Source organism: Solanum dulcamara, chromosome 2 (genome assembly GCF_947179165.1).
Source record: "Solanum dulcamara chromosome 2, daSolDulc1.2, whole genome shotgun sequence".
NCBI lineage: Eukaryota > Viridiplantae > Streptophyta > Magnoliopsida > Solanales > Solanaceae > Solanum > Solanum dulcamara.
Window position 1 is genome coordinate 62999186 of NC_077238.1, and position 72089 is coordinate 63071274.

The 72089-nt window shown below is 39.4% G+C and overlaps 1 pseudogene; it reads right to left on the reverse strand.

Moving 5' to 3' along the window:
• Window positions 1-33339: 33339 nt before the first annotated feature.
• LOC129881235 (5S ribosomal RNA) lies at window positions 33340-33457 on the reverse strand (annotated as a pseudogene).
• Window positions 33458-72089: the final 38632 nt, after the last annotated feature.

Consider the following 72089-nt stretch of genomic DNA (forward strand, 5'->3'; position numbering starts at 1 on the left):
ACTACCGCGACGATGACACTAAAAAGGAATTTCAATTGAATTTCTTTATGAGCCTTCGCTCAAACTATCTCACTTTAAGGGATGAAAATATCTTTACTGTGGAGACTTATAGTCCCCATAGATTCAGTCATCAATTTGGCTTTTTTCAAGATGCTCCTGGTCGATTAGATTGAGATTTTCATGAATCTTCATTAGCCGAGGGCTTAAGGATTGCAAAAATTTGTGTGCTAACAAAATCTAGGGAAGGAACAACATTTCCTCCTAGTGGGTCCAACTTGAAGAAATTCTTTTCACTCAATTACAAGTCTTGGTGGGAAAAGGTGCATGGAAATTTTCTTGAAAATTATATGCAGTCCTTGGTAAGTGTTGTTGGTCTGGATAGTAAGGTTCTTAAAAAGCAAGACGAAGAGGTCTTAATTGTGAGTCAACCTACTATTTTGAAGTCTAAAGTTGTTGTTCCAGACAAGATCAAGGGATCTTCCCTTAAGGAAGTTCAAAAAGAAAAGTATTCAGCTCAAATTCAATGGACCTCTCACAAGCAGCCATCTCAAGATAAAAGTAGTAGCACCCGTAGTGATCATTGTTGGAAGAAATTGAAACTACATTCTGACATGTCAACCGATGCTAATTCACATCCGGTAGAGATTTTTGACAATAATGTTAGTTCTTCAAAGACTTTGACAGCTATTAAAGAGGTGATGATTTTTTTATTCCCTGAAACCACATAATTCTACTAACCATGATATTTCTTCTTTTATTTATTTATATATATTAATATTATTGTTTCTTTTTTTTGGCAGGCAAACGATGTTAGCATGTTTGAGACTTCTTACCAAAGGAAGCCACAAGATAGTAATGAATCTGTAGAGGGGCCAACTTCAAGAAGATCAATTATGTCATCCAAATTTGAGCGAGAGGCTACTTTTGTCCCACATGAAAGGACTACATCAAATGTAGAATATCCTCCCCATAGAGTTTCATATGTCTTATTTCCTCGACAGGACTAGAAGTAAGTGTATATATCTTGATATAAGGTACTTCGTACAGATGGTATTACTATTTTTACTACATGACTTTCATTCATATATGAATTTTGTATCACCAGCATATTTGTTTGTACCTGTTAGTAGTATGGGATGCTGTGTGGATTCACCTATTTGTGAGTGAACTTCCTAGGTACACTGAGGCTCAGGAGGTATTGTCTTACTATTTGTGAACTTGTGGAGGTATGAAGGGTGGTCTCTTATTTGAAGGTAGTTGCACCCCTTGTTCTTGTTTATCTATCTTTTGTGCAGGATTTAGTGATACAGTTGTCTGGGACTTTATGTAATATCTGTGTTTAGTTCTATTAGTAGGTTGTCACTTAGTTTTTCTCCTTCATAATATGTTGTTATGTTTAGGTCTTAGGATAGTGCCACCAGGTACGTCCTTTGTTTCCTTGATTGTTTCCTATCTTCCCCCTTTTATGAGAAGTTCTTATTGCAGGACTTCCTATTATTCTTGTTAGTTCATTGTGATATATACTCCCTGCTTACATGTTCTTTATACTTGCTTCATCTCTGGAGCTTAGTCTGCCGATGCGTATTGAGTGCCACTAGTTAGTACTCATATTATATTTCTGCACCCTGCAGATCATAGTACGGGTTTTAACTACTGATTTGGATATCGTGTGGAGTAGCTCTTGGATTTTGGAGACTTGGATGAGCTCTTAGCGTTTGAGGTTTCCTATCTCTTTCTATTTTGGCTCGGACTATTCTTCATTTGGTATTCGGAGAAAATTTGTATTATTATTACTATTATTGTATATGTATAAACCTTGTACTTCTTTATTTGGTTTAGTTGCTCGACTACCAACTGATTTTAGGTCTTGGGGATTATCTTATTGTATTATTCTCATTCTTCTTTTCTTGTTATTAATATTATTATTATTTTCTTTTTTTCTTCTGCTTGTGATGGTCCCATTGCCTACGGTTTTGGATGTGGGGTTAGGTTTATCTATTCGTAAGTTGATAGTAGGTACCATAATGACTTGATAAATTGGGTTGTGAAAGAGTGGTATCAGAGCTTATGTTTGTCAGTATTATCAGTATAAGAGCAAGTGCGTAGTAGAGTCCTGTGGATCGATGTGGAGATGTTCTTATCCTATCTTCAAGAGGCTATAGCGAATTTTAGGGACACTCTATTCTTGATTCCTTATCGCATGAAACTTCTTTGATCAACCTCTAAATACTTTATTGGAATTCATTCTTCTTTATATAGATAGTATGAACTTTCAGACGGGCGTGATCAAAGCATCAACACATACTACATAAGTGTCGATAGTATCTTTGGCTACCTCAGATCCTTTAGGTCCAACATTGGAGATTCAGTATCTTAATGGGCATACCGAGGTCATGGTGCGCAATTTCCTAGAAACACAGTTTAGTTTTTCCACTCGTGACCAGATTTCCAAACCCCATGTAGGAGTAATTTTTGGTGCTCCAAGTGGTTTGCAGCTGAGGGTTGGACTTGTAGGTCCTCAGAAGGGTTATTCCTCAGTCTTTGAGTATGTGATGAAGTTTCTAGAATAGATAGGGCATGCTCCTAGACTTTTCCCTATGGATTAAGACATGACTCATCGATTTATTAAGGGGTTGATTTTGCCGCTTCGCTTAGGATCAAAACACTTAATAGCTATTGGGTCTACTTTTCCTAGGTGGTTAGTTATGTGAGGTTTATGGAGCAGGTATGTGTGGATAATTATAGAGTTTGAGATAAGAGATCCCACCCTCAGTTTAGTAGAGGTAACACCCCACTCCGACGTAGGCATCATCTTAGTAAGGGTCAGCTTCACACTAGACCTAACAGACCCATGGCGGGAGCACCTCAGGTTCCAATAGTCCTGTGACAGGTTATGGTACCCACGGTAGATAGAGTTCACAAAAGACTTCTTAGGGAATTTCATCCGGGTATTCAAGTTTTATGGTTTATACTAATTCAGTTGGTTTATCTCAACGGGCTGCATTTAGTGGAATGTTCTATATGTGTGGTGAGTTTGGGCATCCGACTAGGGAGTGTCCTATAGTCATACATTATAGGCGACAGTCTTTGTAGGATCGGGTTCATAGGGCTCAAGGATAGTCAGTTAGAGGTGGTAGCCCGAGTGTTGCAGTTAGTGGTAAATGTGTTCAGTTCTGGTCTAGACGCATTCCATACCATGCTTCTACAGGTCAGACCAAGGACAAGGCTCCAGGTATCAATCAGACTTGCATAAATTTTATTTCTAGAACCTTTCTTTCTTGTAGTACTTGGGTGTTGGGGTCATTGTACCGAGCAATGATTACCTGATTTGGTAGATCCATCTTATAAACCTATTAGTTACTTTACATAGACTCATGTGGGCGTGGTTACTTAACTTTATTACTTGCCTATTATTGCTATGACAATTTTACTTGAAAATATGTGTATGTGTTTATTTCCCCTAGGTGATTTCTTTTAGTAGTGGATCATATTGGTTTTACTGTTATGTTGTATTAGTGGTAGAGTTATAAATTTTGGATGTTGAGTTTAGTTGATTTTCCTGGTGGATTTCTATTTAGCCATTCTAGAGTTTTCTTGGGTTGATACTTTCCCCTTCATAGTTTGCCCTCCTCTTAATGTGCTTAGTTGGTGTAAGTTTGCTGTCGAGAGAAGGATGTGTTAGTAATTGTGTCCCTTATGGTCTACTATAGATCTCATTCGTGATACTTCATTCGATTAGTGTTATTAATTCCTAAGGTGGCAAAGTTAAGGTTTGACCTTCATATTTGTTTGGGTTGTCTTTTCATGGTAAGTTTGATGGCTAAGTTATCGGTTCAGCTAATTGTGTGTTCTTGTGTCAGAAGACAATGTTAAGTTGCGAAGGCTGAAAATGTAATTTTCTTTCCTTGTTCATTCTAAATATGGTGATATTTTATCATCATGTAAAAAGGATTATATCTAATTCATGGAAATGGTGGTCTTCTTGTGCTTGTTACCGACCATCAAGTAGCGAAAATGGATGATTGTAGAGCGAGAGCATTCATATTGATGAGTTGTGGCTTATTAGAATTTCCTTGGTATGCCATTAACTTATGGAATTTGAGGTGGCTCATTAATACATTTTGGAAATTTCTGTCAATGGCCTAGTTTACCTTACAACCAGGTCTACTTTCAATCTCGGTAATTCCGTGTTGTGGCTTGGTTCTACTGATAAACTACAATGGGTGTGTCTATGGTCCAAGAGTTATAGTGTTGATTTGTATCTTCTGTAGTGGTGTTCTTTGAGTAATTAGGACCTTGGCTTTCAGGGGAAAATGTAATGTATCTTAGAAGGCTCAACCTCAGGATAGAGACAAAGTAATTCGTGGAATCATCTCCTGATTTCTTCTTCAGGGTGCGAGGTTCGTTTGTGTTCCTTGTGGTGTACCTTGCAGTAGTTCAGCTTCTCATGTTTTTATTTTGATGGTTTGATCTATTTAATCACTACCTACCTCTTAGATTTTCTTGAGTATGGGTGGTTAGCTCAGACCTGCACTAGCGGGTTGACATGTGGTGTTTGATGCGGTGGTTAGGTTCTATTGGGTAACTTTTGGTAGGTTTCATATGCTAATAAACTGCTTATTTTTCCATTTTTGCTCCTGGATTAGTGGTTTACTCAGATATGCACTCATGGAGTGGTACATGGACCCATGGCATCAATTTTCATGATTTTGAGTTAGAATCTCTTATTGGTTATCCTTCTAGAAGTTCTGTTGGTGGCAAAGTGACATTGGAGTTGATCGTGTAGTGGTTCTTCTTTTGTGTATTTGGCTTGTCCTTTGAAATGACCGTTTAAGTTTTGAAAACAAATTTTAGTCTCAAGTTGTTGGTTCTTGGATTTATTGGGTTAGAACCTTGGGCTTGTGCCCTAGGGTGAGTTGCTTATTTAGTCTTGCCACTTTTCAGTATTCAAGAGGTGCTTGCAATTCCGTCGTGGTTGTTTGGGAAATGTTCAAATGATGCAGATAATTGTTGTTGTTGTTGTTTATAACGGGTATGATACTCTTGATAACTAAAGATTCGTGAGTTTGGAGTATAAAGAAAGGAATTTGACCTGGGATTTATGTAACACCTTTTCTAGTCTGTTACCTAATTCTGAGAAATCGGTGTGGTTTTGGTTTATCTCTGATGAATCTATTGCATTTGGTTGAGTTTGTTCTTGGTAAGTTGAAGTTCTCATCAAAAGTGAGGAATTAGAAGTTGGGTTGAGTTATGAAGAAGAAAAGCAAAATTGAGATTTTTCCCTTGGTTGGAGTTCTTGGTTGGCATTGCCCAACCCGAGGAGTTGCCTATAGGTCTAGCAAAGGTTGCGAGCCTAACTTCTAATCTTTTCGTGCCCTTGTCTTATTTTTTATCCCTTGACTTTGTAGGAAGAAATTCCTTTTGGTAATGGATGTTGTAATGACTGTCAAGGTCATTTTCATCTTTCTATGATATTTTCAGTATTCACATATTTCTTTTAGCGACCCTACGTCATTTATGATATGCTGGCACTGACAGTTCGGTCGCCTAGTCATTTATTTGGGTTTTATACTTGATTCCTTGTTCTGGATCTCTTAGAGTTTGAATGGTTGACATTGGTTACAAAGCCAAGAAAACAACCTCAAAATTAAATTCTAACTTTTCCAACAACTCCGGAATGGAGATATTAGGCTAGTAGCATGGTCAACATGAGTATCGACGCAATCAGTGCGTGTTTGAGGCCATTTGACGTTTTAGCCTTTGAAATGTAGCCTAAGGTTGACTTTGGTCAACATTCTTTGAAAATGTGCTCTGATTAAAAATTCGTTAGCACGGTTAGCTTCAAAATTTCAAGTTTGGTCTAGGACGACCTTTCATTATGTCCCGAGGATTCCTGTCTCATTTCGAGCCTCCTTGTAGAATTGACAAAAATAGTGCATTGGTTTGGGACCCAATTTTTGTCGAGATGACCTCATATGGAAATTTTGACTACACCATTGAGTCCAAAAATTTGAATTTAGTGGGGTAGCATAGTTCGTTTGCACTGATGGGAATCCAGATGAATTTTGAGCACCCCGTCAAAGAATTTGGACTTTGCCAAAAGTTGTGTTGCGGCAAACATCTGGTGTAAGGCAAAAATGTCTTTGTAATCGAAGGCCCGTGGCCGCGATTGCAAAAAGTCTCTTATGGGGTTGGACCAAGAGGTCATTGCGATCGGGAGGCTTGACACCGCGATTGTGATGGTCATTCACTCTAGGCGTCGCGATCGCGACCCAATCTCCATGATCGCAAAGGCTAATGTCATCTGGTCTTTAAGGTAAAAAAAAGAAGCGAGCTAGCCTATAACCCATATTTATTTCTTCAATTTTGGGAGCTATAGAGCTCCAAGTTAAGCGATTCCAAGTGCATTAGGTTCATACTGATTGTTGGTATGTATTGGTATGTTTGGGGAAGTGTGACGATCGTTAGTTTGAGGTAATTGCTTGCCCAAAGGGGCTGCCCTAGCTTAGTTAAGCTTTAATGGTGAAATTATTTGTTGGGCTGTTTTCTCTCATTTTGAGCTTTGATTTGTTCCGCATTTTGGCATACAAGCTCAACCATGTGTTTAGAATATTTTCATGGAGTCATTTTTGGGATTCCTATTGCAGGTCCCATAATCCCATTTTAGACCCAATTTTGGGTTCGTCTCTAAAAAATTACGTTTTTAGTGTTACAATTTCGTATTAACAAGATGATCAATATTTTAATAGTGTGGAACCATTTAGAGTCATTTTTAGATTGAAAAGCTATCAGGAAGTGGACTTGGAGCATGTTTTTCGACTTCGAGGTAGGCTACGGTCTCCTTTTTTTATTCAGCTTCATGAGATATTGTTTAGTATAAATAGCTTGTAGCTGGGATTGTATGAGATGGGTTAGGCATAATTCCTAGACATTTGGTTCTTGTCCCGGTGTGATGCTTAATCTAGGTTGCCTTTTTGAGATTTCTAGTCTAGTTTGTAAGATTACTAATAATGCCCTAGTTTGGCCTTGATTAGCGTATTTTAGATCGCTTGATTGATGCTCATATGGTTGGAGGAATTGAGCCTTAGACTGGATATTTGGTTTGATCCTTAGTTGTTATAGTTTTCTTTAGGCTTGTATTTACTGTCAAATCCTCTTTCTGGATTTAGAGCTAGAATTCCCTATGTTTTTTTGTTGCCGTTTAGTGGGGCTCGCTGTGGTTTTATTCGTGGGGTAGTATTCCAATTTAATCTATAGGTTTGATTTACTAGCTAAGCACCATTTCCTCACTTTCCTCCTCCTTGTTACCTAGTTAGGATTGAGATCTGTTTTGGGCTGTGTTGTTGAGTTAGAGGAGTAGATTTGAGTCATAGGCCTTGGTTAGAGGTCAGTTATATGTGCTAGTCCTGTTTCTATGCTCTAGAAGGTAAGGTGCTTGTGTAGTCATTATTGTATGTGATTGTGCGTGTTGTTTGTGTGCAGGTGATGGCTTGCATTGCATTGTATCATTGTTGGATGTAGTTGACCCCAGTGCATGCATTGGTTCTTGGAATTGATTTTAGAAAGATGGGTTGTGAACCAAACTATTTTATAATGATTTTTGAATGGGGGTTGTACTACCTTTATTCCTACTATTTGCAGTGGACTGGAGGAATCGATGATGTTCTCATTTTATGATATTGATTCGAGACATCTAGGATGCGCTCATTTTATGACACTGGCCCGATCATAGAGTTTTCCGACCTTTTCTATACTGATTTGGCTATTTATCTTCGGTCATCGTGATAGAGCAAATTTTATGATCGAATACAAATTGATATAAGACTTGAATTAGGACCACACAGGTATATAGAGGCGTTCCCGATCCCCCCTTAGCGATCTCATATAGGCTCTTGGGATTGGAAATAGGTGTATATATTTTGGTATGAGGTACTTGGTATAGATGGTATTACTGGTTTTACTATATGACTTTCATTCATATATACATTGCCTATCACCAGCATAGTTGCTTGTACTTGTCGGTAGTATGGGATGTCATGCGGCTTTACCTGTCTGTGAGTGAACTTTTTGGTCATACAGGGTCTCGGGAGGTATTGTCTTAATACTTATGAACTTGTGGCGATATAAAGAGTGGTCTCTTGTTTGAAGGTAGTTACTACCCTTGTTCTTATTTATCTATCTTTTGTGTAGGGATTTAGTGATATGGTCCTTTGGGATTTTATGTGATATTTGTGTTTAGTTCTTTTAGTAGGGTGTCACTTAGTTGTCCTCCTTCATAGTGTGTTGTCATTGTTAGGTCTTGGGCTTGCACCACCAGGTTCATCCTTTGTTTCCTTGATTGTTTCATATCTTTCCCCTTGTATCATATGTTCTTATTGCAGGGCTTCCTATTATTCTTGTTAGTGATCTGTGATAGAAACTCCCTGCTTACATATTCTTTATACTTGCTTTATCTTTGGAGATCAGTCGGCTGATGCCTACTGAGTGCCATTTGTTGGTACTCATACTACACTTCTCTATCCTGCAGATCATAGTATGGGTTTTTATTACTGATATGGATATCATTGTTACACCCCACATCTTTGAACTCGGAAGGTTTCTTAAGTTACTTAGAAGCTAGTATGTGAGCCACTTAAGTTACGACCCTATTGAACGACTCTGAGGAAGGGAGAATGTGATACCCCATAGTAGAGAAGGTTGGAGATGAAGTCATAAGAATCCAGAAGGAATTGGAGTCTAAGTAACGAGTCGTAGGACTCAACTTATCTACGTAAACTACTAATTTAGAAGTCTTACATACGTAAGTTACTTGATTACATACCAATCTTACGTAGAAAGGGTTTCATAGGCTCTTAAAGTGAGACGAGATTACGAACAAGGTTACGAACCCACGAGGAGGAAAAAAAATTACACGGGGCAGCCAATGGGATGGTGACATGTGGCAGAACCTAAGCAAACAGGTGACCCACCTGCTTGGGGTCAAGTAGGTGACCCACCTGCTTGGGGGAGGTGGGCCCCACTTCCACGTGGCATCCTCTCCTTGCTTGCATAGATACGGTGGCCCAATAGGGGATTGACACGTGTACCCCTTAGGGGATGGAACGTGTCGCATCCTAGGACCACAAATATACATGTATATCATGTAATATCTTCAGTTTGTACTCACAAACTCCAGCAGCAACAAAGGAAACTAAAAACCCTAAGCTAGAGAGAAAAAGAGGGCGACCAAAGGAAAAAAAATAGGTAAGTCCCAATTTCGTTTCATAAATTAATTATCTAGGGTATAACATGATGATATGGAGGTATTATAAGTATAAAATCATGGCTTGGTGCAGAAACAATCGGACAGCAAGCAGCCACGGTGTTCAAGTCGCGCTAGAAAAGGTTCCGAGGCACAATTTTGGCTAGTTTTGGCCAATTTCGGGTAAAGTAAGGCTTCTCCTTTAAATTTATACTTTATAGTGTTATTATAGGGTTTATTACACACCTTGTGGGATGCTGGAAGTTGGGGAAAAGTCGTAAAAAGTTCAACATTCGGAATAAACTAAATTGAAGTCGCTATAGTTGAATTGTTGTCGAAATAAAGTGTTGTTCTTGTGAGGTGCTGCTGCAGGGGTGTGTCTTGTGGTTGAAGGGTCTAAATATGTTCTAAATGAGGTGGGGGAGCTTCTGTTTTCATCCACATGACCCCTCGCTTCGTACGGTTAAAGATTTGGCAAAATGGAAACTAGAAACCCTATTTTGATATCGTATTTTTGAATAAGTCGTTTGGAGTTTATGTTGTATATGGTTGGTGTGAATTTCTGAAGGTTGTTGTTGTTGGTTGGATGTAGGTCTTAGGTACCTAATTGGAAATTTGTATAGGGCACATTATAGGGGAGGTGCTGCCCAATGTTCGTTAACGCCTTAACAAACTAAAGAACTAGTCGAGGAAACGACCAAGGAAATAGATTCCATTAATACTAAGGTGTAACCTAAGATGCTGGAAAGCTAAGAGTAGTTGATATTCATATTACTTTCATATTGAATAGGTTCAGAGGACGACGAGACGAGCAGGATAAAGAGTAACTCCCAAGAGGTATGTAAAGCTTTCTCTTGACATGTTTTGGCATAGGTAAGTAGAGCTCATTCTCTTTCTTCTGTTGACATGTCCTAGTTGTAAGCTGAATATGATACGAGCTCCGGGGTAATTCCATTCTTAAGTATCTCTTATTTACTATTGGATGTTGAACTCTATGGTAGTTAAACTATTTCCCTGGAAACTCTTATATGTTTAAAAGGTATGAATATACAAACTCATAGTCATAAAACTATTCGAAGACAAATACTCTGGAATTCTTAAGTGAATAGTCTTACTTTGGTATATGTCTAGGAACCTCGAGATGTAATCAATGTAGCCCCTAATGGCATTTAGAGGGCAGCCAAAATGACTATACCGTTACTCGAATTCTTGAACAATAACTTAGTCCTCTTATAGAGCTGAGTCTCAGATAATGATTTAAACTGTGTTTTGTTTCTCACTACTCTACTCGTATATACTGTAACACTTCTTCTTCGAGTACTGGGACGGTTTTCAAATTCGTGTAATTCACTGCATTATTCACCGAGTCCCTCGCTAGAGGGATGGCATCCGTATGTATATATATGATGGCCTGGAGCCTGATACTGATACTATGATGATGTGTTGTAATAAGGTGACGATGGCCTGAGGCCTGATACTAATACTATGATGATATGTTGTAATAAGGTGATGATGGCATGGGGCCTGATACTGACACTACATATATGATTCACCGGACCCCTGACGGGGCCGGCTATAATAAAAATTTGAGCATGCATATTTTTGTGATTCACAGAGTACTGGTACATGTTTCTGATTTGATAATTGGTTCCCCTGATTCTCTATTTTGGATATACCTCCAGTTGTACTATGTTACGTTTTACATACTCAGTACATATGTCGTACTGACCCCCTTTCTCGGGGGGATGCGTTCATGCCCGCAGGTATAAATAAAGGTTTTGGGAGTCCATTAGCTTAGGTTTCCATGCAGCTCAGCTGGGAGAGGCTCCATTGTATCGGGGCCTAGTTTTTGACATTGTCCATTGATGTATAAGAATTATTTTATCTATTCAGGGATACGGCGGGGGGCCTGTCCCCCCATATGTTGTCGTTAATATTTCTAGAGGTCTGTAGACATGTATATATGGGTTGTGTATGTCAGTTTGATTCAGCTGGGTCTACATGATATATGATATATGTTATTATGTTATGGCAGCCTTGTCGGTTTACGTGCCCTGTCATGTTGTGATATAAACGAAAAGGGCTATAGGTTTATGAAAATGTTGTCGCCCAACGGGGCTCTGTTATATAATATTGTTTTATTTACAGTTCAATTTGATCACAGCTAATAGTTGTGTATACGGGGGGTCCAGGTCGGTCCCCAGTCGCAGTCTACGGGGTTGGATCATGACAATCATTTGGAGGAACTCTTGGATTTTGGAGACTTGGATGAGCTCTTAGTATTCGGGATTGCCTATCTCCTTCTCTTTTGGCATGGACTAGTTTTTATTTGGTATTCGGAGACAGTATATATTATTATTACTATTATTGTATATTCATTAATCTTGTACTTCCTTATTTGGTTTAGTGGCTCAACTACGGACTGATACCAAGTCTTGGGGGTTATCTTATTGTATTGTTTTCATTATTTTTTTCTTGTTATTCATATTATTATTATTCACTTCTCTTTTTCTGTTGTAATGGTCCTTGCCTATGGCTCTGGAATGTGGGGTTAGGCTTACCTACTAGTGGGTTTATAGTTGGTTCCATCATGACTTGAGAAATCAGGTCGTGAAAAAACTAGTCGTCGTTACATCTTCCGAGTTCCTACACATAACGGGTCTTAAAACCTAATCTATGACTCAACAGAACAAGTCGTAGAGCAATTTACTACTCGTAAAGAAGAGTCATAGAAGAAACTTCAGAGACTCAATTTTTGTGAATTTCTAAGACCCTGTAGGACTAATCATTTCTACGACTCATAAGGTGGGACTCATAGGGTCTCCGAACCATGTTTATGGTGGGGTATTTTGGGTCTTTTCCTATAAGTTCCTTCACTTATTAGGAATGTTTTAAGAATAGATTCCTATTATTAACTGACCCTAATATTCCTAAACCCGTGATTCTCTCATTAACTCCAAAAAATCACAAATGTTCTCTCCCAATGTTTCTCCCAAGGGTATCCTCCTTCATTAGGCAATTTCTAGGATTTCGTTCAAGATCAAGTCTCCTTTTTCAATCTCAAGATTAAATTTCATCAAGGTATGTGAGTCTTCATTCATGGGTACCTTTCCCCCACTGAACCCAAAGTTTTACCTATAAATTTCCTATGATTCTTTATTCAAAAAGCCCTAATTTTTATGATTTTGCATTGGGTATTCTTATTCATGGTATATTATATGATTATTGATTAAATTATGTATCTAATTTATATTATTTTCATGAATTATGTATGGGTTGGTTTAAGTATATGATCATTCATGTTTTCAATCGTGTTCTCATGGCTTTCAAGCAAATTGTATATGTATTCAAGTTTCTATCCTAATTTCAAGTATCAGCTATGATTATGGATTTCTGTTATGATCAAGATATGAATTTCATGCAAGTTATAGGAAGAGGTGACTTAGGATCCTTAATTGGTGACCTAGGAACCTAATGCTATGTTTCATGCAAGTATGATTTGTGATGGTGAAAGTCTTTTACTCACATTGTAACTATGATATGGAAATGAGCTACTCTATGAGTTTTTAAAACCTATAAAGAAGTTTATGATATATGTTAAAGTACAATTACTATTTTATGTATTCCATGGGATTTGACTTATCACCGAATAAGGCTAGAGATGGGGACTCGACCTATGGGGTACATATATAAAGTCTCTAGTCTAGTAAATTCATGCCACCATAGGATTTGCCTTTATGGCCTAGCTAGTGGATCCACATATAACATATGTGCATGACCCACCTAGCGGGGTAGAGTCTACCTTGGCAAGTAGATTCCCCTTTTTTTCATTGTACATGGAGACATCGGAATTCTATGTTATAGCTCGCATAGACTTATTGTCAGTTATAGTTCTATCCCATATATGTATACTCTCTTTATATGCTCCTTATGGTCTTAATCATCTTTCTTAGTACTTTGATCAAACTATAGTTTTCTTAAGACTTTACTTATTATTTTACTTCATGTATATTAATGAATCATTGCATCTCATGTTTTATATTGCATAGCATGCCCACATACTTAGTGCATTTAAATGTACTAACGCATACGTTTTCCTACATTGTATCATAATATAGGGGTTGGCGATCATATTTATTCTCCATGTAGCTGGTTGAGTTACTATACTATGAAGATTGGTGAGTCCTCATCTATTCAAGGTTGAGTTTATGAGTTTACTTCTTTTGAAAGACTTTTGTTATTTTACATTGAGGGTGAGCTAGTGACATGTCTTATGCCCCGCCTATATTGACTAGTAGAGGAATTGATGAACACACTAGTAGAGTTTCTTTTGTCAAATTTCATACTCTTATGATTCATGTTCTTAAGATTTCCTTGTGACATTTCCTCTTTACTTTACTTTATGCATGCTTACAATATGTCAAGAGGCTTGGTTGGAGCCTTTCGGGGTTTTGATCATTGTTGCATGTCTAGGTCCTAGTTCGGGTCATGACATTAGTTCAAAATCGTTCCTTGCGTTGATGTGATGGAAAAAAAAGATAATTATCCAGTTTTGGTTAATTGAAGAAAACAGTTATTGAAAAATCCAATTGAGAGTTTCTCCGAAGGGGGATATGGTGTTCTTTATTTTCAAGGGTGATTATGTGTTCCCAATATTGATAGGTTGAGGGAAATGATACTATCTGAAGCTCATAGTTCCAGATATTCTATTCATTAGGAATCCACAACGATATATCATGATTTGAGAGAAATGTATTGGTTGAATGGAATGAAGAAGGATATGGCAAAATTTGTGGCTAAGTGTCCTAACTATCTACAAGTAAAGGTTGAGCGTAAAAAATGGGAGTTTTAGCTCAATATATTTAGATTTCTACTTGAAAGTGAGAAGATTTTAACATGGGCTTCATCACAGGTTTTCCTCATATTTGTAGGCAACATGGTTCGATATGGGTTGTTATGGAATGAATGAATAATTTGGTGCATTTTCTTCCTGTTAAGACTTTTTATTCAGCCAAGGATTATGCTAGACTTTACATTTAAGATTTCGTTAAGCTTCATAGGGTTCTATGTTTTTTATCATTTTAGTCCAGGGTACTTAGTTTACTTCTCAGTTTTTGATATTGGTTCGAAAGGGTCTTGGTACTCAAGTTAAGCTTAGTACCACTTTTCACCCTCAGACCGATGGTCAAGCTAAATCGACTATTCAAATTTTGAAGGATATGTTGAGAGTTTGTGTGATTGACTTCAAAGGGAATTGTGATGACCATTTATCATTGATTGAGTTTTCCTATAATAACAATTATTATTCATGTATTCAAATGTCGCCATTTGAGTCATTGTATGGTAGGATATGTAGGTCTCTGATTGGATCCTTAAGGGTTGGTGAGGTCACTTTGATAAGACCCGAGTTGGTTTGTGAAGCTATGGAGAAAGTCTGACTTATTAGGGAGAGGTTGAAGACTTCCTAAAGGCAACAAAAGTCCTATTCAAATTTGAGGATAAGAGAGTTTGAGTTGGATGTTAATGATTGGATTTACTTGAAAAACTCACCTAAGAAGAGTGTGATGCATTTTGAGAAGAAAGGGAAGCTTAGTCCCCTTTATGTAGGCCTATATGAAATTTTGTAGTGCTTTGGAAAAGTAGATTTTGAGTTGTATTTAGCATCAGTGCATTCGGTGTTTCATGTCTCTTTATTGGAGAAGTATGTTAGTGATCTGACATATATTGTACCATTGGACAGGGTTGGGGTGAAATAGATTCTATCTTATGAAGATGTTCCCATTGAGATTTTAGATCGTCTAGTCTGGAAGTTTAAGACCCTGGAAATGTGAAAGGTTCTAAATCGAGAAACAAAGGATGTATTCTTAGAAAGTTGCAGAAACTGGCACCAAGAGCTGACCACAAAAGCCATCCCCAGCCATGGTAAGCATCATGAAATGTGGTGAGAAACTATGGTAGAGATTTAGAGACCCAAATCTGCAAAAAAAGGACCACGATGAGGACCATGGACCATGGTGAGAATCACGGAAAGTGAAGCCCTCCGTTGTGACCCCTCATAAAGAAGCTCAAGATATTTCCCAAGGCAAAGTCTATGGGCGACCACCACGGATCATGGAACCGGTGTGTCCTCGTGGTGGACACTCTAAAAGTCTACCTACAGGACCTACACCACGACCACCTTTCACAACCTATAATGCCCTTCACGGACCATGAAGAGGTCCCGTGGTGAAATATCAGAGACTACCCTCCAAAGCCCTTTCTAAGATATTTCTATGTCCCTTACCACGGGAGCCCACCACGGATCATGAAGGCTCCCCGTGAAGTGCTTTATAGCCAGCTTTTATAAGGGGCATTTTAGTCTTTTCCTATATTTAAATTCTAAATTGTGTCATTTTGGAGGCTGAATCCTTCTATATAAAGACCTTAAACCCTCTAAAACCCTCATTCCCTATACTTAGACTCAATGCACTAAATTTCCCTCCTCTCAAACTCAACAAAGCATTTCAAGGCAAAGCTAGGGTTTTCATCTCAAGGCATTTCAAGTCTCCTTACTTCTTCAAGTTTCCATAAGGATTCTGTCTCTCCAAGGTATGTGAGTTTTTCATTCATGGGTCCTTCTCCCCATGGAGCCCAAATTTTTTCTCTCAAACTAGCATTTCAATTCTAAATGATGAATTCTCAGGAGCTTTTACACAATGCCTCTAAGTGCATAGATTATGATGTATTTTAAGTTTAGTTACATACATTGATGTATATTGACTCTTGATTTTATCAAATAAATGATTTGCTAAAGTGTCTATATAAAGGCTTGAAAAGGGTTTTAAGGCATATATGGTGGGTTGTTTTAATATATATATATTTTGATGCATTTCCATCAGTCTCATGCATGAAAGTGTTGTTTAAATACACTTCAAGGTTCTAATGAAATGAACCGACCCAATTTCCTTACGTTAAAGTAAAGTTGAAATGAAAGATTGACTCCAAATGAATGCTATGAAGCAAATGCTTATGTAATGGGAGTCATATGAAATGATTGATTTATGAAAGGACTTCTTAGTGAATGTAAGGTTTTAATGTGAAACGATAATTCTCGCATTGAATCAAATAAAAGGTTTTAATGAGCTACTCCACCGAATGATGATTTAATGATAAAGTTATATAATACTTATGCTAGTATGATGTTCAAAATATATTCTGTGGGATTGACCTAGATCCAAATATAACATGTAGATGGGGACTCAACCTAAGGGGTCCTTTAGTAAAGTCTCATGTTTTATTAACTATGTGCTACCACAGGGGTACTTATAGGCTATCTAGGCTAGTGGATCCACAAAAGACTCAAAGTTAAAGTTAAAGAATGAAGGAAAGATTGTTTCTTTTAGGAGTGTGACTTGGCAAGGAAACCTCCCTTGTCTCGGTGCTGGAGTCGTCCTCCTGTATCGATGCAGAAGTCATCAGCCTGTCTGGATACATGAGTCATCAGATTTCATGTAATAGCTAGCATGGTCTTAAATGACTATTACGGTCACTTACCCACAAAATGAATGTTTTAAGGTTTCAAATGATGTTTCTTGTGCATTTATTCACTTATGCATATTCCATATATATGGTTAGATGATCTTCATTTTAGCATGTTCACATACTTAGTAAATTAAAAGTACTAACACATACTTTTGCCTATATGATATCACCGTGTAGGAACCGGCATTGCTCCACACTCTCCTCCCCTTGGCTAAGCTGATCATTGAAGGCTACCACTTTTGGTGAGTTCCTATATTCTGGGTACAACACTCCTAACCTATCTAGCTTATGTTATGTTTAGAATTTGAGTTACATTTTGGTATTTTTACCTAATCTTGAGGGTGGGTTAGATACATGTCCTAAATCCGACCAAGTCTTAATATAGAAGGTAATGTTGTAAATAGTAAAGGATGATATGTTCACTTTATTCTTATTGAATGTAAAATCCCTTACTCCTGATTTCCCCTATGTTTTCACTGGTTTTTGTTTATCATTACTGATGAAATGGTCAATGAATGCTGAGAGGCTTGGTTGAGGTACCTTTGAGTGTTTCATTCTCCATGTCGTATTCAGGCCCTAGGCTTGAATCATGAAAAACTTGTATTAGACCTTGAGGTTTTGAAATGGTCCTCAAATAGGGTCTTGTTAATAGTTATGAAACTTTCCACAACTATGAATTGGAGACTATGTGACATTTAGAAAAGTTTTCACTTGTTTCAAATTCATGTCATGCCTTAGAGTGTCCTAAGATTTCCTCTAACTAACGACCCATTTTGAGTTCTCTAGATCATGCCTCATGGAAGAGCCTCCTTAAGAGTAAGGGTTGACGATGAGGACCATGCTCCTCCAGTTCCTGATATCTCACATCATGTGGAAAGGGTAACCCATGCCAAGTTTTGCATTATCATTACGTTGTTGGCTCAATCCTTATCCAACCAAGGGCATCACAATCTACATCTTTCTCAAGTGCAAAATTCACCCTCTATGATTTAGGATTTCTAAAGGATGAATCCACCCGAGTTTGATGGTTCTAAACTTGATGAGGATCCTATAAAGTTTATCAATAAGGTGTACTTAATTGTGGCTATCATTGGTGTACCACCGAAAAAGAAGGTCGAGCTAGTGTCCGATTCACACAAAGGTATGGCTTGCATTTGGTATGAACAATATGTGATTGACAGGGATGAAGAAATGGGGCTGATAGGATGGGAAGAGTTCAAAGGTGCCTTCCTAGAACACTTCTTACCATTGGAGCTAAGAGAGGACAAAATCCAAGAGTTCATCAACCTCCGTCAAGGGAGTATGAGTGTGAGGAAGTATGCCCTAAAATTCACTAAATTATCCAAGTATGCTTCCTTTATAGTCTCCAATCACTGGCTAGGATGAGAAAGTTTATTTTTGTTGTCTCAAGCTTGGTGTCCAAGGAGTGAAAAACAACCATGTTGATCAAGGAGATGGACATCTCCTGGTTAATGACTTATTCCAAAAAAACCAAAGAAGAGTAGTTAAGGGATAGGTTTAGAGGGTTCAAGAATGCTAGAGTGGATGTTGGATGGTTCAACCCTTAAAGGTCAGGTTTTGGTAACAATGGCAAAGACCAAGGTGGGTAGCAGTTTATGGGAAAAGGTTCCACCAATACTCCTCCTCCCAAGTTTAACAAAGACAAGGGTCCTAATCTAATGGTCCTAGGAGATAATGTGGGTGCCCAAGCTTTTTGTTATACCCCATACCTTTGTACCTTGGAAGGTTCTTAAGCTTCTTAAGTATCTTTTAAGGTTCTTAAGTTTGTTGAAGGATTCTTAAATTTCTTAAAGCTTGTTAAAGGTTCTCAAGCTTCTTAGAAGTTACCATAGGAGCCGGATAGTCCATAACACTATCAAACAACTCTAAGAAAGGGAGAATATGACACCTCATGATAGGGAAGATTGGAAATAGCGTTGTAAGAATTCGGAGGAAGTTGGAGACCAAATAATGAGTCATAGGACTCAACTTACTTACGTAAGCTACCAACCTGGAAATCTTACATACTTAAGCTACTTGAGTACATACCAAGTTTATGTAGCAAGGATTACATAGGTTCGTAAAGTAAGACGAGATTACATACCCACGAGGAGAAAAAGAGAGTGACACGTAGAAGTATGAGAGAGTGCCATGTGGCATCAAGGTAGAGTAAAACGTGGTAGCATCTAGAGCAAGGGGTGTACCCCACCTGCCACATAGCAGCCTATGGTAGGAGAAAGGGATGTGGTGGACCAATGAGGGCTTAACACGTGTCACCACTTAGGGCTTGACATGTGTCACCACTTAGGGTTGACACATGTCACCCCCCAAAAGTAGCCTATATATATGTTATGACTTATTCTTATCTACAAGAAATTCATTTATCTTCCTAGTTCAAGAGACTTGTACAGAAAGAAACAAGAGAAGAAAAATCTAGAACTAGAGAGAGAGTAGGTTCGGCCAAGGAGAAAGAAAGGTAAGCCTCCAATTTTGTTTCATGAATTAATTATCTAGAGTATACCACGATGTTATTAAGATGTTATTAATGTAAATTTATCATTTGTAGCAGCATTGAAACGTTAGCAATCAGCCACCAAGTTTTAGTCGCGCTAAAGGAACTTCCGAGGCAAGTTTTGGCGAGTTTGCCGAGTTTCGGGCAAGGTAAGGTTTACCCTTTCAAATTGGAGTTTATGATGATGTTTTAAGGTATATTAAAGGTTTTAAATAATGTTGTAAATGGAAAAATTGCATAAGGATTCTTGACATTAGAAACAAGCTAAATTGAAGTCGTCATATCTAAATCAAAGTCGCGTAGGGTGTTGTGATTGTAGGCTGCGGTTGTAGATGGTGTGGTTGTGTGCTTCAGGTATGTAAAGGGTTATAAAAAGGGTGTGTGTTCGTATATTTTCAGCCACACTACCCCCCATTTAGTATGGTTAAAGGTTTTACGAAATAAAGGTTAAAAACTCTATTTTGGTATCGTAGTTTTGAGCTAGTTGTTTGGAGTTATATTGGGTAATGTTGAAGTTATTTATTTATATATATTCTGGTGTTTTTTGTTGTTGGTATGGTTTTTAACATTTTGTCCGTGTAAAATCTCAGGGATGTTGAAGTTATAGGAGACATGCTGCCCAATTTTCGGTAACTTTGGAACTAGTAACAAACTAGTCGAGGGTATTGGATAAGGAAATGATTCCTATGGGTACTTGGTTGTATAGTTGGAAATCTTAAAGCAAAAGGTCAAAAACCTCAGTATTACTCTCATGTTATTAGGTCAAGCAGGTAACGAGGCGAGATGGATTACAGTTATCCGCAAAAGGTATGTGAAGCTTACCCTTTCTTTTCTTTTGGCATGTCTTAGCTTTAAGTTTTATATATACAAAACATAGGATTCATTCCATTCGTAAAGCTCTGAGTATGAGTCAAGACCCTTGTTCACTTCTGGATGTTAGAAATCCTGCACTAAGTAGACTCATCGCCTTTCAAGTCTTCTGTAGGATGATAAGTAGTACATATAAGGATTGGCTATTTCTCTCTTTGAAAGAGGGTTAAGGTAAGGGAAATGATGTCTGATATGAGTTTAGAGATAATTCCATATAGAGGTTCCGGACATAATTCATGACTCGTAGTCACCTCTGAATACTAAGGGTCCTAAAGTAGTTAGATTACTACTCCTGACCCACCTATAGGTTGAATAGTAAGTGGAAATGTAAGCTCCTATTCTAAAAGGCTCTGAGAGGATAAATGTCTCTGATTGCATAAGCTGTGTTTGATTGCATAAATTGTGTCTTTGATTGCATAAATTGTGTGTCATTATCTTAGTACACACATGCAGTTCCTGAGGCCCTAATTGATGAAATCCCTAATAACATCTAAAGGGTACCTCAGAGAATTACTTCCCTGGTCTTCAAGTGATGGTTCACTTGACTGTTTTATTGAGTCTCAGGAGATGACCTCATTGCATAGGATTTCTTACTATTCTACTCATGCATACGGAAACTCTTCTTTCACCGATTCCCATGATGGGCTGGGAACGTTATCATGCACAGCTTTATTACTCCTTCACCAAGTCCCGAGATGGCTATGTATATGTATGCATGAAGTATATGATTATAAAATGTTGTATACGATGAAGTTAAAGCATACAATGATGCCGTATATGATGAAGTTATTCACCGAGTCCCGGGCTGGATATATATATACGATGATATGATAAAAATATGGATCGGGCCGTACATTCTTTGGCACTATTTTAAATTATGGATCAGACCGTATGTTCCTCAGTATTGTTTTAAATTATGGATCGGGCCGAATGTTCCTCGATATATTTTATCATATAAGAATCAGGCCGAACGTTCCTCGATATATTTTACTATGTGATAATGGCACTGAGTCCCATAAAGGGGCCGGGTGCAGTACATTATGTACATTACTCTTTCACCGAGTCCGTTATTAAAGGGCCGAATATGATACATAGGCATGCATATGAAAATATAGTGATGTAGTTGTAATGTATGAAATGATGACGTATATGATGGTATGATGCCGTATACGATGATATGGTAACACCGAGTCCCACAGCGGGCCGAAAGTGATATGTGAGGATTATATACATGCCCTCTATTCATAAGATGTAGGTATAGTAAATTGTTAACTATTATACATGTTTCCTGCATCCCTATTTCAACTATCCTTTCAGTTATGATATGTTATGCTTTATATACTCAGTACATATATCGTACTGACCTTCTTTTCTTAGGAGGGGGGAGGTTGTGTTTCATGCCCACAGGTACAGGTACCTACTTTGGAGATCCGCCAGCTTAGGACTGCCACTCAGTTATGTCGGAAGTGTCCGACTATTCTAGAGCCTAGCTTTTGGTGCTGATCGTATAATATATGTAGTTGTTTATTTAGGGCTACGGCGGGGGCCCTGTCCCACCATATGTTACTGTTAATATTCTTAGAGGTCTGTAGACATATGTAGATGGGTTGTTTACGCGTTTGATTCAGTTGTGCCTATATGGCATATTATAGATGTTATTATGTTAAGGAAGCCTTGTCAGCCCTTGCACGACATGGTACAAATGAAAGAGAATATATGTTGACGAATTTGGTATCACCCTATGGATTCTTGTGTATAGTTCTTATAGTTGAGATTTATGTATATGGGGGTCTAAGTAGAACCCCAGTCATGGCCTACAGAGTTGGGTCGTGACAGAAGTGGTATCAGAGTGGTCCTTCCTCGGAATATCTACAGATCATGTCTAGTAGAGTCTTGTTTATCGACGTATTGCGTACCACATCTATAAAAAAGAGGGTACAGGGCATTTAGGACGTAACCTTTCTTTCATATCTAAGATTCTGCGATAGAGGCTTGCCATAGGATATGAAATTCCTTTTTCTAACCTTTGGTTTCAGCTGAAGAATAACATAGATAGAAGAAAATGACGGATGATATTAGAAGCTACCCAGTATACAGGTAAGTAATGGTGTGAAGGAGGCATGCTGGATAAGGTAAGAAGATTGAAATATGATTGAAATGTAAAGTCGAAGATTGAAGGGAAAAGTAGACAGGAAAGTGTAACGGGTGCAGTTCGAGTTGGACATATAAGGTAAGTCCATTATTTTATACTGTTGTTGATATTGGGCGCCCTGTGTGGAAGTGATATGAATATATATATATGTTGGCCCTGTGAGACATTATTGGTATTTCCTGAGTGCAGGTTTCGGATAGTAAGGAATATAGAGGAAACATTGCCGATTTGTTTTTTTAAAATAAAAAAAGAATGAGATACAAGGTTGTAATATATCTTGAGAGATTGTATCCATGGTAAGGATAAGATCCGTCTAAACTAAGAGTACAACTGACTTTGGGAAATAAGTAAATTGCATAATGGGTGGTAATTAGAAGGTCGTTACTGATATAGTGAGAAGAATGGTGATAGATATGAACGTCTTAAGACTGCCTGTGAGGTATTAAGGATGAGAATGACAAGGAAGGATAAGGGGGTTAAGTACGCTTTCTCCATAAGGTGGAATTAGTCCAGAGAAGGATTATGAATAAAGGTTAAGAAATATTACCCACCGGGATTGACCATGAGCAGAATATAGTGTGAATATAATGAGGATCATCATGGAAGTACGTAGGGCCTAATAATGAAGTAACTAAAGAATGTGATTGTGAGTTGGATTAAGAGTCAACATCAAGTACACGATAAAGATTAAAGCGCATGAAGTAGAAAAGGGTTTTATGTATATGTACCTCTACCGTGGAAAATAGTAAGACCCTCCAAGAATGAGGTGGGTTAGCTCTGCAAGACCAATAATGCGTTGCGGGACCATTAAGAGGAACTAGTGGTATTCACTAGGATGAAGATAGTGTTATAGAAAAGCTAGAAACATGTGTCATCAAAGTATAAGTGTCACGACCCAACCCCGTAGGCCATGACGGGTGCCCGAACTAGACACTCACATGTACCCCGGCCAATTATGCATAACCTGTCTCCTGTTTACACTCAACATATATTAAAAGGGAAAGTAACGTACAGGCCAACAAGGCTGTAGTAAGACATAAGGACGTTCGTAGTACAAATACACACGAGCCGACAAGGCCGCCACGACATTGGGAACGCCCCAAAGTATAAGTCATACTAGTACAACCATACATACCCATGTATACAGCTCATATACAGCCTACACACAACTCACATACAGCTCATATACAACTTAAATACAGTCCATATACAACTTATATACAATTTATATATACATACGTTCTACACACACCACCCACATTTGTATCCACAGACCTCTAAGAGTAAGAAGAATGGTAACATAAGGAGGGACAGGGCCCCCACTGTACCCGTGAACGAACTACTATATACACATCAGAACTTAGTACCCAAAATTTAGCTCCAGCACAACGGAGCGCTCTTAGACTGCTAAGTGGGACTCCTACATTGGTGGATCCTCAACCTGTGTACCTGTACCTGCGGGTATGAAACGCAGCCCCCCTAAAGAAAGAGGGGTCAGTACAACACATGTACTGAGTATGTAAAGTATAATATAGTATAACTGGAGATATATCCGAAACAGAGGCATACGAGAACAATTTGTCAAGTCAAAAACATGTACCGATATTCTGTAAATTATAAAGACATGCATGCTCAGATTTTCAATATAGCCGGCGCCGTCAGGGGTCCGGTGAATCATATCTGCAGTATCAGTATCAGCCCCGTGCCATCACCACCTTATTAGAACACATCATCATCATATATATACATACGTACCCGACCTTCTAGTGAAGGGCTCGGTGAACAATGCAGTGAATTGCACGAATCTGATAACCAGCCCGGGACTCGGAGAAGAAGTGTTATAGTATACACGAGTAGAGTAGTGATAAACCAAACACAGTTTAAATCATTATCCGAGACTCAACTATATAAGAGGACCAAGGTATTGTCTAAGGATTCAAGTAACACTATAGTCATTCTAGCTGCCCTCTAAATTCCATTAGGGGCTACATTAATTACATCTCGAGTTCCTAGACATATACCAAAGTAAAACTATTCACTTAAGAATTCCAGAGTATTTGTCTTCGAATAATTTTATGACTGTGAGTCTGTATATTCATTAAGTCCTCAGGTATAAAAGGTTCAAGGAAATTAGCCTAACTATCATAAAAGTTCAATACTCAGAATTGAATAAAAGACACTTAGGAATAGAGTCACTTTAGAGACTATATCATTTTTCCCTTACCCCTACGACATGCCAAAAGAAGAGAAGGAATAGGCTTCACATACCTGTTATGGACTTCTCTTAGTCATGTTTACGTCGTCGCCCTCGAAACCTATTTACAACGGAAATAAGGCGAGTATTAACAACCTTAGGTGTTTCAGCAACTTAGGCTACCCACTCGTATTCACAACATTCATCCCCTTGCTTGCCTCCTTGACTAATTCCTTAACTAGCTAAGGCGTTAACGAAAATCGAATAACACCTCCCCTATAATGTGCCCTATCCGAATTCCCAATTAGGTCCCTAAGACCTACAGCCAACCAACAACAACAACCTACAGCAATTCATACTAACAATATACAACATAAACTCCAAATGACTTATTCAAAAATCCGATATCATAATAGGGTGTCTAGTGTCATGACCCACCACTTGATCATGAAGATGGGGGAAAGATCTAGAGTCTTGGAGAGGTTAATAGAAGACTCTAGAATGTCCAAGAGAATTCTTGAAGAAGGTAGAAGAACCTAGAGTCTTGGAGAGGTTAGTGGAAGACTCTAGATTCTTGTAGAAGCTTGTAGAGAAGTCTTGAAAGACTTGGAATTCTCTAGAGTGTGTGGAGAGTTCTAGAGTAGGGACTTCTTTGTAAATATGGAAGGACTTGTATAGTAAATTTTATTTACACTTAGGCCCCTTAGGAGTAGTATAAAAAGAGGGGGCATTCATTTGTAGAAGATCAAGCAATCAAGCATTCTTCCAAAGCAATACAAAAGCCTTCTTCATAAAAGCTCTCTTGTCTTTCTTACTATTTATCATTCCCTTAGCGATCTAGTCTTAAAGGCTTACTTAAGCTTACAAGATCGTGAATGATTCGTGAGTAAGTTGTCAAGTGCCGCACGGAAGTCTTAGTGGAAGTCTAAGTCCGTGACAACATGGTATCAGAGCAAGGTTCTACTAAGGGATATGGCAAGTGAGGGAGACATCAACGCCACTACCGCAAGGGAAACAAAAACTCTAAGAGATATGATGAGGTACCGCTTGAACCTACACAAAGCGAGGCCCTAACATCCTACTCACCCACGGCCACTGATGTGAGTGACGATGAATGAGGTGAGGATCCCATGGACGTCACGCCCGGCATAGAGTAGATTGCAAGGGTGGATGTTGCCCGGCAAGCTGTGGAGATATTAGGCAAATGCTTGAACAAGGTCGACGACAAGTTCAAGTCTCTAGAGGAGTTCACCCTTGAGGAGAACGACAACATCCGGAAGGAGTTGGAGGTGCGCAAGGCTGTCGAGTACGAGGTGAAGGAGGTGATCACTTCCTTGAAGTGTCGGCTCATGGACGCGCTAAGCACGATGGAGACCATGAAGGCCGAGATAGCAGCACTCAAAGGAGACATAGATGCCGGGAGATGCATGACGTCCAGTGCGGACTGGGAGGCCAAGATTGAGGCTCCCAAGCCACCAATGTTCAAAGGTGCCCGTGATGCACAAGAGGTGGAGAACTTTCTTTGGCACTTGGAGAATTACTTCAAGTGTAACAAAGTGAAGAGCGATGAGATGAGGATCAACACGGCCGTGCTATACCTCTCAGAGATGGCCATGTTATGGTGGAAGCGCAAGGAGTCCGAGATCGGGAAGGGTTTATGCACCATCAACACCTGGGAGAAGTTCCGGGATGAGTTTAAGAAGGCCTTTTTCCCCAACAATGTCATCTATGAGGCCAAACGCAAGTTTCGGGAGCTGAAGCATACAGGTAGCATACGTGCCTATGTGAAGGAGTTCACTACCCTTACGCTTCAAATCCCCAATCTTACAGATAAAGATATGCTCTTCCACTTCATGGATGGGCTGCAGAGCTGGGCCAAGATGGAGTTGGAGCACCGTCAAGTCAGCACCATTGATGAGGCCATCACCCAAGACAAACCTTGATGAACTTTAAGCATGACAGGCATGACAGAGGCAAGGGCAAAGAAATAAGGAGTAGTCATGCCAAAGGTGGGGAAGATCGTGGCAGAGGCAAAGAGCAACATCCTCCACCCAAGAGCCATAATTCCAACAAGTCCGACGGTAGGAAGTTCGGGCGATAGGGCTATGCCGAGAGAAAGGAGCAGACCACGAAGAGCAGCGGCTGCTACATATACGGAGGTCCTCACAGCTATGCCAGGTGTCCGGAGATGAAGAACCTTGGTGCCATACTGTGGGAGCGAAAGGATAAGGAAGTGGACCAAGGGCAGGGTTCGGACACGACTCAGCTAGGCATGATCGGGCTAGGTGGAGCCATCGCGAAGCAAGATGAGAAGACAGGGGATTACTCTGCCCAATATGTTGACATATCCATGAACGGACGACCAGCTCGTGCCATGGTGGATTTTGGAGCGAAAGCCAACATCATGACCAAGACGGCGGCAGAAAGGTTGGGGCTAAGTTATGGGCCAAGCAACACCCGCCTGAAGACGGTCAATGCACCATTGACTCCCGTGTACGGAGTCACTCATGGAGTGGACATCACGTTGGGCAAGTGTCAAGGTAAGACAAGCTTCACTGTCGCCCCCTTAGATATATTTGATATCATCCTTGGACAGGAGTTCTTCCAACGGTACCACACGATGATCGATCCCTACCTCCAATAACTCTTGGTGATGGAGCGAGAGGGACCCTGCATGGTACCTCTAGTTAAGATGCCAAAGAAGGAAGGACAAGCCCACCTGTCGGCCATGCAGCTTGTGAAGGGCCTAAAGAAGGGGGAGCCGACGTTCGTAGCCACTATTGCGAGCTTTGAGTGAAGACAATGGTGCTAGAGAGGCATTTCCACCATGCATGAAGAAGGGCGTGATGCCGAAGAAGTTGCCAAGACATTTGCCTCTAAAGTGCCAGAAAGAACGGAGGCCAGTGTTGACTGAACCAAGCAGGAATAGGGACAACACGCCACTGTCATTTTCCTCGTCCACTAGAAGGGACAATCTCTTGAAGAGGCCACATAAGAATGGCATGAAGACTTGTGGCAGTTTCAATACTAAGTCTGGAGGCTTTTGTAGCAGCAGTGCACCGAGGTCGTCGCCATATCAGGTGGGGAAGAGTGTCATGACCCGCCACTTGATCATGAAGATGGGGGAAAGATCTAGAGTCTTGGAGAGGTTAATAGAAGACTCTAGAATGTCCAAGAGAATTCTTGAAGAAGGTAGAAGAACCTAGAGTCTTGGAGAGGTTAGTGGAAGACTCTAGATTCTTGTAGAAGCTTGTAGAGAAGTCTTGAAAGACTTGGAATTCTCTAGAGTGTGTGGAGAGTTCTAGAGTAGGGACTTCTTTGTAAATATGGAAGGACTTGTATAGTAAATTTTATTTACACTTAGGCCCCTTAGGAGTAGTATAAAAAGAGGGGGCATTCATTTGTAGAAGATCAAGCAATCAAGCATTCTTCCAAAGTAATAGAAAAGCCTTCTTCATAAAAGCTCTCTTGTCTTTCTTACTATTTAGCATTCCCTTAGCGATCTAGTCTTAAAGGCTTACTTGAGCTTACAAGATCGTGAATGATTCGTGAGTAAGTTGTCAAGTGCCGCACGGAAGTCTTAGTGGAAGTCTAAGTCCATGACAACATGGTATCAGAGCAAGGTTATACTAAGAGATATGGCAAGTGAGAGAGACATCAACGCCACTACCGCCACCAACGTCAAGCAGGATGTTGGAAGGAAGCACCGTAAGGGAAACAAAAACTCTAAGAGAAATGACGAGGTGCCGCTTGAGCCTACACCAAGCGAGGCCCTAACATCCTACTCACCCTCGGCCACTGATGTGAGTGACGATGAACGAGGCGAGGAGCCCATGGACGTCACGCCCGACATGGAGTAGATTGCAAGGGTGGATGCTGCCCGGCAAGCTGTGGAGATATTAGGCAAACGCTTGAACAAGGTCGATGGCAAGTTCGTGTCTCTAGAGGAGTTCACCCTTGAGGAGAACGACAACATCCGGAAGGAGTTGGAGGTGCGCAAGGCTGCTGAGTACGAGGTGAAGGAGGTGATCACTTCCTTGGAGTGTCGGCTCATAGACGCGATAAGCACGATGGAGACCATGAAGGCCGAGATAGCAGCCGTCAAAGGAGACATAGATGCCGGGAGATGCATGACGTCCAGTGCGGACTGGGAGTCCAAGATTGAGGCTCCCAAGCCACCAATGTTCAAAGGTGCCCGTGATGCACAAGAGGTGGAGAACTTCCTTTGGCACTTGGAGAATTACTTCAAGTGTAACAAAGTGAAGAGCGATGAGATGAGGATCAACACGGCCGTGCTATACCTCTCGGAGATGGACATGTTATGGTGGAAGCGCAATGAGTTCGAGATCGAGAAGGGTCTATGCACCATCAACACCTGGGAATAGTTCCGGGACGAGTTCAAGAAGGCCTTCTTCCCCAACAATGTCATCTATGAGGCCAAATGCAAGTTTTGGGAGCTGAAGCATACGGGTAGCATACGTGCCTATGTGAAGGAGTTCACTACCCTTACGCTTCAAATCCCTAACCTTACAGATGAAGATATGCTCTTCCACTTCATGGATGGGCTGTAGAGTTGGGCCAAGACGGAGTTGGAGCACCGTCAAGTCAGCACCATCGATGAGGCCATCACCCAAGCCGAAGCCTTGACGGACTATAAGCATGATAGGCACGACAGAGGCAAGGGCAAAGAAATAAGGAGTAGTCATGCCAAAGGTGGGGGAGATCGTGGCAGAGGCAAAGAGCAACATCCTCCACCCAAGAGCCATGATTCCAACAAGTCCGACGGTAGGAGGTTCGGGCGACAGGGCTACGCCGAGAGAAAGGAGCAGACCACGAAGAGCAGCGGCTGCTACATATGCGGAGGTCCTCACGGCTATGCCAGGTGTCCAGAGATGAAGAACCTTGGTGCCATACTGCGGGAGCGAAAGAACAAGGAAGTGGACTAAGGGAAGGGTTTTGACACGACTCAGCTAGGCATGATCGGTCTATGTGGAGCCATCGCGAATCAAGCTGAGAAGACAGGGGATTACTCTGCCCAATATGTTGACATATCCATTAACGGACGACCAGCTCGTGCCATGGTGGATTCTGGAGCAGAAGCCAACATCATGACCAAGATGGCAGCAGCAAGGTTGGGGCTAAGTTATGGGCCAAGCAACACCCGCCTGAAGACGGTCAATGTACCATTGACTCCCGTGTGCGGAGTCGCTCATGGAGTGGACATCACGTTGGGCAAGTGGCAAGGTAAGACAAGCTTCACTGTCACCCCCTTAGATATCATTGATATCATCCTTGGACAGGAGTTCTTCCAACGGTACCACACGATGATCTATCCCTACCTCCAACAACTCTTGGTGATGGAGCGAGAGGGACCCTGCATGGTACCTCTAGTCAAGATGCCAAAGAAGGAAGGACAAGCCCACCTGTTGGCTATGCAGCTTGTGAAGGGCCTAAAGAAGGGGGAGTCGACATTCGTAGCCATCATTGCAAGCTTTCAGTGAAGACAATGGTGCTAGAGAGGCATTTCCACCTTGCATGAAGAAGGGCATGATGCCGAAGAAGTTGCCAAGACATTTGCCTCTAAAGTGCCAGAAAGAACAGAGGCCAGTGTTGACTGAACCAAGCAGGAATAGGGACAACGCGCCACTGTCATTTTCCTCATCCACTAGAAGGGATAATCTCTGGAAGAGGCCACATAAGAATGGCATGAAGACTTGTGGCGGTTTCAAGACTAAGTCTGGAGGCTTTTGTAGCAGCAGTGCGTCGAGGTCGTCGCCATATCAGGTGGGGCAGAGTGTCATGACCCGCCACTTGATCATGAAGATGGGGGAAAGATCTAGAGTCTTGGAGAGGTTAATAGAAGACTCTAGAATGTCCAAGAGAATTCTTGAAGAAGGTAGAAGAACCTAGAGTCTTGGAGAGGTTAGTGGAAGACTCTAGATTCTTGTAGAAGCTTGTAGAGAAGTCTTGAAAGACTTGGAATTCTCTAGAGTGTGTGGAGAGTTCTAGAGTAGGGACTTCTTTGTAAATATGGAAGTACTTGTATAGTAAATTTTATTTACACTTAGGCCCCTTAGGAGTAGTATAAATAGAGGGGGCATTCATTTGTAGAAGATCAAGCAATCAAGCATTCTTCCAAAGCAATACAAAAGCCTTCTTCATAAAAGCTCTCTTGTCTTTCTTACTATTTAGCATTCCCTTAGCGATCTAGTCTTAAAGGCTTACTTGAGCTTACAAGATCATGAAAGATTCGTGAGTAAGTTGTCAAGTGCCTCACGGAAGTTTTAGTGGAAGTCTAAGTCCGTGACATAAACTCCAAATGACTTATTCAAAAATCCGATATCACAATAGGGTGTCTAGTCTTTATTCTATAACGCCTTTAATTATACGCAACGTGGGGTCATGTGGACTCGAACAGCAGTACCCTAAACCAAATTAGATCATATTTAGTCCCTGCAACAACAAACCAATACCCCTGCAGCAGTACTTCACAAGGCAACACTTTATTTTGACGATAATTCAACCATAGCGACTACGTTTTAGCTTATTTCGAATGCCAAAATTTTCAAGTCTTTTCCCCAACTTCCAGCAGCTCCTAAGGTGTTTAATACACCCTAATTTAACCTCATAAACTTCTATTTATAGGGGAAGAACTTACCTTTCCCGAAATTGGCTAACACTAGCCGAAATTGTTCCTCGGAACTTCTTCAACGTGTTGAACTGGAACGGCTGTTGGTTTCACTTCCTTGCTGCCCCAAATTGAAATTTTAGGTTATTAAACATCAGTATACAACTTAGGGATACTTTAAATAATTAATTCACGGAACGAAACCCAGAAGCTTACCCAAAAAGGGTCAAATCCGTAGCCCTTCTCCCTTGCCCCCTTCTCTCTTTTCTCTTATTTTCTTTTCCAAATTCCAATTGCAAAGCTGGAGTTTTAGTTACATGAATGTATTAAAATACATATATACGTATCCATGTACTTAAGGGACACTGTATATAATTAATTCATGGAAGAATATTGAAAAACTAACCTTTAAACTTCAAGGACCATGGCTGCCTCTCTATCTCTCTCTCTCAAGTTTTTTTTCTCTATGTTGGCTGCTGTTTTTTTGATGAACAACTGAAGTATATGATACATATCAACATATATATGTGGCTTTAGGGTATGACACATGTCATCCCCAAGAGGTGACACGTGTCCAGCCCCTTTTGGGCCACCGCACCTACATGTTCAGGAGGGATGCCACGTGGCAGTGGGGCCCACCTCCCCCAAGCAGGTGGGTCACCGACTTGACCCCAAGCAGGTGGGTCACCTGCCTGCTTAGGTGATGCCACGTGTCACCCTCCCATTGGCTGCCCCGTAATTTTTTTTTCTTCCTCGTGGGTTCGTAATCTCGTCTCACTTTAAGAGCCTATGAAATCCTTTCTACGCAAGCTTGGTACATAATCAAGTAACTCACGTATGTACGACTTCTAACTTAGTAGTTTACGTAGATAAGTCGATTCCTACGACTCGTTACTTGGCCTCCAACTCCATCCGACTTCTCTTGACCCTATTTCCAACCTTCCCTACCACGGGGTGTCCCATTCTCCCTTCTTAGAGTTGTTCAATAGGGTCGTAACTTAAGTAACTCACATACTAGCTTCTAAGTAACTTAAGGAACATTCCGAGTCCAAATATGTCGGGTGTAACAATAAGTACCCCCTAATGGAGAATCGGACACGATTATAAACACTAGTGACGTACTGATTAGGATGAAGGAAATGCGGCTTCAACTAAGCTACTAAATTAGTTATATGATTCGAGTACCATTACTTGGACTAGATTGTGTACTATTTATTAAGAATTCTAAGCACCCCATAGTTGTATTAAGGTTTCATATAGGGGCAACCTAAAGTACAAATGAGTTAACAGAAGGTGTAGACATGGTGCACTATGTCAAATATGTTGGAACAGCATGATATGCGTATGAATAGTTGAAAATAAACAAAGGATGACATGGGTATGCCCTAAAGGGGGGAAGTGGACGAGAGAAATACACGCATGAGATGAAATCAATTGACACTATCACATGTTGACAGGAATGCTTAAATTTCAAGCAAGATCCCATACTGGCACAAGTTAACAGGAGCTTAAGGCCAATAATAAATAGATAGAAGTTGCGGTATCTGAGACCGTGTGAAGAATTATTAGTAGAACCCTAAGGGATGGGTGCCTACCACAAGGGGTGAATACGATAAGAGAGTAGGACTGATCAAACTAAGGACCGTGTAAAGGGTAGTAGGGCCATGTTTGGGTAAAGATTAAGTTATGAAAACAACGTCATTGGCCGCTGATATAGTGACATACAAGTAGAAAGAAGAAAAAATTGAAAATCTCTTACGGTAGGAAATGAGGAGACCAAGGAGTACGTAAAGGAAGAAAAGAAAGGAGTAGGACATAATAGCATTGGCGCGAGCAAGTTCTAGTGTGAAGTAGATATGTAGAGCAAGATGGGATGGGAAATGAAAAGATTATGTCTATCTCATACAAGTTATATCAGAATGGTTATTCAACCTATGGATATATATATGTTGAGTATAGGGTCAAGGGAGAAGTACATGAGAAAAGGAGCTAGGATGTTTTGGATATGTTACAGAGAGATGTCAAGATGGGTTAGACCAAACTATCGAGATGGAGTAAGTACTAAGGGAAAAATAGGAACTAGTTGTGGTTGAACCAATGATTTATCCCGACGTCGAGTGTAAGACAGGGGCGAGGCGAAGCATGAAGACTAGCAAGAAGACGCTAAGGTAAATCTTGGTCTAGGTTGAGTGCCTTCGCACATTATTGCATGTTTTGCAATGGAATGTGACACGTGAACTTCCTGGGGGTCACCCATCCTAGTACTACTCTCTCCCAAGCACGTTTAACTTTGAAATTCCAGTGGGATCCAGTGTGTTAATGCTGCTATAATCATACGAGATAGAAGAATCCGAACTAGCGGCAAAGCAACGACATAAGATTATGTACCTAGAGTGTTATAAGTTACATTAAGGGAATTATAAAAGGGCTTAAGCAAAGCAAGCAGGATTAGCTAATTACTAACAGATGGCGCACTTGTATGCTACAGTTCTTCAACATAATACTAGTTAATGATAGGAAAACCACTAAATGTCTATATAGGTCATTGTGTGAGGGGACTTCATCACAACTTGGTAGCCGACATTAATGGGCAAAAAGCAAAACCCCAAAAGGCGGGGGTACTAGTTGATGTCATCTAAAGAAGGCAAGAAGTAATATACGAGGTCGAATATTCCATAACACAACCTTGGCTACAACACTCACTTTGCACTTTTTGGACAAATAATTCTATATGGAATGTTATCCGCAGTTTAACAAGATCATCCCATGTTCCTCTAATCAAAGACTACCTGCTTAGACGAGATGGTGTGAAATTATAGGTCAAGAGGGTGGTAGGACCTTATAGAGTTCCCATAGCTATTGTCCTAGACGAAGGAGCCCATGTTACAGTTAACTACCAAAGATCAGTTTACGAAGAGATTGGGAAGACACATAGGTCTCCGTATACCATTTTACCCTAAGACTGGTGGACAGACTAAGCTTACTAGTTAAACATTAGACGATATTTTATGGTCCTACACGGTTGACTCCAAAGGTAGCTCATAAAATTGCCTACCACCTGTCAAAAGTACTTACGATATTAACTATTATTTTAGTATCCAAATGGCCCCATACGAGACTTGGTATAGCGGATAGTGTAGGTCACCAATTGATTGGTTTGATGGTAGTAAAACATGACTAATACATCCAGATGTGATTTAATAAGTAGTATAGAAGGTGAAGATTATTCTGGGAGAGATTATTAGTAGCTCCAAGTCGACAGAAGTCATACGCGGATAATCGACGTTGATCTTTAGAGTTTCAAGTTATAATTAAGTACTCTCAAAAGTGTCATCCACAAAGAAAGTGATGAGAGCCAGCAAGAAAGAGGACCTTAGTACGAGAGGCATTGGCTCGTATCAGACCCTCCGTCGAATAGACAAGGTTGCCTGCGAGTTGGACTTACCAGCGGATCCAGAAGCAGTACATCCCATCTTCCAAGTATTGATGCTTCACAAGTGTATTGGTGATCCGTTCCAAGTATATTCTGGAGAGGATATCTAGGTCACAGAGGAGTTATTCTATGAGAAGCAATCGGTCGCCATCCTAGATCGACAAAGTAGGGTGGTGGTGAATTAAGGACGTAGCTTCAGTCAAGGTGTTATGGCGAAATGAGAGTTGAGAAGAAATGACCTCGGAAGCTAAAAGGGAAATGAAGCACAAATATCCGTACCTATTCTCTACGTCTACAAGTAATCCCAACCTTTGGAACTATGATATTAATTGCTCGGTGAAAGTATGTGTTATTGCGATGGAACAGAGAAACTCTCTATATAGTCGGTATAAGATCTTGAGGAGGGTTTTGGTTCATATTTGAGGACGAATGTTCTAAAGGGGGAAAGGATGTTACACCCTGTACTTTTGTACCTTGTAAGGTTCTTAAGCTTCTTAAGTATCTTGAAAGGTTCTTAAGTTTTTGGAAGGATTCTTAAGATTCTTAAAGCTTCTCAAGCTTCTTAGAAGTTACCGTGGGAGCTGGATAGTCCATAACGCTATCAAACAACTCTAAGGAAAGGAGAATGTGATACCTCATGATAGAGAAGATTGGAAATAGCGTTGTAAGAATCCGAAAGAAGTTGGATAGCAAATAATGAGTCGTAGGAGTCGATTTACTTAAATAAGCTACAACCTTGAAATTTTACATACTTAAGCTACTTGATTACATACCAAGCTTACGTATCAAGGATTACATAGGTTCGTAAAGTAAGATGAGATTACGAACCCACAAGGAGGAAAAAAGAGTGACACGTAGAAGCATGAGAGAGTACCACATGGCAGCAAGGGAGAGTGCCACGTGGAAGCATCTAGAGCAAGGGGTGGACCCCACCTGCCACATGGCAGCCTACGGTAGGAAGAAGGGATGTGTTTGCCCAATGAGGGCTTGACACGTGTCACCACTTAGGGCTTGACACATGTCACCACTTAGGGGTTGACACGTGTCACCACTTAGGGGTTGACACATGTCATCCCCCAAAACTAGCTTATATATATATATATATATATATATATATATATATATATATATATATATATATATATATATATATATTATGACTCATTCTTATCTATAAGCAAGTCATTTATCTTCATAGTTCAAAAGACTTGTACAGAAAGAAATAAGAGAAGAAAATCTAGAACTAGAGAGAGTAGGTTCGGCCAAGGAGAAAGAAAGATAAGCCTCCAATTTTGTTTCGTGAATTAATTATCTAGGGTATACCACGATGTTATTATGATGTTAGTAATGTAAATTTATGGTTTGTAGCAGCACTAAAACGTTAGCAAGCAGCCACCAAGTTTTAGTCGCGCTAAAGGAATTTTCGAGGCAAGTTTTGGCGAGTTTCGGGGAAGGTAAGGTTTTCTCTTTCAAATTGGAGTTTATGATGATGTTATAAGGTATATTAAAGGTCTTAAATAATGTTGGAACTGGAAAAATTGCATAAGGATTCTTGACGTTAGAAACAAACTAAATTGAAGTCGTCATAGCTAAATCGAAGTTGCGTAGGGTGTTGTGATTGTGGGATGCGGTTGTAGCTGGTGTGGTTGTGTGTTGAAGGGATATAAAGGGTTATAAAAAGGGTGTGTTTGCTTCTGGTTGCAGCCACACTACCCTTTGTTTAGTATGGTTAAAGGTTTTACGATATAAAAGTTAAAAACTCTATTTTGGTATCATAGTTTTGAGCTAGTTGTTTGGAGTTGTATTAGGTAATGTTGAAGTTATTTATTTATATATATGATGGTGTTTTTTGTTGTTGGTATGGTTTTTGACATTTTGTCTGAGTGAAATCTTAGGGATGTTTAGGTTATAGGGGAGAAGCTGCCTGATTTTCGGTAACTTTGGAACTAGTAACAGACTAGTCGAGGGTATTGGATAAGGAAATGATTGCTATGGGTACTTGGTTGTAGAGTTAGAAATCAGAAAGCGATAGGTCATTAACCTCAGTATTACTCTCATGTTATTAGGTCAAGCAGGTAACGAGGCGAGCTTGATTACAGTTATCCGCAAAAGGTATGTGAAGCTTACCCTTTCTTTTCTTTTGGCATGTCTAAGCCTTAAGTTATATATATTCGAAACTTGGGAGTCATTCCATTCCTAAAGCTCTCAGTATGAGTCAAGACTCTTGTTCACTTCTGGATGTTAGAACTCCTGCACTAAGTGGACTCATGGCCTTTTAAGTCTTCTGTAGGATGATAAGTAGTATATATAAGGCTTGCCTATTTCTCTCTTTGAAAGGGGCTTAAGGTAAGGGAAAGGATGTCTAATATAAGTTTAGAGATAATTCCATTTATAGGTTCCAGATGTAATTCGTGAGTCGTAGTCACCTCTGAATACTAAGGGTCCTAAAGTAATTAGATTACTACTCCCAAGCCACCTATAGGTGGAATAGTCAGTGGAAATGTAAGCTCCTATTCTGAAAGGCTATGAGAGTATAATGTCTCTGATTACATAAACTGTATCTCTGATTGCATAAGCTATCTGTTTGATTGCATAAATTGTATGGCAATATCTTGGTACATGCCTGCGGTTCCTGAGGCCCTAATTGTTGAAATCCGTAATAACATCCAAAGGGTACCTCAGAGAATTACTTCCCTCGTCTTCAAGTAACGGTTCACTTGACTGTTTCATTGTGTCTCAGGAGATGACCTAGTTGCATATGGTTTCTCACTACTCTACTCGTGCATATGGTAACCTTTCTTTCACCGAGTCCCACGATGGGGAGAGAATGTTATCGTGCACACCTTTAGTACTCCTTTACCGAGTCCCGGGCTGACTATGTATATGTATGTATAAAGTATACAAAGATAAATTGTGTATACGATGAAGTTGAAGAATATGATGACACTATATGTGATGAAGTAATTCACCGAGTCTTGGGCTGGATATATATATACGATGATATGATGAAAATATGGATTGGGTCGTATGTTTTTCAGCCCTGTTTTAAATTATGGATCGGGTCGTACATTCCTCAGTATTGTTTTAAATTATGGATCAGGCCAAACGTTCCTCAGGATATTTTATTATATAAGGATCAGGCCGAACTTTCCTCAGTATAGTTTACTATGTGATAATGGCACCGAGTCCCATAAAGGGGCCAGGTGCGGTACATTATGTACACTACTCTTTCACCGAGTTCCTCACTAAAGGGTCGAATATGATAGATAGGCATGCATATGAAAACATAGTGATGTACTTATAATGTACGAAATGATATCGTATATGATGATATGGTAACACCGAGTCCCATAACGGGCCGAAAGTGATATATGAGGATGATATGCATCCCCTCTTTTCATAAGATACAGGTAAAGTAAATTGTTAATTGTTATACTTGTTTCCTGCATCCCTATTTCAGTTGTTGTTTCAGTTATGATATGTTATGCTTTATATACTCAGTACATATATCGGACTGACCTCCCTTTCTTTGGGGGAGATGCATTTCATACCTATAGGTACATGTACCTACTTTGAAGATTTGTTATCTTAGGACTCTCATTCAGCTATATTTGAAGTGCTCCCCTATTCTGGAGCCTAGATTTTTGTGCTGATTGTATAATATATATAGTTGTTTATTCAGGAGTACGGTAGGGGACCTGTCCCTCCATATGTCACTATTAATATTCTTAGATGTCTGTAGATATATATAGGTAGGTTTTTTACGAGTTTGATTCAGTTGTCCCTATATGACATATTATAGATGTTATTATGTTAAGGCAGCCTTATCGGCCCTTGCATGACATGGTGCAAATGAAAGAGACTATACGCAGACGAATTTGCTATCACCTTCTGAATTCTTGTGTATAGTTCTTATAGTTGAGATTTATGTATACGGGGGTCCAAGTTAGACTCTAGTCACAGCCTACGGAGTTGGGTCGTGACATTTTCCCCCCATGTAAAAAGTGTGGGAGGAGCCACAAAAGGGGAGTGCTTGGAGAGGTCAAATGTGTGTTTCAAATGCAGCAAACAGGGTCATCATGCTAGGGATTATAGAGATGGTGGTGGTGGTAGGCCTTAAGTCTAAGTTTCTAATGGACAACAAGCTCAAGGAGGAGGTCAACACACCAATATTTTCTATGCCTTTTATGGTAGGCAAGATTTAAGGAAGCACCAAATGTTGTTACTGGTATGTTAAAGTCTTTGCTTTTGATGTATATGCATTGTTAAACCTGGATGCAAACTTGTTACATAATATGTTTGATATATTTCCCTAAATATTAGTAGAACCTTATTTGGTGTCTACCCCCATGGGTGCATCGGTTGTGGCTAGAAAGGTCTATAAGGGTTGTCCCGTGTCCATTGTGCAAAAAGTTTTCCCTTATGATCTCATAGAGCTTGACATGGTAGGTTTTGATTTTATACATGGGATGGATTGGTTACACGTGTCTTATGCTTCCATAGATTATAGAAGTCATTGAGTCAAGTTTTAATTCTCAAATGATTTTGTCCTTGAATGGGAGGGTCGTTATATGGTAGTGAAGGGTAAGGGTTGAATCTATCACATTATGAGGGTTAGGGATGTTTACTCCAAACATCTTTCTCTCCTTGATGTTTTCCCCAATGACCTTCCCGGTATCTTTCCCAAAGAGGAAGTTGACTTTGGTATTGATCTCCTCCCCTATACGCAACCTATCTCTATTCTTCCTTACCGAATGGTCGTGGTAGAATTAAAGGAGTTGAAGGAACCATTAAAGGACCTATTATAAAAATGGTTTATAAGACCACATATTTCATCATAGGGTACTCTCGTGCTATTTGTAAGAAAGAAGGATGGGTCGCTTCGAATGTGCATTAACTTTTTGTAATTGCACAAGGTGACCATTAAGAATAAGTACCCAATCCCTATGATAGATGATTTTTTTTATCAATTACAAGGGGAAAGTCACTTCTATACAATTAACCTTCGGTCTGAAAATCACAAACTAAGGGTGAGGGATTGTGACATTCCCAAGATGGCTTTTCAAACAAGGTATGGATACTTAGAGTTTGCAGTGATGAATTTTGGGTTGATGAATGCACCAACGGTGTTTATCGACCTAATGAATAAAGTTTTCAAACCCTACCTTGATACTTTTGTTGTGGTCTTCATTGATGGTATTTTAATCTACTCTCAGGGTGAGGAAGAGCATAAGAATAACTTGAGGATTGTGCTCCAAACATTGAGGCATAGGCAATTGTTTGCAAAATTTAGTAAGTGTGAATTTTGGTTAAAAGAGGTTGCTTTCCTTGGTCACATAGTGTCCGATGATAGGATAATGGTTGATCCTAAGAAAATAGAGGCGATCAAGAATTGACCTAGACTATTATCTCCTTCAGACATTTGGAGCTTCTTGGGTCTAGCCGATTATTATAGATGGTTCATTGAAGGGTTCTCTACAATCTCATCACCTATGAAAAAATTAACACAAAAGAAGGCAAAGTTCATATGGATGAACGAGTGTGAAAAGGGTTTCCAAACTTTGAAAGATCGACTTACCTCCGTTCCTATGTTGACACTGCCAGAACCATTAGAAGTATTTGTGGTTTATTGTGATGTTTCAATGATTGGTTTGGGTTGTGTATTGATGCAGAATGGTAAAGTTGTAGCCTATGCTTCTAGGGAATTAAAAGTGCATGAGCGTAACAACCTCTACCACTCATTGAGTTTACCTATAATACTACTACCACTTAAGTATCAAGATGGCGCAGTTTGAGGATTTGTATAGGAGATGATGTACGTCCCCAGTGGGATAGTTTGAAGTAGCTGAGATGACCTTTTTATGTCCCAATTTGGTACTTGATGCTTTAGAGAAGGTGAAGGTCATTAGAGAAAGGTTGAAGATGGCTCAAAGTCGTCAAAAATCCTATTCCTAAACTAGGAGAGGGATGTTGAGTTTAATGTAGATAATTGGGTGTATTTGAAGGTTTCAACTATGAAGGGTGTGGTCCAGTTTGGTAAAAAACGATAACTGATACCTAGGTATATAGGGCCTTATAGAATATTAAAGTGGGTTGGCAAGGTTGCCTACGAATTGGAATTACCTTCGGAAATGACCAGGATTTATCCGGTGTTTCATGTGTCTATGTTTAGGAAATATGTGGGAGATCCTAATTCTATTGTGCCTTTGAAGGTAGTGAATGTTGATGGGAATTTGACCTATGAAGAGACTCTGGTTGAAATTTTAGACCGGAAAGTCAAGAGATTGAGGAATAAAGAAGTTGCATCCGTTAAAGCCCTTTAGAGAAATCAATAAGTTGAAACTGTTACATGGAAAGCGAAAGCGGATATGATGAAATGTTACCCTTATCTCTTTCATTCCACTTAAGCCTTTAGTACTAAGTCATTTATGCTCAAGTATTTAAAACTCTTATGTTTCAGTTTTCCAAGTCTTCATATGCATATTCTTGAAAGTTGAATTTTAAAATCTCTATACAAAAAAGGGGATATCCAGATTTGCAACAACTATAGAGGTATCAAGCTTCTAACCCATACTATGAAAGTGTGGGAAAGAGTGGTAGATATGAGGGTAAGGAGAGACGTGTCTATTTCAGAGAACCAGTTCGTATTTATGCCGGGACACTCAACTACAAAAGCCATACATCTTATGAGGAGACTAGTGGAGTAGTATAAGGAGAGAAAGAGGGACTTGCATATGGTATTCATCGATCTAGAAAAGGCCTACGATAAAGTGCCATGAGAGATACTATGGAGATGTCTGGAGGTTAAAGGTGTACCTGCGGCATACATTAGGGTAATCAAGGACATGTATGAGGGGGACAAAACCAGGGTAAGGACAGTTGGAGGTGACTTAGAGCACTTCCCAGTTGTGATGGGGTTGCCTTAAGAATCAGCTCTTAGTCCATTTTTATTTGCCTTAGTGATAGATGGATTAACGCAACAAATTCAGGGTGAGGTACCATGGTGTATGCTTTTCACGGATGACATAGTCTTGATCGATGAGACTCGTAGCGGAGTTAACGCTAAGCTGGAGGATTGTAGACAGACCTTGGAGTCTAAAGGGTTTAAGATGAGTAGGACCAAGAAAGAGTAGTTAGAGTTCAAGTTCAGTGAGACACCTCAGGAGGTTGGCACAAAAATTAGGGTTGGTGACCAGGCCATAAAAAAAAAGTAGTTTGAAGTACCTTGGGTCTATTATGCAAGGCAGCGGGGAGATTGACAATTATGTCACACATCGTATTGGGCAGAGTGGATGAAATTAAGGCTCGCTTCTGGTATGTTATGTGACAAGAAGGTTCCTTCACAACTTAAGGGAAAGTTCTACAAAGTGGTGGTTAGACCGGCTATGTTATACGGGGCAGAGTGTTGGCCAGTTAAGGTATCTCACATTCAAAATATGAAAGTTGATAAAATGATAATGTTGAGATAGATGTGTGGGCATACCAGGAGTGACATGATTAGAAATGAGGCTATTCGGGACAAAGTAGGAGTAGCTTTGATGAAAGATAAGATACGGAAAATACGACTGAGATAGTTTGGGCATGTGAAGAGGAGAGACACAGATGCCCTAGTGTGGAGGTGTGAGAGGTTAGTCATGGATGGTTTCAGAAGAGGTAGGGGTAGGCCGAAGAAATATTGGAGAGAAGTGATTAGACAGGACATAGCACAATTACAACTTACCGAGGACATGACCTTAGATAGGAGGGTGTGGAGGACCCACATTAGGGTAGAAGACTAGTTCATAGTCTCATTATTCTTTCTTATTAGTAGGTGTATTAGCGCACTATAACTCCCTGTGGTCTGATGTCTATTATTATTCATTACTTTATGTACTTTGATTGCTCTATATTATCTGAGTTGCTTTCGTTACTTGCTTTTCCATATCACTTTAAACTTCTTATTCTTATATGACTTCTTTTTTTGATTTTACTGAGTTGAGGATTTTTCAGAAATAGCCGTCCTACCTTGGTAGAAGTAAGGTCTGCGTACACTTTACCCTCTCTAAGCCCCATATTGTAGGATTTCACTGGGTTGTTGATGTATGTTTTATATTTAAGTTTAAAGATTTTATGTTTGATGCATGTCAAGTGTCATTGTATATGTGTTGGGTTGCTAGTTCTCATTACATGTCCTTCTCTATGCTAATGATTCTCATTTGAGGACGAATGTTCCTAAGGGGGAGATATTGTAATACCCCAGAAATGTGAAAGGTCCTAAGTAAAGGAACTAAGGATATATTTTTAGAAAGTTGCAGACACTAGAACCAAGAGCTGACCACGGAAGCCATCACGTGCAGTGATAAGCACCACAGACAGTAGTGAACAACCATGGTAGAGATTCAGAGATTCGAACCTGCAAAAAAGGGACCGCGATGAAGACCATGGACTGTGGTGATAATCATGGAATGAGAATCCCTCTGTGGTGAACCCTTGCAAAAATACTCAGGAAATATCCCAAGGCAAGGTTCATGGGTGACCACCACGGATAGTGGATACCTCCACGGAGTGTGGTGTTTCCTCCTGGTGGAGACTCTTCAAGCCAACCTGTAGGACCTGCACCACGGCCACCTTTCACGGCCCATAATGTCCTTCACGGACCATGAAGAGGTCCCATGGTGAAACTTCAGAGACTACCCTGCAGGCCCTTTTCCAATATATTTCTAAGTCCCTTACCACAGAAGTCCACCACAGACCATGGTGAGCACCACGGACCGTGAATAGTCCCCATGAAATCCATTCCCACTAGATTTTAAAAGGGGTATTTTAGTCTTTTCCTCCATTCAAATTTTAAATGGTGGTTTTGGTGGCTGAATGCTTCTATTTAAAGACCCTAAAACCTTTAAAACCCTCATTCCCATAATAGACTCTATGCACTAAACTTTCCTCCTCTCAAACTCTCCCAAGAACTTCAAGGCAAAGTTAGCGTTTTCATCTCAAGGCATTTCAAGTCTCCTTTTTCTTCAAGTTTCCATAGGGATTTTGTGTCTCCAAGGTATATGAGTTTTTTATCCATGGGTTCTTTCACTCATAGAGACCAAATGTTTTCTCTCAAACTAGCATTTTAATTCTAAAATATTAATTCTCATGGGCTTTTACACAATGACTCTAAATGCATTGATTATAAAGTATTTTAAGTTTAGTTACATATTTTGATATATATTGACTCTTGATTACATAAAATGAATAATTTGCTAAAGTTCCTATATGAAGGCTTTGAAAATATTTTAAGACATATATGGTGGGTTGTTTTAATATGTGTTTTTTGGTGCATTTCCACTACTCTCATGCATGCAAGTATTGTTTAAATTCACTTGATGGTTTTCATGAAATGAACCCACCCAATTTCCTTATTTGAAGTAAAGTTGAAATGAAAGATTGACTCCAAATGAATGATATGAAGCAAATGCTTATTTAATTGTAGTCTTATGAAATGATTGATTTACGAAAAGGCTTCTTAGCCAATGTAAGGTTTCAATGTGAAATAATAATTCTCGCATTGAATCAAATGAAATATTTTGGTGAGCTATTCTATTAAATGATGATTTAATGATAAAGTTATATAACACTTATGCTAGTATGATGTTTAAAACATTTTAAAGAATGAAGGAAATATCTGTGCCACCATAGGGGCCCTTGTAGCTATCTAGGCTAGTGTATCCACAAAAGCATCAAAGTTAAAGTTAAAGAATGAAGGAAATATTTTTCTATTAGGAGTGTGCCCTACAAGGCAACCTCTCCTATCTTAGTGAAGTAGTCATCGGCCTGTCTCAATGCAGGATTCATCGGGCTGTATCGATGAAAGAGTCATCGAATTTCATGTATTAGCTCGCATGGTCTTATATGTCAATTACAGTCAGTATATTCAAAGTACTAACACATACTTTTACCTACATACTATCACCATATAGGAACTGGCATTTCTTAATACTAACTATCCCATGGCTAAGTTGATCGTTGATGGCTACCACATTTGGTGAGTTCTCATGTTCTTGGAATAACACTCCTAACCTATCTAGCTTATGTTATATTTAGACATTTGAGTTATATTTTGGTTTTTTGACATAATCTTGAGCGTGAGCTAGGGACAAGTCTTAGGCTCCACCAAGTCTTAATGTACAAAGTAATGTTGGAAATAAGAAATGATGATATGTTGACTTGATTCTTATTGAATGTAAAACCCTTAGTTCCGATTTCCCCTATGTTTTCTTTGGTTGTTGTTTATCATTATCGATGAAATGCTAAATGAATGCTAAGAGGCTTGGGTAAGGTACCTTTGAGTACATCATTTGTCATGTTGCATCCAGGCCCTAGGATTGTATCGTGACAGGAAGTTGAGAAATAAAGATGTTGCATTCGTGAAAGTGCTTTGGAAGAATCAATTAGTTAAGGGTGCTAAATGGTAGGCTGAAGCCAATATTATATCTCGTTATCCTCATTTCTTTCCCTCTGTTATAGCTTTAGGTATTTACATTCCTCATTTTCACTCTTTCAATTTCAAGCTTTTCATTTATTCTCATATTTTATATGCATGGATGATTATGAAATCTATTTTAAGTCATGTTTTAGCTTGGGGTTGATTACTCCTTGGTTTATGCATTTTGATGTGTTGTTGCATTCCTGTTGGGTTTGTAGATATCTTTCCCTACTCTTTTCATGCTAGCTTGAGTCCCATTCGATAACGAATATTCCCAAGGTGGATATATTATAATACCCCAGAATTTTGGAAGTTGAAACAAAAGGAAAAATGTAGAAATTTCTTCTGGTGCAGGTTTGTACGGGCCTACCTATGGCCCGTACAAAGATCTATAGACTATAGGAGGCAGTCTTAGGTTGGTTCTGAGCAGTTGGGAAAAATGAATATGTATTAGATCGATCTATGAGTTGAACCTACACACCATATAAGGTCGTATGGTCCATAGGTATGGGTCATAGAAGGTTCCTGAAGGTATTCAAAATTTAAAGTCTATGAACATTTCCTATGAACAAACATGATGGTTCATAGAAGCTTGAATAAGTCGTAGGAAGTGATCATAGGAGGAGGCTCAAAACCGGGGTCTTGGTGCTGTATAGGAAGAGGAGGGTCTATGAATTGTAAGCTACTAGATGACCCATAAGTCCAAGTCGTAAAGTCAAAATGTAATTTCTAGTAGCTATTATTTTGGTGCACAAATTCTATGGATGAGTCAAATGACTTGTAGGATTTGAGGTATGATCTCAGTTTTGGATATTGTTACCATGAACCATTTTGATGAATTTTCAAAGGACCTACGACCCGTAGGTCCTAGTCATAGGGTCACTTTGGGATTTGAATTATCATTAAGAGGGATTGATGTAGAGACTTGGTAAAGGATTCTCTAGTAGCAACCGAGTCTTGGTAAAGGAGTCTCTAGTAGCAACCTCTAGTCTCAAACTACGCTCCCTCGTAGGTTGTCTTAAATAATTTAGCTAGTGGATCCACAAAAGTAACTTACACCTTGAAGTTGATCGAACAAGTCATCAATCCTTGAAATGGGATACGTATTATTAATTCTTACCTTTTTCAAGTGATGGTAGTCTATACACATACAGAGAAAACCATCCTTCTTCCTAACAAAGAGAACCAGAGCACCCCTATCATGACCTAACCTCGTAAGCCGTGATGGGTGCCTGAACTGGGCACTCGCGTATATTCCTGCTACCTGTAAGTCAAGTTGTCCCATGTTTAAGTTATAGAACATCAACAGGCCAGATAACATATAAGCCGGTGAGGCATGTCAAAGGTACCACTATACATACATGCATATACAACCCATACAGAACCCACATATATGTCCACAAACCTATAAGAGTAAGAACAATAACACAAGACGGGAAAGGGATCCAGCCGTAGCTGTGAACAAATAAATATATACATCGAGGGTTAATACCAAAACTAGGCTCCAGCATAATGGAGTGCTTCTAAACTGCTGAGTGGAACTCCTATGCTGATGGATCCCCAAAATGTGTATTTGTACCTACGGGCATGAACGCAGCCCCTCCCCTCCCCCCCCCCAAGAAATGAGGGTCAGTATGACATATGTACTGAGTATGTAAAGCATAGACATCATAAGGAAATTACAGTTGGCGTAGGGATGCAGGGGCAAGTATAATATTTAACTATTTATCGTACTTGCATCGTATAAAAGAAAGTCATACATATTACCATCACGTACTGTGCCTGACCCATTTTGGGGACTCAGTGTACCATCTACATTATTCTGTCATCATATGTACAAATATATTATTAGCGATGTGGAACATACATCCCGATCCATGTATATACTATGTACATGCGGAGGAACGTACAACCCAATCCGCACATCATATAATAATGCCAAGGAACGATGGCCCGATCTACATATCATATAGTAATGCCGAGGAACGTTTGGTCCAATCTATGTATCATATAGTAATACCGAGGAACGTTCGGTCTTATCCACATATCATATAGTGATAATTATATTATAGCCGGCCTGAGACTCAGTGAAATATGTATTACAGTATACACAAATCAAGTAGTGAGTAACCATATACAATCTAAATCATTATCGGAGACTCCATAATGTAAGAAAATTAAGCTATCGTCCGAGTACCAGAATAGTAGTGTAGCCATCTCGAGTGCCTTCTAAATGCCATTAAGGCCTATATCACTTAGGATCTCGGGGACCCTAGACATGTACTAAAGTAATACTAACAGTTCATAGAATCAGGGATACCCATCGTCACATAGTCCTTATGACTAGGAGCTTATGCATCTAGTACTTCTCAACCTATGGAGTTCAAGAAAAGTAGTTTAACTTACTATAAGAGTTTGACATTCATAAGTGATTAAGAGATACAGATTACAGTTAGGACTTAAAAGTGGAGTTACCCCAGAGCTCGTGTCACATTTTACTTACAATTAGGACATGCCAAAGGAGGAGAAAGAATAAGATTTACCTAGTCTCTACTTTTCCTCAAGGAGTCATCATTACATATATCGTACCCGGACCGTCATGGGCTCGGTATCATAACCTTATTATTGCATTACCTTACCATCATAGCACCACACTTATGTCAAAGACATATCAAGAGGAAAGAAGGGTAGATCTACATATTTATGCTAAAACATACCAAGAGAAAGGAGATAACATCACATACTTACTACTCTCCATCATATAGAATCCTTGAGAAGCAATAACTCACCTAGTATAGGAATTCTACCATCGAGAAGTGAATAAGACTTATGAGTCAGACTTGGGGTTATATGAATAGAATTATCCCCACATTTTTTATATCAATCACTTAAGGCTAAGACATGCCAAAAAAAGAAGGATAGATTCACATACTTATGCCAAATACATGCCAAGAGAAAGCTTCACATACCTATGTAAAATACATGCCAAGAGAAAGCTTCACATACCTTTTTCATGATTAATTAAAATCCGGCTTGCCTTGATACCTTATTAACCTATTTGACATGAAAATAATACTAAGATTAATAGCATTTGACTTTCCAATATCCCACCCTATAACCAAGTACTAATAGGATTTATTTCCTTATCCATTACCCTAGATTAGTTTGTTACTAGTTCTGATGCTACCGAAAATCGGGCAGTATTTCCCCTTAACTTCAACATCCCCGAGGTTTCAACTCGGCCACAGTGTCAACAACCATACCAAAAACAACAACCAGCATCATATATACAAGTAACCCACCTCAACATTACACAATACAACTCCAAACAACTAGCTCAAAACTATGATACAAAAATAGAGTTTTTAATCTTTATTTTCACAAAATCATTAACCATACCAAGTGGAGGGTTGTGTGGATGAAACCAAAAGCACCCACACCCTTTTTAAAACAATTTTAATCCCTACAACACGCAACCCAACCAGCTACACCCGCAGCACCATAACGACAATCCACTACTCGACTTTGATTTAGCTATAACCACTTCAATTTAGTTTGTTTCTAACGTCAAGCATCCTTATGTAATTTTTACACTTACAACCTTATTTAAGACATGTATATACCTCATAAAAACATCATAGACTCTATTTTGAAAGGTAAACCCTTACCTTTCCCGAAACTCGTCAAACTAATCGAAACTTGCCGCTGAAGTTCCTTTAGCACGCCTAAAACTTCGTGGCTGTTTGATAACTTTTTAGGCTGCTCCAAATATTAAATTTTCATTAATAACACCTTCATAACATCTTGGTACACCCTAGATAATTAATTCATGGAGCGAAATCGAAGAACTCACCTTTTGTTTCCTTCCAAAACCGTGGCTCTCTCCCTCTCTAGTTTTTTCTCTTCTCTTCTTTCTTATTCTTGAATTATCTAGATAAGTATGGAACTATAATAAGTCATAAGACATATATATAGATTCCACCTAAGGGTATGACATATATCAACCTCTAAGTGGTGACACATGTCAAGCCCTAAGTGGTGATATGTGTCAAGCTCTTAGTGGGCCAATACACCCCTTTCTTGCAATCACAAGCTGCCACATGGCATGTGGGTGTCCACCACCCTTGCTCCAGCTTTTGGCACGTGACACTCTCTCATGCTGCCACATGACACTCTCTCATGCTGCCACATGACACTCTCTCATGCTGCCATGTGGAACTATCTTTTCCCCCTCGTGGGTTCGTAATCTCATCTTACTTTACGAACCTATGTAATCCTTGCTACGTAAGCTTGGCATGTACTCCACTAGCTTAAGTATGTAAGATTTCCAAGTTGGTAGCTTACATAAATAAGTCATGTCCTATGACTCATCATTCGGTCTCCAACTTCTTCTGGATTCGTATAACTCTATTTCCAATCTTCTCTACTATGGGGTATCACATTCTCCTTTCCTTAGAGTTATTTGATAGCATTATTGATTATCCGTCTCACATGGCAACTCTTAAGAATCTTAAGAAGCTTTTAGAAGCTTTAAGAAACTTTAGAAAACCTGAAGAAACTTAAAAGGCTTATGATCCTTCCATGAAACTAAAGAGCCTTCAAGAGACTTAAGAATGTATTCCAAGGTACAAAAGTACAGGGTATAACATCCTTCCCCCCTTTAGAACATTCTTCCTCGAATATGAACCAAAACCTTTGTCAAGATCTTATACAGACTATATGGAGAGTTTCTCTGTTCCATTGCTATAGCATATACTTTCATCGAGCCATCACTATCAGAGTCCCAAAGGTTGGGATTACCTGTAGCATAAAGGGTAGGTATGGATACCTGTATTTCATTTACTCTTTAGCTTCCCAAGTCATTTCTTCGCAATTTATTTTGCCACAACACCTTGATGGAAGCTACATCCTTAGTTCACAATCTCCTACTCCGCCAATCCAGGATGGCGATAGGTTGCTTCTCGTTGGATAAATCCTCTATGACTTGGATATCCTTTATGAGATATACTTAGGCTGGATTACCAACACACTTGCAAAGCATTGATACATAGAAGACTAGATGTACTACTTTAGATTTGCTGGTAAGTCCAGCTCATACGCAACCTTGCCTATTTGGTGGAGGATCTAATACGACCAATGTATCTAGGACTAAGGTCCTCTTTCCTGCTGGATCTTATTAGTTTTTATCACGACCCAACCCCGTAGGTTGTGACTGGGGTCTGACCTGGATCCCCCATACACATATCTATCAGTTATAGTCACATTGAACTGTAAATAAAACAATATCATATAACAGAGCCCCGCTGGCTATAACATTTACATACACCTGTAGCCCTTTTTGTTTGTATCACAACATGATAGGGCACGCAAGCCGACAAGGCTGCCATAACATAAGAACATATACAATATATCATATAGACCCAGCTGAACAAAACTGACATATACAACCCACATATACATGTCTGTAGACCTCTAAACATATAAATGACAACATATGGCGGGACAGGGCCCCCGTCGTACCCCTAAATGGATAAAACAATTTATATACATCCGTGGACAGTATCAAAACTAGGCCCTGATATAATAGAGCCTCTTCCAACTGAGCTGCGTGGAATCTTAAGTTGACAGACTCCTAAAATCTGTATCTGTACCTGCAGGCATGAAAGCAGCCCCCCGGGAAAGGGGGTCAGTACGACATATGTACTGAGTATGTAAAATGTAACATAATACACTGGAGGTGTATTCGAAATAGAGAAGCGGGGGAACAAATTATCAAATCGAAGTCATGTACCTGTACTCTGTGAATCACAAAAGCATGCATGCTCAATTTATACAATATAGCCGGCCTTTTCAGTGGTCTGGTGAATCACATCTGTAGGACCATCATAGGCCTGGCGCTATCACCACCTTATTACAACATATCATCATATATATATACACATATCCTGGCCCTCTACTGAGGGACTCAGGGAATAATATAGTAAACTATGCACGAGAACATATCCTGGTCCGGGACTCAGGCAAAGAAGTGTTACAATATACACGAGTAGAGTAGTGAGTAACTATATGCAATTTAAATCATTATTAGAGACTTGACTGTATAAGAAGATTAAAATTTTGTTGGAGGACTCGAGTAGTAGTGTAGTCATCTTGAGTGACTTCTAAATGCCATTATGGGCAATATAAATTATAATCTCGGGGCTCCTAGACATGTACTAAAGTAAATCCAAATCGCTTATGGAACCAGAAACATTTGTTAACACATAGTCTGTAAGACTTGGAGCCTGTATATTTGTTACCTCTTTAACATATAAAAGTTTCCAGGGAAATAGTTCTACTACTATCAGAGTTCGATATTCAAAAGTAATTAAGAGATATTTAAGAATGGAGTTACCTCGGAGTTCAGATCAGATTCAACTTACGACTAAGACAAGGACATGCCCCAAAAGAAGAAAAAAATAAGCTCTATCTAGTCTGTACTTTCCTTCAGGTGATCTTCATATACATATTTCGTACCCGGCCCTTCACGGGGCTCGGTGAACCACTATGGCATTGTAACCTCATTTTCGTATCAAATACATCTCAATGGAAATGAGAGATAGCTTCCCATACATTACATTCTGACTCATAGAAGCCCTACTAGGCAATACTTAATCTTCACAAGAACTCTAATACTGAACAGTGGATAGGGGTTATGAAGCGTACTCAGAATTCTGGGAATGGAATTATCCCCGCACTTCATATACAATTCACTTGCAGGGGGGTCGTGTGGATGAAACCAGCAGCTCCACCACCTCATTTAGAACATTTTTATACCCTGAAACCACAAGCCACACCCCTGCAGAAGCACCTCACAAGAACATCACTCTATTTCGGAAACAATTCGACTATAGCGACTTCAATTTAGTTTATTCCAAACGTCGAACTTTTTATGACTTTTCCACAAATTCCAGCAGACCAAAAGGTGTGTAATACACCCTATAATAACACCATAAAGTGAAAATTTAACGGAGAATCCTTACCTTACCCGAAATTGGCCAAAACTAGCCAAATCGCAACTCGAAACTTCTTCAAACGCGCTGAACTTGAGCGGGCTGTTTGTGAGACTTCCTCGCTGCCCCAAATTGGATTTTATCGTTATTAAACATCATCATATAACCACAGGATACCATAATTAATTAATTTATGGAATGAAACCCGAAATCTTACCCAAAAGGGTCAAATCCATAGCCCTTCTCCCTTGTCCCTTTCACGTTTTTCTCTTATTTTCTCTTCCAAATTCCAATTGCAAAGCTGGAGTTTTAGTTCCATGAACGTCTTAAAATACATATATACATATCCACGTAGTTAAGGTACACCGTATATAATTAATTCACGAAAGAAAATTGAAAAACTTACCTTTAAACTTCGAAGGCCATGGCTGCCTCTCTATGTCTCTCTTTCACATTTTGTTTTCTCTATGTTGGCTGATGTTTTAATGAACAACTGAAGTATATGATACATATACATATATATATGTGGCTTTAGGGTGTGACACGTGTCATCCCCAAGAGGTGACACGTGTCCAGCCCCAAGAGGTGACACGTGTCCAGCCCCTATTGGGCCACCGCACCTACATGTTCAAGGAGGGGATGCCACGTGCCAGTAGGGCCCACCTACCCCAAGCAGGTGGGTCACCTTCTTGACCCCAAGCAGGTGGGTCACCTGCCTGCTTAGGTGCTTCCACGTGTCACACTCCCATCTGCTGCCCCGATTTTTTTTTCTTCCTCGTGGGTTCGTAATCTCATCTCACTTTAAGAGCCTATGAAACCTTTGCTACATAAGCTTGGTATGGAATCAAGTAAATCACATATGTACAACTTCTAACTTAGTAGTTTACGTAGATAAGTCAAGTCCTATGACTCGTTACTTGGCCTCCAACTCCTTCTGACTTCTCTTGACCCTATTTCCAACCTTCCCTACCACGGGGTGTCACATTCTCCCTTCTTAGAGTTTCTCAATAGGGTCGTAAATTAAGTAGATCACATACTAGCTTCTAAGTAACTTAGGAGACATTCCGAGTTTAAAAGTGTGGGGTGTAATAGTTTCTCTATGGGTGGTACCTTTGAAAATGCCCGATCATTAACTTTAAACTCTAAAAGTTGACGTCGATTACCCACGTATGACTTCTGTCAATTTTGGGCGGCTAATAACCTCTTCTGCATGAGCTTCACCTTTTATACAACTTATTGGACCATATACGAGCCTATTAGTCATGTTTTACCAATATCAACTAACCAATTGGCGACCTACACAGTCTACCCTACAAAGTCTCATATGGGGTCATCTGGATACTAGCGTAACAATTAGTATCATAAGTAATCTTGATAGATAGTAGGTAATTATCCTAGATACCTTTGAAGTCAACCGTATAGGCCCGCAATATGTCCTCTAGCATTTAGCTAGTAAGCGTGATTTGTCCCTTGATCTGAGGGTACAATGGTGTACGAAGACCTATCTGTCTTCCCAATCTCTTGTGGACTAATCTTTAGTAGTTAGTTGTAAATTGGGCTCCTTCATTCGAGACACCAACTATGAGAACTTCGTAAGGTCTCAGCACCCTCTTGACCTATAAATTCACAGCATCTTAGTTGAACAGGTAGTCCTTGAGTGAAGGAACATAGGTTGATATTGTTAATTTGTGGATAACATTTCAAATAGAATCATCTGTCCATGAAGTGCAAAGTGAGTCTTATAGACAGGGTTGTATTGTGGAATCTTCGACCTCGTGTATTACTTCTTGCCTCCATTAGATGACATCAACTGGTACACCTACTTTTTTGGGTTTTGTTCTGCTAGCAGGTAGTGTCGAAGTTCCGACACACAAAGACCCCCATAGCCGTTCTATATTTTGTTGTCACTAGCTAGTATTATATTGAAGAACTATGGCATACAAGTGCGTCGTCCATTGGTACTCAGCTAATCTGGCTCATTTTGCTCGAGCCCTTTTACACTCCCTTAACCCAACTTATAACACTCTAGGTATATACTCTCGTATCATTGCTTCATCGTTAATTCAGATTCTTCCATGCTACTTCTTCTATGACCCATTACATTGTAATGCTTGCAATAATTAGCGATGACACTAAACCTAGCCCAATATTTATCTTAGCATTGTCTCTCTAGTATTTAGGTTTCGCCTTGCCCTCTCCTCTTTTATCTTACAACCGGTATCGGGGTAACTCTTTAGTTCATCCATGGCCATGTCCTTTTTGTAATTTGGTGGAACTACCTTTTATACTTGTCTACAACATATACAAAATATCATAACCCCGTTTTCTTCATGTACTCCTCTACTTCATCTTATGTTGCATATAAAAATATTCATAGGTTGCACCACTACCTTTATACAACTTTTATAAGGTAGGCATAATCCTTTTCATTTTTGGGCTCCTTCCATTTCATATCTCCCACCAGCTGTCTGAAGACATTCATATCCGTCACCATTCTTCTTACCATCCTAGTATCGATCCTCTAATTACCATTATTATGGATACGATCTTTCAAGATATATTACAACCTTATTTTTCATCCTTTTTTTACTTCTAAGAAAATTGTGGCAGAGTTTCCTCTATATTACTTCCTATCTCAAAACCTGCAAGCAGGAGATACTAACAATGCCTCATAGGGACAACATATATATGCATATCACGACCACATAGGGTGCCCAATAACAACAACAAAAGGAGATATATGTGATGGTGGGGAAAAAAGTCTAGATTTATTGATATGTATACACCTTGGAAGAAGATTAATGATATACCTATAACTAAATTGGTGGTGCCTCCTGATCCTGCCTACTAGCCAAGGCATACATGCAATTCGAAAGGCCACTAGAATTGGAAACTCCCCCACAGCCTCTACCACGACCTGCTGGTGCCTGCATACTCCGTCCCATAGGACGCATAGCTACAAAAAAAAAAAAAGAACCAGCAATCGACCCCATAAACTGGGTTGCGCCATTCGGTTTACCCTTAAGTGGGCAATTTCTCATAAAATGGCCTTGACGGCCATAAATAAAACAACTACCTTTGTTCATCTGTGAGCCCGAGACTTTGAAGCTTTGTCCGGCTTCTACTTACCCTACTCTATGAAGTCTTTTGTTTACACATTGTAGGGATGCACTCTGGGTTATCTGGAGAGGATATCTGCTATACTGTTGAGGTTGCCTGCCTCGAGACTCACCATAATAACCAGCTGATTTAGTTCTCTTCCATTGGTCTCTGTTATAACCTCAACCAGACTGATGCCCTCTGTGCCAATCCTCCACCCCTTGTACATATGCCTATACTCGGGCAATATTCATGATTAGCTGAGAAGCCATCGCCATACAACTATCAATTAAGTAACGATCTATCCCCATCATATAGCGATGCACCCTATCTGCTATGTCAGCTACAATAATAGGTGCATGTCTCGCTAGTGAGTCAAACTGAAGGTTATAATCCCGAATACTCCGACCATCTACTTTAATTGTAGAAATTTGTCAACTCTGGCTCGTCTCATTTCTGAAGGTAGAAAATGGCCGAGCAAGGCTTCTACAAACTCATCCCATTCTGCAAGAGGAGCACCCTCGCCCCTCAATAATTCCCAAGACTCATACTAGTTAAAGGCTACGTCACGCAGCCGATATGAAGCCAATTCAACTGAATCAGTCTCTGAGGCCCTAATGACCCACAATGTATTCTACGTTTGTCGAATAAACTCCTGTAGGTCCTCTACGGGTCTTGACCCATAAAATACTAGGGATTACAAGACAAGAAGTAGTGAAGCCTTTGATACCTTGCATATTGGCTTCAACCAACCTATGTCACTAAGCCTGCTCAGTCATCAATTAGGTCAGCAACTGCACTACATCTCTCATAGCTCTATCTTTCACCCTTTGTTGTAGGGCTGGAGGCTCCGGTACTGGAGCTTTAGGAACTACAACTGTTGCTGCCCTAAACTCCTCTAGAGGTGATGGGGTATTAGAACTCGCTGACTGAGGCATAATCCTTGGCATATATTGGGCGTGAGCCCTAGTATCCCTCGAGGTCTGACTGGTTTCCCCCGCCGCCAACTTGCCCTTCTGGGCGGTTGTTGCTTTCCTCAAAAGCATTACTGCAAACATAATGGTAAGTTAATGAAGGGTCAACCTAATAATGTAGCTCAATCGCATGATCTAAGATAAGAAATAAGGATAACATCTTAAATGCCCTGTAGCTTTCTATTTATAGATATGGTGCACAGCACACCAATAAACAAGACTCTACTAGACACGGTCTGTAGACATTCTGAGGAAGAATTGCTCTGATATCACTTATATCACGACCCAACCCCGTAGGCCGTGGCGGGTGCCCGAACTGGGCACTTGTGCATATCCCTACTATCTATAAGTAAATTTGTCCTCTGTTTAAGTTATAACACATCAACAGGCAAGATAAAATATAAGCCAGTAAGGCTTATCATAGGCACCAATGTACATACATGCATATACAACCCATACACAACCCACATACATGTCTACAGACCTCTAAGAGTAAGAACAGTAACATAAGGCAGGACAAGGCCCCCGCCGTACCCATGAACAAATAAATATATACATCAAGGGTTAATACCAAAACTAGGCTCTGGCATAATGGAGCACTTCTGAACTGCTGAGTGGAACTCCTACGCTGATGGATCCCTAAATTGTGTATTTGTACCTACGGGCATGAACGCAGCCCCCCCTCCGAGAAAGGTATGGTTAGTATGACATATATACTGAGTATGTAAATCATAAACATCATAAGTAAATTACAGTTGGCATAGGGATGCAGGGGGAAAGTATAACATTTAACCATTTACCGTACTCGCATCATATAGGGTCATCCAACCTATGCTCATGTTTAACATGAGGTATACCATCCCCTTTAGGTTCCCCATCCTGCAGGTTAGTGATTTTCTCTTGACATCCCCTTCATCACCAACAGACTTCTCAGTATCAGCCAACACAAAAAAAATCTTATGGTGAAGGGGTTGTAGGAGCATTGAGTCAATACCTTGGGCTTTTATTCCTTGGTGTAAATTGATCTTCTTGAGAATAGTATTGGGGTTGGGAATAATAATATACCAGGGGGTTATGGGGAGGGGATCTAGTCAATACCTGTCATCTTCTAATGTTGTTCTAATTTTTCCGTCTGTTTTTGATCAGAGGAAGAGTACTTTTTTGGTGTAGATTATACTTGACACTAACATTGTTTTTTGGCTTGTTTTGATTGTACCCTCTGAAATTCTTTTTGTTTTGTGTTTTCCATTATCGCTATTATTGCTTTTGCTACTCTGGTTGGTTTTGTTGTTGATTATTCTTGGTACCTGAAATACTAGCAGAAACATTAGCATTAACTAGTTGAGAAATTTGGTTATGAGATTGGATTTGGTGCTTATCTCCATGAGTTGGGTTCTTGTCATTTTTGTTAACAGTTTCTAACTCATTTCTCCTCTTATACATATCATCTCTTCCTTTGATATTGTAGACATGAACTATATGACCTTGATTCTTACAATATATGAAGTATTTCAGGAATACCTTCATACTTAATGGTTTGCCATTTTCCAATAGTCTGATCAATTTTATCATATCCCATCCATATGTGACTTTTGTTATGTCAATTTGTACTCTAATCTTCAAAACACTTTCTCCAACCTTCTGAATAGATGCTCAGTCTAAACAAAGAGTTTTTCCAAAATGTTGTAATAGAGCCAAAATAAATTATCTGTTATAACAATGCCAAGATAGTCCTAGTAGAGTTACCCATATAGGAACTATATGGGTCTCTTCATCAGGTCTGAAAGTAGGTGAACATGCCTATAACCTTATTATTTTACCCTTAATGTACATTCTTTGTTGTGTCCAAACAATGATGTGGTCATGTTCATAATCCAAATCTATATAGACATGTTTGGCATCAAAATAATCAATCTTAACCCCTCTAGTAAGTTGCGGGAGAAGAATAAAGAATTTCTTGATAAGCTCTATCTTAGGCATGGTGCTTTATAAACTTGGCAACAATAGTATATTTGCATCTCTCAACTAACTTAATCATGAAATCATCCTTCTCAAAAATAACTACAGGTAGTCCTTGCCTTAAAGTAACAGTGGGTGGTTCCAGTTGTATAGGAGTAGCACTTTTCATTTTCGTTTCTCTTACTCTTCTAGCCATATAATGGATAAAAATGATAGAAGTCGATGTAGGAACCAATTGTTTTTTGGATATTGAGGAAATTTTGAGGATCTAGGATTGTTGGTAATGTCTTTGGACTTTTCCTAATTGGTATTTTGTGGACTGGTACTGTTGTAGGTAGTCTCATTGGGAGAAATTTTGGTGTTTGAAGAAGGAAGTTTTTGTTGTTGGTTAGGAGTGTCGTTAGTTTCCTACAACTGAACATCTTTCCCTTCATCAGTAACTTTACTATTAATACAAGTATCTTGAACCTACTTGCCTTTATCAATGGTATCACATTCAATCATACTATTATGCAATGAAGTGGTCAATTCTCGAGCATTGTGATCAATTACATAAGATTGTAATTGATCACTAGCATTAACAACATTAAAATTAACATTATTAGAATTAGTGAAATTCACATTAAGATGGTTAGGAGACTTAACTTCTTCTGCTATGGAAGCAACCTGTGAATTTTGTAAAGCATTGAGATCCCTAGTTTCTCCCATCTGTTTTTGATCATCAGTCAAGTCCACTATACTTGGTGCATAAATACTCAACATCTTGATCATGATTATTCCTATTAGCAGTTGTATTATGTTACATGACATTTGTGTCATAACCCAACTTCGTCGGCCATGACTGGTGCCTAATTTCGGCACCCATACGTACCCTTAGCCCCATCGAGCATGTTAGCAGAATAAACAAATGTAGAAATCAAAAGAGATCGCTAGAGAGCACACGAAAATAGATGTAGCACATGAAGTCCATTAAGGCCATCACTAAACATAAGCCCAAAATACATATACAGAACCCACAACACAAGTCTACAGACCTCTATAGAATGATGGTCTAATCATATGATGGGACAGGGGCCCCGTCGTACCCATAAATAAACGAATATATACATTAAATGACCAGCATCCAAAAGTTAGGCTCCGGAACAATGGAGCACTTCCAACATAGTTGAGCAGAAATCCTAAGCTGGCAGATCTCCAAAATGAACATTTGTACCTGCGGGCATGAAACGCAGCCTCCCCAAAGAAAGGGAGGTTAGTACGATATATGTATTGAGTATATAAAGCACAAACTGTAACAAGTAAATCCATTACCAGAACAGAAGGTGCAAAAATGAGCAAAATATCCAGAATATCAAAATGTTTTTCATAACCACAAATAATGTATGCAGAAAAACATATGCCACATTCGGCCTCATTATGGGACTAAGTGAACAAATACAAAACGTGGACGCTGCCCTTTCACTAGCGCCATAGCACATCATAACTCCCGAGTAGGGAATATCTCCATAATAGATCATATCATATCATATGGTCATATCATATCATATCATATCATATCATCTGTGTATATGGCACATCATAACTCTACAAAACCCATGTATAGGTCATACCTTCCCCCTCACGTCAGGGCACATCTAATAATACAGAGAAGTACGCATAATAAAAAAACCTGACTTGAGCTCGGTGAAAAAAGCATTGAGGCAATCACGAGTGGAGTAGTGAGAAACTATATGCAATATAAAATACAAAATATTTCTAGAGACTCGATAGCGTAACTCCGATGCCAAGTCATATAAGAGAAATTGAGCGATAATCACAGTGCATGTCTTTCAGATGTCACGATGGTCTATGTCAAAATAGTATTTCTAAAACCCTTTCCATATTTCAAAATATATTATGGGGCTAAATGGAATAATTAAAATAATAGTCGTTTAATATTTGGAAGCTTAGCAAAAAGTTTCCTTTGAATTCTACTCAACATAAGTCAAATGGAATAATTAAAATGACCTATCATTCAAAATCAAGACAAGAGTCCATATCAAGTACTTTTTGAAAGTCACTATGGATTACATCAAAATAGAACTTCTGGAATTATATACTCGTATCCAAGCATAATAAAATATCATTTGGGAAGTCAAGAAATTGGCCATTCTAGTGGCTCTAGGAATGGGAACTTCCTTGGAACCTTATAAAATTCATATATTTGTGTCATAAAGACCATGCCAACGGAAATATTAGCTTTACATACTTATGCAAAGTCATTCTAAGAGAAAGAATAAGCTTTACATACTTATGTCAAAAACATGCCGAAAGAAGGAAACATTAACTTTACATACCTCTTACTGATTAGTCTTAACACGTTCGCCTCGTCGTCTCTTGAACCTATTTAACATAAAATAAATACGAGCATAAAAAATACTCTACTTTCTAGTGTCTTAAGTTACATATGAGTATTCATAGAACTCATCTCCTCGCTCACCTTCTCGACTAGTTTCTTAGTTAGTTAAAGAGTTAACAAAAATTGGGCAGCACCTCCTCTATAACATGCCCTATCCGAATTTCCAATTAGATCCCTAATCACTACATCCAACCAACAACAACAACCTGCATCTCATATACAACTAAAATATGGCAATATTACACAACAAAAGCTCCAAACCACTTGCTGAAAATTACGATACCAAAATAGGGTTTCTAGTCTTTATTTCGCAAAACCCTTAATTGTACGAAACGAGGGGTCATGTGGCTGAAAGCACAGCCCCCAAACCTCTTTTAGAATACTTTTAGTGCCTGCAACATACCACCACACACCTTCAGCAGCACACCACAAGCACAACACCTTGCTTTGACTACAATTTAACTATAGCGACTCCAATTTAGTTGGTTCCGAACGTCAAGCATATTTATGGGATTTTCATATTTCCAGATACTTACACAAATTTAACACACTTAATAACAACACCATAAACCCCAAATTGAAGGCAAAGGTCTTACCTTACCCGAAATTGGCCAAAGCTTGCCAAAACTTGCCTTGGAAGTTCTTCTAGCGCGGCTGAAACATCGTGGCTGTTTATTGTCTACTTGGTGCTGATAAAAACCTTAAATTTACCTTATTAACACCCTCATATAATGTTCAAACACTTACCAAAACGTGGGAGAAGAGAACCAATCCATACTTTAACAAACGGCTTCCCAAACTTGCTAAAAATTAACTTCGGAAACTCCTTAATATGCTGAAAGTTGCGGACTGTTCGTGTCCCTTCTTTGCTGGCCCAAATAGTAATTTTATGCTATTAAACCCCATCATGTAGCCATGGGATACCTTAAATAATTAATTCATGGAACAAAATCAGAGGGCTTACCTTAAATTGGAGCAACCCGTGGCTGCCTCTCTCTTGTTCTCACATTTTTTCTCTCAATTTTTGGCTAAGTCCAAAGCTGAAAATGACTCCTTATTCATCCATACATATATATATGCATCCTTAGGAGTTTCCACGTGGAATCCCTCTAGGGGTGACATGTGGCTGCCCTCTAGGGAGCTACCTCAATTATGCCTCCAATCGTTGGCTGGCACGTGGCAGCATGGGGTCCACCCAATTTGTTGCATCACCTACTTGACCCTAAGTAGGTGCATAACCTACTTGTCCAAGTAGGTGCATCACCTACTTGTTTCGAGTAGGCGCGTCATTTCCTTATTTCTCTTTCGTGAGCTCGTAATATCGTCTTACTTCAAGAGCCTATGTATTTCTTGCTACTTAAGTTCGACGTGTACTCAAGTAGCTTAGTATGTAAAATGTCCCAAGTAATAGCTTTCACAAGTAAGTTGAGTCCTACGACACTACTTAACCTCAAACTTCCTCTAAATTCTTATAACCCTATTTCGAATCTTCTCTCTTATGGAGTATCTCCTTCTCCTTTCCTTAGTATTATTTGATAGTTTTATAGATTATCTGACTCACATGACGACTTCAAAGAAACTTAAGAGCCTTCCCAGAAACTTAAGAAGCTTAAGAAGCGTTCCAAGGTACCAAAGTACGGGGAGTAACATCCTTCCCCCTTTAGAACATTCGTCCTCGAATGTGAACCAAAACCTTCCTCCGAATCTTATACCCACTATATGGAGAGTTCCTCTATCTCGTTGCCATAACATATACTTTCATCGAGCAATCAATATCAGAGTTCCAAAGGTTAAGATTACTTGTAAACGTAGGAAATAGGTACAAATACTTGTGTTTCATTTCCTCTTTTACTTTCCAAGGGGTCACCCATCCTAGTACTACTCTCGCCCAAGCACGCTTAACTTCAGAGTTCTGATGGGATCCGATGCATTAGTGATGTTATGATCACATCCACCCTTTATGGGATCTCATTTGAAGTTTAAGCGTTCCCATTTACATATGATAGTGTTAGTTGATTTTCTCTTATGCTTGTACTTCTCTTATCCACTTCCCCCCATTAGGGTGTATCCATGTCATTGTCTATTTATTTCTAACTTTCCAAATGCATATGAGTCCTTTCCAACCTATTCAGTATACTACGCTATTTCCATATCTTTCTTTACATCACCTATACATTAGGTTACCCATGTACGAAACCTTAATACAATCATGAGGTGCTTAGAATCCTTAATATATAGTACCAACTTCAATCTTGAACATTTGTACTTGAGTAATATCCTTAATGTAGAAGTGCTTTTAAAGCCACATTCCATTCATCCCAATCAGTAATTAGCTTGTCACCGTTTATATGTCGTTCTATCCAGATCTAGGTATCATCTCTAAACCATCCCATAATCTCACCAATCTTTTCCAGATTCTTTTTCCATACCCATATTAACCTCCTCGTTACTATTACCATCACTTTAGTCATACACTTATTTCTCGAGGTCAGCCATACTCATATTTTTATCAAATCTCATCACTGTTGTGGGAAGAACCTTTCAAGACATACTACAGCCCTATATCTCAGTCTCTTCTTATTTCTAGGAAAATTTGGACAAAGTTTCCTCTATATTTCTTACTACCTCGACACCTGCACGCAGAAAATACAAACAGTGCCTCACAGGGCACGCATGTATATACTCATATGATCTCATATCGCAGCCACACAGGATGCCTAATATCAACAACAGTAAAAAACATGATGGACTTACCTCATCTGCCCAACTCAAATTGCACCTGTTACTCTGCCCTGTCAACTTTTCCTTTCCATTTTTAACTTTACATGTCAATTGTACTTCAATACCTCACCTGACATATATACTTCGTGCCTTTGCTTACCTGTGTGCTTTATAACTTCCAATATCGTCAGTCACCTTCTTCTATCGATGTTGTCCTTCTGCTGAAACCATAGGTTAGTATGCTGAATTTCATTCCTTATGACTCGGCTCTATTGCACGATCTTAGATATGAAAGAAAGGTGACATCCTAAATGTCCTATAGCCTCCTATTTATAGATGTGGTGTACAACACACCGATAAAAAAGATTCTACTAGACACGATTTGTAGACACTCCAAGGACGAACTACTCTGATACTACTTCTATCACAACCTAACTCCGTAGGACGTGACTGGTGTCCGATTTGGGCACCCATACGTACCCTTAGCCCCATCGATCATGTTAGCAGAATAAACAAATGTAGAAATCAAAAGAGATCACTAGAGAGAGCACGAAAATAGATGTAGCACACGAAGGCCGTTAAGGCCATCACTGAATACAAGACCAAAACACATATACAAAACCCACAACACAAGTCTACAAACCTCTACAGAATAATGGTCTATTCATATGACTGGAAAGGGCCCTCGTCGTACCCCTAAATAAATGAATATATACATCGAATGACCAGCATCCAAAAGTTGGGCTCCGGAACAGTGGAGCACTTCCAACATAGTTGAGCGGAAATCCTAAGCTGGCGGATCTCTAAAATGAACATTTGTACCTAGGGGCATGAAACGCAGCCCCCTCCCCCCGAAGAAAGAGAGGTCAGTACGATATATGTGCTTAGTATATAAAGCACATAATACAACAAGTAAATCTATTACCAGAACAGAAGGTGCAAAAATGAGCAAAATATCCAGAATATCAAAATGTTTTTCATAACCACAGATAATGTAACACCCCTAAAAAAATTTACTATGATTCGGACCGTTCTTCGTGTACGTATAGGATCAGACTAGACGATTGTAAAGTGCATACATGAGTTAGGATCAATTCCTAAGAAATTAGAGAGTGTTGGATGTGATTTGGGGTCATAAGGGATCCCTAAAACCAAGTCAGGTCCAAGGAACTCATCTTGGCTAAGTTTCCGAATGAGTTTATATAAGGGTCGGCTTCCAATGACCTTATCTTTTTGAATATAATGAACTGGGTGGACTATGACCTATTAAATTAAAGGCCTTTGAGTCTTCCTTCTAACTCCACCAAGATTGTATTTTTTGGAGTTTGAAGTCAAAGATTATGACTATTTTACGACGGACTAGTGCTGCAGGAATTTCAGGCCTGGACCATAACTGAGGAAAAACCTGGGCTTGGCACCGCAGTGGCGCGACGCGCCACTATAGAGCCAAGAATAAGCCTCAGTAGTTTGGTCCTTGGTGCGACGCGCCACTATTAGGTGTGCAGGGTTTTTAAGCCCATTTTCCAGAACTCAAAAAACTTAGGTTTGGTGTTGCAAGGGCGCGATGCGCCACTATAGCGCCAGAAAACAACCTCAGTAGTTTGGTCCTTGGCGCGACGCGCCACTATTAGGTTCTAGGGTTTTAAGTCTATATTTGACTTGACGCTGCAGTGGTGCGCCGCGCCACTATAGAGCTAGGAGGGTTTTGGCCCATTTTTCCAGATTTTTGAGGAAGGGAAAATTGGAATTTTTCCTAATTATATATACTCTATCCTTGAATGATTTGGACCATAATTTTAAGTCTTGTGCCTCTCTCTAAAAGCCCTAGACTCCACTCTCTTCTATTTCAATCCATCTCCAATAAGGATTGCCTTCAAGAATTTCTAAGATTTAAGCTTACCATTGAAGACCTAACATCAAGGTTCCTTCAAGTCTTCACCAAGGTATGTAAGGCTAATCAAAGCATGGGTTGAGTCAACCCATGTTCCCTACACCTTCTTTGAGATTGATTGTTCCTAAGAATGGAGTTTTGATACACTTATGTCTAAATGGGTCTTTTTCATCTATTAACCTAATTTTTATTATGTTGATGTTGTGGAGTTAAGAAAGTGATATGCTATATGTTGGTATGAGTTGATTGATATGAGTGGTTAAACATATTTTGTTGATTTTCTTAAGTATGTCGATTACTTTAAATATGTTAATTTTCTTAGATATGTTGATCATCTTAAATTGTTGATTTGGAATCTTGGAGTCTTGATGAGTCCCAAAAAGATTTGATAAATGAATGGAGAAATTATTGGATAGGATTACATATTGTCATAAATGCATATTTAAAACTACTCTTGAAGGATACGATTAAGATTGATCGGATAGTATGATTAGAAGAGGTTTGATTGTGATAGAATTGATGATTTGACAAGGTTCCAAATGAGACTTGTCGATATGATTAGATTGAGTTGATTGGGTGGAGTTTTATGAGTATTGAGTCTTAGAAGGAGTATCGAGCACTGAATTGGGTATGAGTAAATAATAACTCGAATCCAATAACTACGTCGCCAAACGTAATAGGGGATTGAACCATTAAAGTCAGATGCTTCCCAAATTATTGTCCTAACATGATAGGACTTGGTTGGATATGTATTCATGATTGGTTGATTCATTCATACCTTGGCAAGGTATGAATGGACGTCGCAACAATGTCGGTTTGTTGTACTATCACTGGCTCATAAGTGATGGTTGTCGGATAAGAGAAACTCCCATATAGGTCTTGATAGTACTCTGAGTTGGATTGGGTTGAATTGCATGTGATTGGCCCCGTCTAAACCATATTTTTATTTAGACTTGAGATTTTGAGTTGATTTGATTCTTCCTTGATGTTTGTTTCATTTGGCCATTTTACATACTCATACATTCCATGTACTGACGCCATTTTTCTTGCATTTTTTCATGATGCAGAAACAGATACTAGAGATCATCAACCAACACACCGTTGAAAATTTATTCGCTTCCAACTAGTTGGTGAGTCCTCCCAGTTTTAGAAGGATACCAAGATTATCTTTATATCTTTATAACAAATACAAAATATGGACGCCGCCCCTTCACTGACGCCACAACACATCATAACTCTAGAGTAGGGAATATATCCATAATAGATCATATCATATCAGATGGTCATATCAGATCATATTATATCATCTGTGTACATGGCACATCATAACTCCACAAAACCCATGTATAGGTCGTACCTTCCCCCTCACGTCGGGGCACATCGAATAATACAGAGAAGTACGCACAATAACAAAACCTGACCCGAGCTCGGTGAAAAAAGCATTGAGGCAATCACGAGTGGAGTAGTGAGAAACTATATGCAATATAAAATACAAAATATTTCTAGAGACTCGATAGCGTAACTCCGATGCCAAGTCATATAAGAGAAATTGAGCGATAATCACAGTGCATGTCTTTCAGATGTCACGATGGTCTATGTCAAAATAGTCTTTCTAAAATCGTTTCCATATTTCAAGATATATTATGGGGCTAAATGGAATAATTAAAATAACAATCGTTTAATATTTGGAAGCGTAGCAAAAAGTTTCCTTTGAATTCTACTCAACATAAGTCAAATGGAATAATTAAAATGAGCTATCGTTCAAAATCAAGACAAGAGTCCATATCAAGTTCCTTTTGAAAGTCACTATAGATTACATCAAAATAGAACTTTTGGAATTATATACTCGTACCCAAGCATAATAAAATATCGTTAGGGAAGTCAAGAAATTGGCCATCCTAGTGACTCTAGGAATAGGAACTTCCTTGGAACCATATAAAATACATATATTTGTTTCATAAAGACCATGCCAACGGAAAGATTAGCTTTACTGCAATATGGATACTATTGGCCTACTATCTATAAAGATGCAAATGACTTGGTAAAGAGACGTGACCAGTGTCAAAGACAGGGGAATATATCTAGACGTCGAGAGCTACTTATGACACCAATCCTGGAGATAGAGTTGTTTGATGTATGGGGCATCCATTTTATGGGGCCATTTGTGAGATCATATGGGATGAAGTACATTCTTGTAGCAGTTGATTATGTCTCCAAATGAGGGAAAGTTGTCTCCTCACTATATAATCAAAGCAAGAGTGTTGCTAGTTTTCTGGGAAGAAATATCTTTTTCAAGTTTGGGACTCCTAGGGCTATCATCAATGGTGGGGGATACTATTTCTGCAATAAGATCTTTTAGACACTGCTGGCCAAATACGGTGTGAAACAACACAAGGAAGCTACTCAATATCATCCCTAGTCTAGTGGGCAGGTTGAGGTATTGAATCGGGAAATCAAGGAGATTCTAGCGATGTCTGTAAAATGCCAATAGAACTGATTAGGCAAGGACGCTTGATGCTACTATATGGGCATATCGGAAAGCTTTCAAATTACCCATTGGTATGTCCCCATACCAATTAGTGTTTGGAAAGGCTTGTCATTTGCCTGTGGAGCTGGAACATAAGGCATTGTGGGGCTTGAAAAATTTGAACTTAAATTGGAGTGAAGCTACACATATGAGGCTAGATCAAATCAATGAAATGGATTAGTTTAGTTTGTGTGCGTATGAGAGTGCTGCTCTTTACAAAGAGAGGATAAAACTATTCCATAATAGGCACATTGAGCAGTGCCAAATCAGCAGTGGGGACGAAGTGTTGCTATTTAATTCAAGCCTAAGGTTGTTTCCAGGCAAGCTGAGGATAAAGTAGTCTGGACCTTTCACCATCACACAAGTATTTTCTCATGGATGTGTGGAAATTGAAGCACAAGATGGTCATAGGTTCAAATTGAATGGACAGCGAGTGAAGTCGGTACTTTGGATCTCCTGAAAAAGTGAAAGTGGTTGAAGAAATCCCACTTTATGAAGTCTGAGTAATCAAGGAACCCGCATTTTGCCGCAATGTTAAATCAAGCGCTGCTTGGGAGACAATCCAAAGATTGTATTAGTATTAAATAGGTTAAATTCTTTTATTTTTTATAGTGTCATGGTGTGCTCGGTGAGTGAAGGATCTCAAAGGAGGATAAAAACATTAAAGAAAGTTGCCAACGTTCCCCACCATGGGTACCTATATGGTCCGTATACGTCACCACATCTCATGGTGGTATGATAATATGCAAAGTCTTAAGTAACTCCAGGATTATGAGGGGGATTACAATGTGTGTTGACCATCATGGGCCATTTTTCCTTCCATGAATTCTAGGTAAACCACCATTATTTTATCCATCTCTTACATTACATGGAGGATCACGATCTGTGGTGATTTTCAAAGGTATAAACCACGGGTCGTGAAGCCTAGTTAACTAAACCTCATTTATGTCGACCCAGTTTTGACCCATATGAAAAACAATTATGCCATTTTGGTTTATTACCACTTCCGCTTCAAAAATCTGGGTTACTCCTTCATCTCTCAATATGAACCAACTCAGAGAACTACCATTCGATCCATTGTCATGAAAATCATTCTCCTTCCCATTGATTTAAGTTGCAAGTAGTGATTTGTGTGTATTGTCGAGTGCCCTAAACCTAGAACTATACGAATCCATGGTGTGAATCTTTCATTGTTCAATTCAAGTAAGTGTGCCTTTCAAATTCCTTGTGTGAATGAATTCCACGAGGTGTATTGTAGTTAAGTTCACGTGAAAATGCAAAATGGGAGTTTAATTGACTGGATATATTTAAATTTATTTTCTATGTGCTTGTACGATTAAGTGTGGTAATTTGATGTCAAATTATGATTACGTGAAATAGGAGTCAAGTGCATGATTATCTTAGTTTAAAACTGAAGTTGTACTAGTGTTTTGTATGTCTTAATGGAAAGAATTCACTTCATATTTTGTAAACTTTGGGTTGAAACTGAGGAGTTGGTTGTTAATGGAAGAACTGAGAGGTCGGGGATGATGACCTTCACCACAGACCGTATTGCACTTCACGATCCATGGTGGAGGCGAGTTTTCCTCCCTAATAAAAATTCTTTAGGTATAGGATCACGAAAGGTATTATGGACCGGAACGTTCATCACGGGTCGTGGTGTTGTTCCGTGGTTCCTACACTTAGAAATTTTTTAGAACACCTCCTTAGACATAACTATTGTAAGGCAATACAGAAGCCTTCATAGTGCGTGATGACCTTCACCGCTTGTAATGGTCTCCCGTAATGCAACACTTGGACAGTTTTCTAAAATTCTGAAAAATACAAAAATATTTTTATTTTCAATTTCCGCTTGCTATCACCCTATGATAGATTGACTGAAATCACTTCAAAAGGTTATTTTCATGCTTTTAGGAATCACGGGGAAGTTTGAGTACCCGTTTTAATTTGTCGCATCATCTTGTTCAATTGCTTACCATTTGGGGCTTTTGCAAGTACCATGGAACAACCACACACCAAGAATGCTTGCCAATTCCAACTCCATGACTCCACGTTAGAAAAATTTGTGCATGATCAGAACATGAGTCAAAGAAAGGGTCAGGAAGCGAAGAATCAAGTGGGTCAGAGGTCCAAGTTTCTACCCACATATCTCCTCATGTTCCCTGCATGCCTAGATCCAAAGTAGCTATTAAGCCTGAGGCCACTCCCTCCCAGTTTGAAGAGGAGACAGTCGGCTCAGTCATTAAGGCAAGCAGGGATGATGTACAATCATGAGAGGAGGGTAGTGATGCAGGTGATGAGAGTGATGTAGTGTCGTGGATGATGGACTGAACTCTATAGAGAGGCTTTCTCATGCAAAGGAAAGTGACCAAGTTGAACGCCGAATGTCATCACCTTTCTCAGAAACAGGTGGTTGGTTCTAGGCCAGTATGATATCTTTCTGAATGGCCTAACCAAAGGTTCTAAGGGTTTGTGTAAATGACCCATTGTGCCAGAGGTTTGGGTAGTCCCTGATAACCTCTCCGCCCTACTTGATCTCAAAGACCTCTTCTACAAGCATCACTATAGGTGGATGACCAAAGCCCCGGGATATTATAGTGAAAGTATAGTCTGGGAGTTCTATTCGGCCAATACAGCCTTAATGCTAAATGATACGGCTGAGTGGATCTCTAAAAAGAAAAAGATGGAACTAGAGTTAGAGAAACTATCATTGAATGAAGTCACAGTTTGAGGAATAATAGTGGATATCTTAGAGACTACAATCAACAGTTCCTATATGGTCCAGAATTCTAGACTGAAGTTCGGATAGGCCTTTACGAGCACCAATACTATGAGGTTAGTAATGAGGCAAATATGGGTGATCATGCAGTGCATCGAAGGATTATGGAGTGGATTAGAGAGCATATTGTTACTGAGGGAAAAAATGCATCATGGGTCACAAATGCGAAGTATTGTCCGTGCCCATTGTCTGTGCCCATCTCTGACTAACTGTGAATGAAAAAACACTTCATTCCACGTAGACATCTCTAGTATCCTGTATTAGTTTTACCTAAGTGGTAGAGAATGCTCATATAATAGTCATTCAGCAACTCAAGTCGTCTCCTCCACCTCAGAATCAACTCTTTCTGACTAGATACATATTGAAGGCTCTTGTGGTCAGTGAACATATCAAAATGCACTCCATACAAATAGTGATACCATATTTTCAAAGCAAATAGTATTGATTCCAACTCGATATTATGAGTCGGATAATTCCTGTAGTGGATCTTAAGTTGTCTGGAATCATAAGTTATAACTTTACCTCTTTGCATCAAAACACAACCCAGTCTTACTCTGGATGCATTATAATAAATAACAAAATTATATGTTTCGTCGGGTAGGGACAACACTAGAGTACTAGTCAATCTGGTTTTCAACTCTTAAAAACTTTTCACATAAGCATCAGACCATTTGAAGTTAGTCTTCTTGTTAGTTTAGTCAATGGGGATGATATGGATAAGAATCCCTCTACAAACCTTCGGTAGTAACCAACCAAACCAAAAAAACTTTTTATGTCAGTCAGGGATGTGGACGTAGGCTAATTCTTTACTGTGTCGATCTTTTGGGATTCCAATTAAATACCTTTACCAGGAATAATATGGCAAAAGAATGCGACAGATGCAATCCAAAACTCACACTTAGAAAAATTTTCATACAACTCCTTATCCTTGAGAGTTTGAGAATAATTCTGAGATGATTTGCATACTCTTCCTCCATTTTAGAATAGATCAGAATATCGTCGATGAACACGATAACAAGAATATCTAGATAGTGATTAAACACTCTATTCATGAGGTTCATGAATGATGTATGAGTGTTAGTCAAACCAAAGTACATAACAAGAAAATCAAAATGACCATAACCGATTTTGAAAGATATCTTTAAGATGTCACCTTCTCTCACTTTATGACCCTTATGCCCTACTAGACGACACTTCCTGTCAATATCTGCCTCATTTGGAAACTAAAATTTGACATTTCTAGGTCTACAATGGACTGAGACATAACAAGCATAAAGCCAGTCCAAACCTAGAATGACATCAAAATCTATGGTATCAAAATTGACTAAGTCTGTTCTGGTGTCTTTATGATAGATGGAAATTAAAGAATATCTATAGACTCTTTTAGATATAATGGACTCACCAACAGGAGTAGAAATACTGAAGGGCTCTAATAGATGTTCAGAATGGATCCCAAACTTCATAGCTATATATGGGGTCAAAAAGGACAAGGTTGCACCTGGATCAAGAAGGTATAAACATCATAAGAAATGACTTTAAGCATACCAGTAATGACTCTAGTGAGTTCTCTTGGTATTAGTGACTTGCCATAGCATACAAATGGTTTGAACCTCTGCCTACCCCTAAAGTCGTACCCTTCTTGCCAAATCTACCGGTTGGTGTTGCGGAAGAACACTTGGTCATGCTGCCCCTATAACCTTTTATTTCTGATGGATACTCCCTCATGTAGTAACCCATTTGACCAT